We start from the raw sequence: 70243 nt of genomic DNA on the forward strand, positions 1-70243 counted from the left end.
TTCTGCAGGAGCTTTTCAAACTCCTCCTACGTCGTTGACTTCTTGCCTCGCGAGGGATGATCCACAGCCGCGACGAGATCGTCTGGCTTGCGCTTTCGGGATGGACCCGTGTAGTCCTGCTGGCTCTTGTCGTTGCGGTTGTCATTTGGACACCTCAGGCTGCTACCATTGCGCCTCGGGAACCGCTCCCGCATCTTTTCCTCCTGCTGGGACCAATCGTGCATCATATCACGAAGCCCTGCAACAGTTTTCAGTCTGTTCCTGCCAAAGTCTCTGTAGATGCCTAGGTCGGTGATACCGTTGTAGAAGCAGTCGATGATGTCTTCCTCCGAGATGTTTGCAATGGTAGCGCGGACGTCGAAGAAACGGCGTGTATAGGACCATAGGAGCTCGTTACGTTCCGTTTTGCATTGAGCAAGATCGTGATGAGTACCTGCGTGAGTGATCGCCCCCTGGAAGTTGTAGATGAAGACCTTCTTGAGCCGCTCCCAGGAGTCGATCGAGTTGTTGCTGAGGCTCTCCAACCACGTGAGCGGCGTAGGGTCCAAAGCCATCATGAAGTAGACGACCTTGGTGATGTTGGAGCCCCCTACGACTTCAATGGCGGTGGAGTAGCAACGTAGCCATTGCTGAGGAGCTTGCTTGCCATCATACTTGGTGATGCCGATCGGCTTGAAGCCCTCAGGGTACTTGTAACTGCTAAACCGCGCGGAGAAAGCGGGAAATCGGTCGATGCAGTCAGTACCTTCTGTCTCGGCTACTTCACGCTCTCTGCGCCTGGAATCGATTACGGACCGCGCATCGCGTCCTTCATTGATTCGCTGGCGCAGGTCTTCTGGAGGAGGCCGATGATTGGCCTGTCGCGGGTTACCCCCTGGAGGTGGCTGCTACCTCCCGCCAGGGGCCTGACTCTCGCGGGCGTTGTCGTTGTTGCTGCTACGCTGAGGTCGAGGACGGCCGCCTGCTGTTCGAATGTGAGCCTAGCTTCGGCTTTCGCCCACGCGCTCCTCCCTGATGGTAGACGCCGGGTTTTGCTAATCAAGCTGAATCCAAGCCCTCTGTGCGTAACGAAGTGCTTGACGCACGTTTGGGTCGTTACTGCGCTCGAGTATAGCAGTAACCCTGACGATGTTGGCCACCGAAGTCCTGAAGCCCCGCTCACTTACGGCAGCGAATTCGGCGTCTAGCTCGCGATGCATAGATCGCATGCGCTCATTGACCCTCCTTCGCCGGACTGTGCGAGCTCTGTTCCTAGCCCTCCGTGCCTCACGATTGGCGTCGTTTTCATCACCGGTGTTGGCTGTGGCCTCATCTTCAGATACCGCATCAAAATCGCCATCGTCCTCGCCTTCTTCCGCCATTAGCACCTGGCGAGAGACGAGCTCATCAGAGCTCGCGTCGACTAGCTCGGTCGACTCCTCTGCCACGGTGGCTAACGGCCTGCCTTCCTTAAAAGGCAAGGGCTCAAGGTGTGCCACAAGTCGGTCTTCGGCCTCAAGTAGATCAGAGAGTTTCATGCCCTTCCAATGCACGAAACGCCCCTCTGGAGTGGAGGTGACCGTCAGACCGTTGGCACCAAAACAACCCGTAGCCCCCCGACGTGCGATGGCTTCGGGCTTTCCGAGTTGGAGTAAAGAGTCCAAGTCCTTCTCCAATGTGGAGAGGGACTCGGAGGTGTTGGCCTCCTGAAGATCAGTGGCCAGATTGTGTAGACCGAGTCGCGATCGGCTACGCGAGACCTTAGATTGGAACGAGTCCAACCCAAGCAAGGTTGTTGCAGTGCTGGATGGAGTCGCGACGAAAGCAGACTCCTCCTCGATCCTCGTAGCGGATCCATGGACTGACAGGTCGTCGAGATTATCGACGATCTTGTCCAGGTCGCTATGAAAACTCACCGCGGGAGTTTTCGGCTTCATGTCGACGAGGAATCGACGGAAACTGCCCGCACCATCTGCGACGCAAACCCACGAGCCAAAAACAAAAGTTGTGCCCTGAGAAGGTACTGACCTGGTGAACTGGAAAGATGCCATCGAGTTTGCCGGTGGATCTTCGATGCGCTCCCCTACCTGGCGCGCCATCTGTCGGTGTTTTACCGGCTGCCCACCAAGGGGTATACCCGAGGTGGTAAGTTTAGGTGAGGAGACGCCGAGATCAGGAACTCGAAGGTGTAAGGAACATAAGATTTAGACAGGTTCGGGCCGCGAGGTGCGTAATACCCTACGTCCTGTATGGTGGTTGTTTGTATTGCTTTGGGTGTTGATGTTATGTTTTGAGGGGGTCTCTACCCCTCCTTATATATCCGGGAGGACAGGTTACATGAATCCTAGTCCAATACTAGATAAGGAATCGTACTCGAGTACAACTCGAGTAGTTTCCTTCTGTACCGACTAGTCCTACTCCCATACGAGTAGAGATCAATCACGAATAAGAGATAAAACAAGCTCTATCTCTTAATCCTGTTTAAACTACGTTATTTACACAGTCTCGTAGCCCTGGATCTGACACTTACACCTACTTTATGACATGCCATGCATACATCGTTAACAAAATCATACGGATAAAAAAATTTGTACATTATGGAACATAGCATGACCAACCCTGAAAATAGTAGAACAATCTAATTTGCTTTATAATGGGAACAATAAAATATAATTCATGGAACATCTTATGAATACAAAACAAAGTTGAAGATACAAACTTAAAATAAAAAAGAAATAGATTGTGTAGATATTCTAAAAATCATTAAAAATTGAATTGAAAACATGCTAACAGAAATAGAGAAATAATTAAATGAATATAATTAGTAGATATATATGCACAAAGTTTTAATGGGCCAAATAATGGGATACATCTTTCATGGGCCGCAGACCTAGTTGGATTGAGGAAATGGGTGGCTAGCTGGCTGGCGTGTTGGGCCTCTTATTAAATTGGTTCGCTTAGTTAGCTGGCTGCTACAGGGCAACCTCCATGATTATTGGGCTTTGCCATGGTACTTCGAAATGAACATAGATCGTCGATATAGGTAGATCTGGTTAGTTATTATCGAATATTACCTCCTAGGATGTAATAGAAAATTATATTTATTTAATTTTTTGAAAATTAAAAAAAGTCAAAATAACTTTAAATTAGATATAACTACCTTTCATGATGCCATTAAATGTAACATTATGCAACGTGATAGGTGCAGTTTTATGCAAGTTAAAATTGTATTATACATAACATATACTCATGACTATACGTGTAGGTCCAAAACTTTATAGTAAAATTGTATTATACATAACATATACTCATAACATATACTCATGACTATACGTACATCAGGTCTGCAACACGTTTAGATGCGCAAGTGCAACACCAGCAGCAGTGCTCCTAGAGGTAGCATGGCCGTTGGCACTTGGCAGTAGCGTAGCTTTCTGTTTCCGAAGGTGCTCGTCAAGTCCGTCAAGATCGGCATGGACGACCGGCGTACACAGTAAACAAGTGACAAACTAACAAACCACTACAGCATATATAATCTTTCGTGACGAATATCTCGTAACATTTGAGCTATTTGTCATTATAGTATTACGTTTTATGACGTTCTATACAAAGCACTACTACTTAGTGGCGAAAATGAGATGTTCATCACTAAGCCAAAATAGAAATCGTCATAAGCTGATCTATACTATCATATTGTGACGATTACATTTTTGTTATAAAGGCTAACCGGTAAACCTCACAAGTTTATGACAATTTGAATTGTCACGGATATCATTTTTCCCTAAAAATAAGAGCTTGGTGTTAGAGTAGGTCCCATCACCATATAGACACGTGGGTCCAACGCCACATAGACAAGTGGGTCCCACCAGCCATATTTTTTTTCTCTTTTCCCCTTTCCTCTTTTCAGCCCAATCTCCTTATGTTTCCAGCCCAGTTTCTAACTTGCGAAGTAGGCTAAGGGCCGTTAAAAGCTTGCAGCAAAAGGCCCATCGTCGAGCCGAGTTCAGCCGAGTCTCTAACTTGCGAAGTGGGCTACGGGCCGTTAACAACCCTGCAGCAAAAGGCCCAGCATCGAGCCCAGTCCAAGCCAGGTAGCTTAGCAGCAAAATGAAAAGCTTTTTTTTTTGGAACACCAGTTATATAAAAGCAACAAACAAAATATACAGTACAAGCATGCCCAAAACTAAATTTGGGCAGTTTCTCTTTTGAGGAAAAATAGGCAGGTTATATTAATTTAAGTATTACCAAGTTATCTATTCTGAAGAGGTGATGAACGCTGATATATTTAGCTCCAATTGACTGAGACACTAATTTTTTTCAAGTTCGTGCTGGCCCTTCAGTGTGAAAAGGCATTACCAAAATCTGCAGCATTTTGACTGGTATTCTACCCTTGCATGCAGGAAAAAGTCCGAAGTCCTTGTTCGCTCTTCCAGTCCTGCAAGAAGTTCGACTAATTAACAATCAACATGTTGGCTCACTGGAAGACATTCCTGCTCCTTTATCCTCACCATTATGTGAGATTGATTTAAGCAATAATAAATTAACAGGCCTGTCGGTACATCCAGATAGGGGTACCTCCTGCTAGGGTGTCCAGGCACTGGGGCTTCTCATAATCCACGCTCCCCCTCGGCTCTGGGACACGTGGTATACGGCCCCCGGGCCTGACTGCTGGGACCGCGGTCTCCGGACCCTCCCCGAGCTCCGTGAGGTCCGGGGCCTCTGCACACCCACGTGGGCAGGAGAGCCCTCGGACAACCCCTGCGGACCCGGCCTCCCCTGGGAGGTCCGGGGACGCCATGTGAGATGGCCAGGCCATCACAGGCCGGCCCGCTCCGGCCAGCCACGGGGACCCCGGACCCCCCTTCCCCCGGGAAGGGGTCCGGTGCCGCCACGTGCTGCCCTGCGGGAGGAGCGGGGCTGGCCCCGCCGCGTGCCTGCGGCCGGAGGCCCCATACGGGTCTCCTCCTCACCTACCCGCATTCAATGCGGTAACTGGGTCGGGCGCGCCAAAGTCAAAAGGTGCGGCCTGCCACTGACACACGGGGCAGGTAAGCTGACACCGCGGTAAGCCCGCCCGTTCTGAAGGCGGCGCATCATATCACCGCGCACAGTACGCGGACTGTGTGCAGTCCCGTCACGGCGCTGCGCGCGTGATGATGGCCTGTAATAGGCGACCCAAGGCGTGCGCTGTAACAGTGCGCGCGCCACAGGACGGCCCCGTGTCGCCCACTGACCGAAGGTCCCATCCCAACAGTGACAGCACGGCTTCACTGTTGGGTGACGCTGACGCCGAACACTGTACAAGACAAGGCTGTACACGGCCGTATCCTGACTGTGGATACGCACATCAACTTCTCGATTGAGAGGACTACGGAGAGGAGCTGGAGATGGAGGACTCTATATCTCTCGAAGAACAGCTCCTGCAGGCCGGACCCACATGTCGGGGTCCCGCGCGGTGTAAGCACTCCCCTTGAACTATAAAAGGGAGAGTGCACTCATTAGAACGCAGGCTCTGGACACACAAAACACAACCCAAGGTGCTTCCGAGCTCACACAATCAATACAACACCAAAGTGGACGTAGGGTATTACGCTCCGGCGGCCCGAACCACTCTAAATCTTTGTGTTTACCCTGCGTGCATCTGTCCACCGATCGAGCACTCCTAAGTCTCCTCCAAACCCATCCTAACTAGGATTAGGCGGGTGCATTCCGCCACCCGGCTGGAGATTTCCTCCGACAAGGCCCAATACCCAAATCATTTTTCCGCTTAAGAATCTTCGAAGTCTCGATCTTGACTCAAATAAATTGACAGGCACCGTAGAACTTGGCTCTATCTGGAGGTTGAGAAATCTCACCTACCTTAACCTGGGTAACAATATGATATCAGTCAAAGAAAAAGAAGGTGATAGAAAAAAAAGCTGATACGATATTCTCCCGTTCCCTTAAAATCCAGTACATATACCTTACATCTTGCAACCTTACAAGATTTCCGGCATCATTAAAATTTCTTGACACTATTTGAGGTCTCTATCTTTCAAATAACCAAATCGAAGGGGCCATACCAAGCTGGGTATGGGAGAAGCACCTTATGTATTTGGACCTCTGACACAACAAGTTTACTTCTTTAGAGAAGTAGCCTATTGTTCAGATGAAATATTTATTTCATCTTGATTTCAGTTTTAATAGACTTCAAGGAAGCATACCAGTACCACTAAGTTCATCCGACCTGGTTTTGTTGGATTGCTCAAATAATAACTTCTCTTCCATTGAAACTAACTTTGGCACGTATCGTAGAAATGCCATCTATATCAATTTGTCAAAAAATAAATTAAGTCGACATATACCACTTTCATTTTGTAGTTTAAACAACCTTCAGATCATGGACTTATCTTACAATTACTTTTCTGGACCAATTCCATCCTGTCTTATGAAAAAACCTGTCTTACAAGTTTACAAATAGTTGATTTGGCCTCCAACCATTTCTCTGGTGACTTGCATCCAGAATGGTTTGAGAATTTGAGAGCAATGTTGGATAACAGCAACGATGTGGGGGAAATATTAGAGCATCAAACAAATTCAACTTGGAGATCACTTGTGTATCAAGATACTGTTATTGTCACATTCAAAGATGCCGCTTTAAGTGTCACCAAAATCCCAACTACTTTCAAACTAATTGATTTGTCAAATAACTCATTTGACGGTTCCATTCGGGTACAATTGGAAGGCTTGTTTCACTTCACGGACTTGACATGTCGCACAATAACTTCACAGGACAAATTCCATCACAACTTTATTACTTAACGAGGCTGGAATCAATGGATCTCTCTTTCAACTCTCTCTCCGGAGAAATTCCACAGGAGTTTACCTCTCTAACTTCTCTTTCCTGGTTGAACCTTTCGTACAACAACTTGACAGGAAGAATACCACAGGGAAACCAATTCTTGTCATTTCCCAGCAGCTCGTTTGAAGGCAATGCTGGCCTATGTGGAATTCAGCTTTACAAGCAATGTGACAGTTCAGGTCCAGATTCAACCACCCGAAGCACATCGGTTCCAGAACCCAATACTTTGTGGCAGGATAGACTTGATGCCATCATTTTCTTCCTCTTTGTTGGCTTGGGCTTTGGCGTGGGTTTTGCATTATCAATCATATTCAGATCCTTTTACCACATAGAAGGATGGCTTTACAAGCATATGTATTAGTAATATAAGTTTTTAACAAGGATAGTCATGTATGTTTGTGTTGTACTCGTTTGATGAGATAGCTTAAATCCACTCAGCTGTAATAAGGTTGGTTTCACTCAATTTCATAATTTCATATATGATCCTCAAATAGAGTTGTTTATAAGTGAAAAAAATAATTCACCAACTTTCCAACTCCAATGTTCAATTTCCAAGGCATTTGCCGTCGCCCTGTTCACAAAAACCAAGTGCTGCATTTGAAACTAAGGGAATATTCAGTTCAAGTAATCAAGTTATGTCAATATATATGGCAGGTTGAAGGCAATTTTCATTCCAGCTTTACATGGCTGCCACATGCAAGTTTGGAACGCAAGAACTCACAAAGAATTTCCTGTGAAAATTGGAATTTTTTTCTGTTTGGATTTCCGAAAACGTGGACGAAACGAAATGAAGCTTGTAGCCTTGTAGGATCAGAGGCCCGCAATATTTTTGGAATAACATGTTGAATTTTCCTAGCTAGTTGATTGATGTACAAGGACAGTACAGAACCTCACTGGGTTACAGGTAGAAAATGGTTGGACACGACACGGGGTCCAACTCGCTCTACGCGCGACCGTGGGCATCTACACGTTGACGAAGGGCGCGTCGGTGATGTACTCGGTGACGGCGAGCGCGACGAGCCCGAGCATGGCGAAGCGGCCGTTCCAGAGCTCGGCGTCGGCGCTCATGACGCCGCCGCCGCGGCCCTCGGCGCTCTCCCCCCTGAGGACCGGCACCAGCGACGCCACGGAGAGCACGGCGGCCGTGGCCGCGAACCAGGCCAGCCCGGACCCGCTGCCCGCCTGCGAGAGGAGGCCCCCGCCGCGGGACGCCTCCACGGCGAGCGCGGACACGAAGCCCACCATGGCGAGGCGCCCGTTGATGCGCTCGGGGGCCGGCCCGCTGAACGCCAGCGCGTCCCACAGCCCGGGGCTCGCCGCCTTGGGCTTCGGCGTCGGCGTGGCGGGCGCCGCCAATGGGGTGCTCGGAGGAGCGGAGGAGGACGCCGCGCTCGTCTCCTCCCTTGGCTCAGTGTCCCCGGCCTGGGCCCTGACGACCAGGGCGCGTCGCCGCGGCGCGAGGGCGGCCGCCGGGACGCGGACGGGGAGTACGCCAGCATGCGCGCCGGCTATGGCGAAGTCGAGGGAGCCCATGGAGGCCATCACCGTGGCTGCCGTTGAAGTTGTTGTGGGCGGCGGTGAAGGGGACCAGGAAGTAGCTTGCTGCGGGACACGGGTGTCGATCGCTTTGTCGCTGCTTGCTCCTCTTCTCTTGCTGTGGATGGTTGCTTGCGACTTGCTCGCCCGTGGCGGCCAGCTTTATAGGGGGAGCTGGGAAAGCTAGCTCGCCCGTGACGGGGTGGGCGGTCGTGGCGACAGCGGGGACCACGTCGGCGGGAGATTCACGGCCGTAAACGCCGGCGAGAGAGTACGAGGGCTAGCTATCTAGTACATGCGCGCGACGTGGAGCGAGGCAGGATCACAGCGAGCTGGGCGAGGGCGTCGACGTCGACGTGGACGCCCAGGCCGCCGCGCAGGATGTAGAAAAGTGGCGCAAGATTCCAGAACCACGCAGGAGCGCGCGGGGGACGTGTGCGCTGCGAGCGTCAGTGGCGAGTGGCGACAAGGAAGAAGAAGCTGCCAAGCCAAGGAGGAGGAGGCGTCTATTATAGTGGCTGGGTGGCCGTGTGGCAAATGCGATTTTAATCGAGGTGTTAATTGGTAATTTGCTTTGTTTAGCGAATGTAATGAGTGAACCGGACTGGAAGTTAGATCAGATTTTCTAGAGACCTACGGCTGTGGCGTCGATCAACGATCAACAAGCTCCGCTCGCCGGCGGGCTTCTCGTTTGTTCTCCGGCGACCTTGTTCCACCGCGGACCACAAAAGTGCTAATGTTTCTCTCGATCAAAAACATACCCTTCTGGATTCTCGAAGATACTAGCTACTTCCTCTATTCCAAGATGTATTACTTTCTTCAGACTAAAATATAATTATTTATAATATTATTCTAAACCTAACCATTTTCAATTTTAATAAACTTATAGAAAAGCATAGCAACAGTTGCAGTCTCAAATTAGTAGAGACGGCGATTTTATATATAATATGAAATTAGATTAACTAATTAAGCTTTATCTAGACTTAGCCCATTCATTCTTAAGGCTTCTCTCACTTACGGTACGGTGATCAGCCTTGCAAACAATTGGATTACCGGCAAACTCTCCGACTACTTTTCTGAACTATCTTCCTGATCATTTTAGACATATTAAATAATAAGTTTGAAAGGCAGTTTCCAACAAAAGTCTTCCAGCTAAAAAATTTGAGTACGCTTGATTTGTCCGATAACCTCATGCTTTCTGTGAGATTAACACACTTTCAAATAGGAAATAATATGGAAACAGTAAATCTAGCGGGGACCAATTTCTCTTATAACATGCCGACCTCGTTTAGCAATCTTGAGTTTTTAAAGATACTGGGCCTTAACACGATAGCCGTTGATGACAAACTCCCCGCTTTGATATCTAAGCTTCCATTATTGGATGACCTGGTGCTACAACATATGGGATCAGATTCGGAGAACACGGGATTATCTTGGCTCAGCAGTCTTACCCAATTGAAACATCTAACGCTTGATTGTTATGACTCCTCAAGGACCAAATCATGAACATTCATGTAATAAAATTTTATAATAAGGAAAAATATTTGTACACAAGATACAGTTAATATGTGAACTCAAGGAAATAGAAAACATATCCATAGAACAAATCATGAACCCTTTTGCAAAATTTTATAGAACCGGAATAAAAAATTTGTACACTAGGAACCATTAATATACAAACTCATAGAGAAAATATACACATAAAACTAATTATGAGCACTCATAGAACAAAATGTTATTATACACACATAACAAAAGTTGTACATTACGGAACATAAAATGAGCATTCCAGAGAATGATAGAACAATCTAATTTGCTTTAATGGGAAAATCCAAAATAAATCATGGAACATCTCAGGAATACAAAACAAAGTAGAAGATACGAACTTGAAATAAAAAACAAAATAGAATATTAATAGGAAACAATGAAATTTAAAACATAATAAAGAAAATAGAGAAATGAGTATAAATAGTAGATAGATAAAAAAAAGAAAGGAAAAAGCTAGTTTGTGTAATCAATCTTGCTATGTGATCTAAGTTTTGTTGTTAACGGACCAAACAATTGTACCTGCTCTAAGCAAACATCTTTCATGGACTGCAAAACTAATTGGACTGAGGTAGTGGGCCTCTGCAGCGCTAGCTTTTGTTGGCCACGCTGGCTGATGTGTTAGGCCTTTTATCAGGCTGGCCGCGCTAGATAGCTACTGTCTTTTACTTGATCACAATTGGGAGGTGCCGGCATCTCCTACGACTATGCGGAGCAGAGTATCCGTGAAGATTTGTAGGCAAAAAAGAGGGTGCATCTACTTGCCAACATGGCAACATGCGTAATTTAAACAGGAATTCTCATGTAAAATTAACTTATATGGGGGAGTATACGATAAGACATTGAAAAAATCTACCTTTACACGCAGGAAAAAATTCCGAAGTCTTTGTTCGCTCTTCCAGTCCTGCAACGTCTTCTTCTGGTTGAGAATCAGCTAGTTGGCTCACTGGAAGACATTCCTGCTCCTTTATCCTCACCATTGAGGGCTATTCTTTTAAGAAATAATCAATTCACAGGCTCAATACCCAAATCATTTTTTCAGCTTACGAATCTTCGGGTTCTCGGTCTTGAATCAAATAAATTGACAGGCACAATAGAACTTGGCTCTATCTGGAGGTTGAGAAATCTCACCTATCTTAGCCTGAGTGACAATATGATATCGCTCATTGAAAAAGAAGGTGATATGATATTCTCTCTTTCCCTTTCCCTTAAAATCCAGCACCTATACCTCGCATCTTGCAACCTTACAAAATTTCCAGCATCATTAAAATATCTAGACACTATTCGAGGTCTCAACCCTTTGAATAACCAAATCGAAGGGGCCATACCAAGTTGGGTATGGGAGAACCACCTTTATGTTTTGGTCCTCTCCCACAACATGTTTACTACATTAGACAAGTCCGTCAGGCCCGGGACTATGGGACTGTGTACATAACATAACATAGTTCATACAGGATTAAGGATAGGATATGTCCTATACCTTATCTATATTGTACTCTACTCGCATGCGAAGTAGAACTAGCCGGTACATAAGGAAACTATTCGAGTTGTACTCGAGTACGATTCCTAGGCTAGTGTTGGACTAAGCCTGTCCTCCCGGATATATAAGGGCGGGCAGGGACCCCCTCAAAACACAGCATCAACACCCAAGGCAATACAAACTACCATACAGGACATAGGGTATTACGCACATCGCGGCTTGAACTATCTAAACCTTGTGTTCCTTGCACCTTCGAGTTCCTGATCTCGGCGTCACCCTACCTAAAACTTACCACCTCGGGTATACCCCTCGGTGGGCAGGCGGTAAAACACCGACAGCTGGCGCGCCATGTAGGGGTGTGCATCGAAGCTCCACCGGCGAACTCGATGGCATCGTTCAAGTTCACCAGTGTTGTGCCCCCTCAGGGCACGACGTTCGTTTTCGGCTCGTGGGTTTTCATTGCAGATGGTGCGGGCAATTTTCGTCATCGACAACATGAAGCTGAAAACTCTTGCAGCGAGTTTTCATAGCGACCTCGACGAGTTCGTCGATAATCTCGACGACTTGTCAACCCATGGCTCCACTACAAGGACCGAGGAGGAGTCTGTTTTCGATGCGACTCCGTCTAGCGCTACAACAACCTTGCTCGGCTTGGACGCGTTTCAATCTGAGGACTTGCATAGCCAATCACGATTCGGTCTACGCAATTTGGCCACTGAACCTCAGGAGGCCAACAATTCCGAGTCCCTCTCCGCATTGGAAAAGGACTTGGACTATCTACTCCGAATAGGAAAGCCCAAAGCCACCACTCGTCGGGGGGCTGCGGGTTGTCTTGGTGACAACCTGATGATCACCTCTTCTCCAGTGGGTTGTTTCGTGCATTGGAAGGGCATGAAACTCTCTGATCTACTCGAGGACGAAGACCGACTTGTGGCACACCTTGAGCCCTTGCCTTTTCAGGAGGGCAGGCCATTAGCCCCCGTGGCAGAGGAGTTGACCGAGCTAGTCGAAGCAAGCTCTGATGAGCTCATATCACGCCAGGTGCTGATGGTGGAGGAGGGCGAGGATGATGGCAACTTACCCATCGTCGAACTTGATGTGATATCCGAAGATGAGGCCACAGCCAACGCTGGCGACGAAAACGACGCCGATCGTGAGGCACGGAGGGCCAGGAACAGAGCTCACGCAGTCCGGCGAAGGAGGGTCAATGCACGATTAAAGCATGAAATAGCCGATACTACTCTATGAACGTTAAGATAACTAGTGTTACTCGCCGTCAACAACACTTCAGAACGAGAAACACAAAAAGTAAATAAGCAAGGACAACGCTACTCCGATCACGCAGGGCATGATCGGGGTCACGCTCTTACCCGAGAAACCCTAGAACAGGGGTGGCGATGCACCGAGAGTTGTTGGTGAATGATTGATTCTTTTTTATTGTTTACCCAAGATACATATTTATAGTCCGTAGACTTGCCTCTCCTAACCAATCGTAACCAAACACGACATAAATCTTAACTATCTCTATCTAAACTGTTTAAACATACATACCTATCTAGATACACGGCCAACCTTGGCCCAAAACATATGCATAGGGTCCGATTCGCAAGCCAATTATAACTATCCTTCAAACCCATCTCGCTCCACGGCCCACCTTTCTGGCCCGCCTAAATTATGGCGATAACAACTTTCTACTATTTTTTTCAGCTACAGGCCAGGCTTCCAGGAGGTATTCGCTGAACTGCTCTTCAGAGCAGTCTGCAGCCGCACCCTGTGCGAATACCTCTAGTCGAGCCTAAGGCCAAAAGGACTTTACAAAACTAAGCGCGTGGCTGACACATGTGATGGGGGCTTCGGCGATGAAACTGAGGACCTTCTGCGGTGCTCCAAGGAGTCGCTCTAGCAGCGATCTCTCATCTGCTTCGCCGCCTTCCTGCGGATCCACCATGTCAATGAGTTGTTGGGCGGCCCTCCTTAGGTCCTCCAGCTCCTTCTGGCGCTGCTCCTTTTCTTCGCCCAGCGTCTTGATCTGCTGAAGGCAGTCGACGAACTGTTGTTCAGTGTCGGCAATCACCTTCTGCAGCCTCTCGACATCATCTGTACGGTGATACAACATATTCTTCATGTCAGTAAGCAACTCTTCTTTATATGTTAAGATTTTCCTAAGCTCTGCGGTGAAGACAATTTTTAGAACTCAAGATAAATTGCTAAGAGAAAGTACTCGAGTGAAGAAAGAGCTTGCCTTGGTGCGCCTTTTTCTGCTCTTTGAGCTGTTCTTGGAGCTCGGAGTTGGACTTCTCAAGGTTGCGGAGATTATTCTTAAGGAGCCATGTTTCTCGCGTCCACTCCAGCTTCAGCTTGTTGAGCTCTCTCTGAAGATACATGTTCTTTCAATGCTCTTTTGATATACGTTGTTCCTTAGCTCGGAGTTCCTGGAAGCTACTCACGACTGCTTTCAACTTTTCGAATTTTTGTTGGGAGAGTTTGACCACATCCTGCATAAGGGGAAAGACTAAGACAAGCAACTCGACAGAGTATAATGGCAGAAGAGTAATCATGCCTTTCCAGGGTAAATTTGTACATCTCCTTGGAGATCTTCTGGAAGTATCGCATATTGTTGACCGTCAGGAGCGGATCATCCACTAGATCTATGGTGATGATGTTCTGGTATCCACTCCCTGACACCAGCAGATCTTCAGGGTTTCTTGAGGTACCCGCAGCTTCTTCAGTTGGTGGTTGTGGGGCACCTGCAAGTCAAGACGCATTCAGTACATGAAGTTTATGGTCTAAGCAGTTAGCCGTGGGAGGTCAGATATTTACTTGTGCCATCTGCAGGAGTGGCATTAGTGGCCTCGACTTGTTCTTCACCACCGGCACTGGCTTCGGGTTGCTGCGGCTCGGGGGGTGGTGAGTCGGGCGGTGTCGTGTCCTCCTCGGGGGGCTGGCGGCTCGGAGGCTGGAGTAGCCGAGACAGGCTCTGCCTTGAACCCCAAGGTAGGCGCAGTTCTAATAAAGCAGAATCAGTTATATCATGAAACAAGTCGACAAGAATAGAATATGCATTATGAAAAAGGATCTGCACTTACAGCGAAGATTTCTTCATGGCGAATTTCTTTAGTCTCAGGGCCCGTGGTTTTATAACCACGGTACTTGTTGCTGGTGGCGGGGTCACACCAGCCGATTGCGAGGTACCTGCCACGGCAATGGTTACCATCCCTGCTGAGGTAGTCGATGGGTCCGTCCCAGCAGTTTCTGCGACGCCACCTGCTGGAACATCATCCCTAGCGAATTCGGTCCCGATCACCTTTTGGCGCTTGGGGTCGGGTGGAGAAGTAGAAGGATTGCAAAACAGACAATGTAAGCATGCGACAACTCCGATATTTGACAATTCTACAGGACAACAACTTCATACCTGGGGGGTTCGACTACATGCGCTTTACGTTTGTGCACTACCCGACGACCCCGAGGGACCAATGGCAAGGCTTCGGCCAAATCCAAGGATGATCCGGGGGAGTTGTTCTTCTTCAACTTCCCTTCGGTTATCCTTTCCGCCAGGGGGCTCCCGCTTTCGGTCGTCTTGCCGCTGGGCAGAGCATCGGCTGCTTGAGCTTTTTTCGCTTCAGCCGCGGCGCTGGGAAGAAGGTGGTCCAGTCGGGGGATATCGAGTTGTGGCGGATAGCTCCGGTACAACTCTGTGTGTCCCTGCAGAGGATTCTCAGTTAGCGGTTGTAGAACAACAGAACTTATTCCAAAAGTAGTCGAACACTTACCGGTTTTGGAGAATTTTGCGCAGAAAATAACTCCGGGACGTAGGGAACTATGTTCACGTCCAACAGCACTCGCTTGACCCGGATGAGCATGGTGTGACATCCAGGTGCTTAGGACTAAAACACACTAGATTCTAGTATGAAGTGTGTATGTTTGATCTTGTGTATGTGTGCTAAAACTTTAATGCAAAGGCAAAAGGATCTTTTAGTAATTTTGGAAAAATTTAGGTCCTTGGTGCAAAATGGGTGAGAATGGTAGGTAAAATCAAATTATGCAAAGGGTTGTTTTGCAAGAAGTAAGTACTTACTTTTAAACCTCTGTGAGAAGTGAAACTACCCAAAGGATTCAAGTGGAGTGTAGATTTTAAATAGGATTTCTCTAAAGTTTAAAATTTTGCCAAATTTTAAATTAGAATCAAATCCTTAACTCTTTTGAAAATGAACCTTAAAGTGTTGTAGATCTTGCTAAGCTCTACACTTTTGCTTTTGGGCACATTTTCATTTGAGCTATGGTTTGAAAGTTAACTTGGCTTTACAGTGAAGTCCCTGCATTTTTGGAGAATTGTAGACAGGTCCCTGTCTTCAATCTCCAGCTCCTCCCTCTCTCTGTTTTCTCTTTGCCGAGCCCGCCGCCTTCACCGGCCATGTGCCCGAGCTCCAGCTGGCCCGCGCCGCTCTTTTGCGCGCCACGTGCCTCTCCTGCACCACGCCCGCCGCTTCCCGGCCTCTGCTGGCCCTCTCCTCACCCCTGCACGTCATGCCGCCGTCGCCCGAGCCGCCACGCGCGCCGCTGAGCTTGCCAGCAGCTACTCCACATGCGCCGTGCTTCTCCTAGCCTTAAAGCTTGCCCAGGAGTCCCTCTCGACTTCTTTTACCCATTCCACCGCGCTGCATTACCTCTCTTTCCTTCCTCCGCTCAAGTACTCTTGTTGGAGCTCCGCCGCAGCTCCTGCTCGCCGTCGTTAGCTGCCTCTGCCGCCTCCCACCCTCAATCCAGTGCTTCAGTAGCACCGCCATCACCCACTGATGCTCACAGACCTGCCCATTTTCACTCTCTCGCACTAGATCAGCCGGACCACCGCACTAGTGAGCTCAAGCTCCGCCGCCGCTCGGTCTCGCCGTTGTCCCGACGCTCCGTCGCCTCTCAGCCCCTGCCAAGCACACCATCAGCACCACATCATCACGTGGAAGCTTTCTAGCTACTTCCCCGCCACTTTCCTGCCCTCCGGCCACTGGAACGCCATCGCCGCCCCTCGGAGCCCCGCCACCCGCCTCTGTTCGCTGTCGACTCGCCGCCTCAGCCCCTCTCTTCTTCAACACCGGCCACCCCCGTGACCGCCGTGAGCTCCTGAACCTTTTCCCCCACTTTCCCCTCGCCGCCGGTGAGCCCCCTCGCCGGAATTCGATCGCTGGCGATTGGCTTCTCTGTGAAACCCGGCCAGGGACCCAATTGCAAAGCTTTAAATCTTTCCAGGGGCCTTTCTGTGGAAAAATCAGAACCCCCCCATTTCAAATCAGCCAACTTTAAAAATCCATAGGAATTTTTAGAAAAATCCAAAAATTACCAAACTATTTTTGTTATACTCCAGAAGTTTAGCTCTACAACTTTGATTATTAAAGTCTGGTTTGAAACCAAATGCTTTTTGAGCTATTTTAAAGTTTAGCAAAAGGGTATCTTATGTGTAACTTTTGCATGCTAGCTCTATTGCTTGTGATTTTTGGTGTATAGTCTGTTTAGGGTATGAGTGAGCTTGTGTGCAAATTTCACTTACAGTACTCAACCCTAGCTTGAAATAATTTAAACTTATGCAAATCAAGCTTGAAATGGTTTAAATTTATTCAAGCATGTTACTAAGGTTTTCGTGCTTAGATCCTTTTACTAGTAGGGTTAAATTCAAACTTCTTGTATTATGAAGTTGTGTTTATCCATTGTTAGATTGCAACTTTATCATGATGTAAAATTCTTAACTCAAGAACCACCTAATTCAAATCATTGCATATCATGTAGAGTCAACGACACTCGACGATGGAGACTACGAATTAGTCCCGGAACACGAGCAAGGGTTTTTCTGAAGACCCGGTGAACGTCGCTAAGGAATTAACTGAAGCCCCGAACCAAGGTTCGGAAGTTTTTGACAACCCTGCCCCCAGCCCCGCTCAAGAAGGCAAGCCCCGATGCATAACGTAGTATTTTAAAATTACTACACTTATACAGTTTTATACTTATATATCTATATTATGCATAAAGTCTAGGAGTTGATATGGGACCCTAGATGCATGGATACTAGGAACCTATGTGTTGTGTCTGAGTCCTTATCGAATAGATGCTCTGCTAATAGGACCGGCAGAAGTCGAGTGATTTCCTGTCACTCGCGCGATATAGAAGTTGTATGTTTACTATTCTGCAATCACTATAAGGATGATGGATGGGGTCATGTGCAGTATCATGACTTGAAAGGTTACCCCATCTGTGTTGATAAAAGTTGATAAGGTCGCAATGTGTGGTAGTTGTGGTTAAGCGTTTGAAAGTACTAGCCACATGCCGCGAAATATGGAAAGCGGTAAGCCTAGTAACCAATCGGTCCGAGGAGTGGACATACCTCCCACCACTCGTAATTTGGCTTTTCACACACGCACCGACGTGCGGGAATATGTTCCGCACAACGGACAGGAGTACGATCATGTAGTAGAGCTACAGACGTACGTCCTGCACATTGGATGTGCGTATGGTCCTATAGTCGCTTGTGGTGGCCCTGATCCACGAGTCAGAATGAAAGGCAAACGGTTGCTTCGGAACGATAATTGGATGTTCCAAGCATGTGAGTTAGGTTTACCCTTGCAAGGTTGTGAAACTCGATTCAGAATCATCAGTTTCTCGTGGAGATTGAGACTGCTTATTCCTTCTGCCACATAGAGTAAGAACAGTAATTATTTATGGAAAAATCTTGATGGATGCTAATCTCTACCTTGCTTGTCTAGTATAGGTGCTTACTTAGAATGGTTAATGAAACTAGAATCTGAAAGCTAAAACATGAAAGATAGATCATACTCTTTGTTGCTTTTCAGCAAAAAGAAAACCAGAACCTCTCAATCCTCCATGGTCTAGTTTCGGGCTAAGTATACCCGATCTCGGTTAAGTCTTGCTGAGTATTAGCATACTCAGTCTTGCTAGTCTATTTTTCAGGTATGGCCCGTGAGAACCAAACGAATAGTGCAGCCGGGCCATTCTCTGTTCCGTTTGGCTGGTCCGTGGAGTGAGATCCGTCCCCGGCTGGCAATGACCCTCCGGAATGACGCCATGTTTAGGGCGGAGCATGGTGCCAACTTTTGCGACGTGTAGTCGCGATGTTAATAACTTTCTTCCGCTATGACTCTGAACAAGCTGTTTAGCTTGTTGTTTTAAACAATGTCTGTATAAGTTACTTTAAGCTTCGAAACTGTATTGTAATAATGTTTAATTATCCTGTAGACTAAAAGCTTGTGAGCTATTGTGTAATTGTAAACTCGCCTTCGTGCGAGGTAAACCTACTTCGATCCTGTTGAACCGTGGTTGTATCGGGCGGAGACCCGACAGACCAATGGGTTGTTCCGTTTGGAGTGCATTGAGTTAGTATCGTCTGTATAGCGATGACTAGCGCACTTGAGCTGGAATAATTCAAGCAGATTGGTTCTGCCACACGCGGCATTATCAGTCAGCTCCTCTGCGGCCCTGTATGCTTTTCCCACCAGCGTTCTTGAAGCCGCATGGTTGCCGCAGACGCCTTCGTGGATCTCTCGCAGTATGTCGTAACCATCTTCCTTTGTGACGCACTTCATGAGAACTCCTGAACGAGCGCCACGCTGATATAGCTTGCCGTTGACCAGGACGAAGCCCTTGCTTATTCGCAAGATGCGTGCCGCTTCTGCGCTCTTGGCGTCAATTCCCGCTGGTAGCCGTTGGTCTCGAATGAAGTCGATAAAAGCCTCTCGCCAGTCCTCTCCCAGCACCATAACCTCTCGATCGGGTTGTTGGGAACCCGAGTCGATGGTTATCGGCGGAGAAGGCTTGATGGATGGCTGCTCGAGCTCCTGGACGAAAACTCCCGGCGGAACCTGAGCGCGTGTTGACCCCAATTTGGACAGGATATCCGCACCAACATTGTGCTCCCGTAGCACATGGTGAACCTCCAAGCCAGAAAACTTGCTTTCCAGCTGGCGCACTTCCTGTACATAGGCATCCATTGTCTCCTTGTTGCAGTCCCATTCCTTGTTGACCTGCTGAACAATAAGAAGAGAGTCACCATACACAAGTAATCGCTTGATCCCTAGTGATATCGCCAAACGAAGCCCGTGAAGCAAGGCTTCATACTCGGCTTCATTATTGGATACCTTCCATAGGATCTGAAGGACGTACTTCAGTTGTTCGCCACATGGGGAGATAAGCAGAACGCCAGCGCCGCCGCCGTCGAGCTTGAGGGACCCATCAAAATACATGGTCCAGTGCTCTGGCTTGTCCACTGGAGTTGGAACTTGATTCTCCCTCCATTCAGCCATGAAGTCGACTAGAGCCTATGACTTGATTGCAGTGCGTGGCTTGAAGTCGATTGACAAAGCCCCCAGTTCCACTGCCCATTTAGATATGCGTCCCGTGGCATCCTGATTATGGAGAATATCCGCCAGCGGGAAGTCCGTAATCACAGTGATCTTGTACTCGTCGAAGTAATGGCGTAGTTTCCTTGATGTGATTAAAATTGCATATAAAAGCTTTTGAACAGCTAGATACCGTACCTTTGACTCGGAGAGGACTTCGCTGACGAAGTAGACAGGACTCTGCACTCCAAACGCATGGCCTTCTTCGCCTCGCTCGACTACAATAGCACTACTGACAACATGGGTTGTTGCCGCAATGTAGAGTAGTAGATCCTCTGCCGGTAGCGGAGCTGTAAGGATCGGAGGTGACTGAAGGTGAGTTTTCAAGTCTTGTAGAGCCCGCTCGGCCTCCTCCGTCCATTGGAACTTGTCTTGGCATTTCAGGAGCTTGAAGAAAGGTAGTCCTCTCTCCCCGAGTCGGGAGATGAACCTATTCAGGGCCGCCATACAACCTGTCAACTTCTGCACATCCTTGATTGTGGCCAGAACCTCCATATCAGTGATGGCCGTGATCTTTACGGGGTTGGCTTCGATGCCCCGGTTGCTGACAATGAACCCGAGCAATTTCCCTGAAGGTACTCCAAAAACGCACTTGGTGGGATTGAGTTTCCACCGATATCTGCACAGACTGCTAAATGTTTCTTCCAAATCTGTGATCAAGTTATCGGAATCCCTGGTCTTGATGACCACGTCATCCACGTAGGCCTCAACGTTCCGGTGTAGCTGATCCACGAAACACATCTGGATCGCCCGCTGGTACGTTGCTCCTGCGTTTTTCAACCCGAAGGACATGGTTTTGTAAGCATATGTCCCATACGGGGTGATAAACGCTGTCTTGATTTGATCCTCCTCCTTGAGCGCGATCTGATGATAACCTGAGTAACAATCAAGAAAACAAAGAAGGACGCAACCGGCCGTCGAGTCGACAACTTGGTCAATGCGCGGCAGCCCAAAATGATCCTTTGGGCAGTGCTTGTTGAGATCAGTGTAGTCGACACACATTCTCCATTCATTATTCTTTTTCCTTACAAGAACGGGATTCGCTACCCACTCTGGATGGATTATCTCTTTAATGAATCCAGCCGCGAGAAGTTTAGCGATCTCCCGTTTAATGGCCTCACGCTTATCGTGGGCAAACCTTCGCAGGCGCTGCTTTTTAGGCATGGCGTTCGAGTCTACATTCAAAGCATGCTCAATCAACTCCCTGGGCACCCCTGGCATATCCGCAAGTTTCCACGCGAATATGTCTCGGTTAGCCCGAAGGAAGCTGATGAGCGCGAGTTCCTATTTGTCACCTAAGCCCGCGCTGATGACAACGGTCTTAGATGAATCTCCCTCCTGGAGCTGGATCGTCTTGAGGGCCACGCCATCAGTCGACTGGATGCTCGACTTGCTGGCCTTCTTGGAGGGGATCTCCAGCCCGGACTGGGAAAGCTGCTGCGCGGCCGCAAGTACTTCTCCCGAAGCATCTGGCACGCGAGTAGTCGAAGCATATTGAATCGCCTCCTGATTGCAGTCGTATGACTTCTTCAGGTCGCCACGGAGGGTGAGTACTCCACCAAGTCCTGGCATCTTAAGAAGCAGATAGACATAATGCGGCACTGCCATGAACTTGGCAAGTGCCGGATGACCCAGTATAGCATGATAAGAAGATTCAAAAGTAGCCACTTCGAATTTGATGAACTCGGTACCATAATTCTCCCGCGTGCCGAAGGTGACTGGGAGGACCACCGTACCAAGCGGGTGTGCCGCGTTACCTGGGATGATGCCGTAAATGGGGGACTTGCTGGGAACTAGCATGTCCTTGAAATCCAGGCCCATTTTCTTCAGAGTGCTGACGAAGATGAGATTGAGTCTGCTCCCACCGTCGATGAGGACCTTGGTGAGCTTGACCTCTGCTACCACAGGGTCCAAGACCAAGGAAAACTTACCGGGCTCCGAGAAGCTCGTCCACTGATCGTCACGGGAGAAGGAGATGGGGACCTCTGACCAGCGGAGTGGTCGTGGTACCGCCGGTTCGACGGACATAATCTCCCGAAGAAGAAGCTTCTGGTCTCGCCTGGAACCGAAATCCTCATCTCCTCCGAAGATAACGTTGACGACCTTCGAGGCGTCCTGAAACTTCAGGTTGCGCCCCTGGTCGTCGTGGTCGTCATCATCGGGTTCTTTATCAGCAGGCTTCTTATTCTTCTTTCCACCACCGGTGTTGCTGAACGTCCTCCGAAGGTGGTAGCAGTCAATGGCGGCGTGGCTGGCGCCCGGATGCCATGGGCACTTCTTCTGCAGGAGCTTCTCAAACTCCTCTTGTGTCGTCAACTTCTTGCCCCGCGAAGGACGGTCAATAGCCGCGATGACATCATCTGGCTTTCGTTTTCGGAGTGGACCCGAAAAGTCCCGCTGGCTTTTGTCGTTGCGGATGTCGTTTGGGCGTCGCAGGTTGCTATCTTGACGCCGCGGGAACCGCTCCCGCATCTTCTCCTCCTGTTCGGACCAATCGTGCATCATATCACGAAGGCCCGCAACAGTCTTTGGCCTGTTCCGCCCGAAGTCCCTGTAGATGCCCTGGTCGGTGATGCCGTTGTAGAAGCAGTCGATGATGTCGTCCTCCGAGATGTTCGCGATGGTGGCGCGGACGTCGAAGAAGCGACGCGTGTAGGACCGCAGGAGCTCATTGCGTTCTTGCTTGCACTGGGCAAGATCATGTCGAGTACCTGCACGAGCAATCGCTCCCTGGAAATTGTCGATGAAGACCTTCTTAAGTCGTTCCCAGGAGTCGATTGAGTTGCTGCCGAGGCTCTCCAGCCAAGTGAGCGGCACAGGATCCAAAGCCATCGGGAAGTAGACAACTTTGGTAAGTTTTGAGCCCCCTGCTACCTCGATAGCCGTGGAGTAACAACGGAGCCATTGTTGAGGAGCCTGCTTGCCGTCGTACTTGGTGATGCCGATGGGTTTGAAACCCTCTGGGTACTTGTAGCTGCTGAAACGTGCAGAGAAAGCAGGAAACCGATTGCTACAGTCAGTACCTTCGTTTTCGACTTCTTCGCGGGTCTTGCGCCTGGAAGAAATCACAGTCCGCGCATTGCGGCCTTCATTGATGTGCTGGCGCAGATCCTCTGGAGGAAGTCGATGATTGGCTTGTCGTGGTTGACCCCCTTGCGGTGGCTGCTGCCTCCCACCAGGGGTCTGGCTCCCACGAGCATTGTCGTTACTGAGCTGGTGTCGAGGACGGCCACCAGCCGTTCGGCTGTGAGCCTGGCTCCGGCTCTCACCCATGCGCTCATCCCTGATGGTGGACGCCGGGTTGTGCTGATCCAACTGGATCCAGGCCCTCTGTGCATAAAGGAGCGCCTGACGCACTTCCGGATCATGGCTGCGCTCGAGGATGGCCGTTACCCTGGCGATGTTGGCCACTGGAGTCCTGAAACCCCGCTCGCTTACGGCGGTGAACTCAGGATCGAGCTCGCGATGCATAGATCGCCTTCGCTCGTTGGCCCTCCGCCGCCGGATTGTACGGGCCCTGTTCCTGGCCCTCCGCGCCTCACGATCAGCGTCGTTCTCGTCACCGGCGTTGGCCGTGATCTCATCTTCGGAGATCGCTTCAAAGTTGTCGATGGGAAGGTCCCCATCGCCCTCGCCTTCTTCGGCCATTAGCACCTGGCGGGAGGAAAGCTCATGAGAACTTACGTCGACTAGTTCAGTCGACCCCTCCTGAAGCGTCCCCCCATCAGGGAAGACTTAAAAGTGTTGATTTATCAGTCCCAGGAGGCTGATAACACTTTTATTACATCAGATGGTACATCACCGTACAACTCTACGCGGTAATGGGCAGTGAAGCGCCACTATCGCGAGGATTACAACCAGAACCCACACAACTACACTAGCGACGAACAAAGGGTCATCAGAGTCTTGCGCCATGCGGAATCCAACGGTGGCCTCAACCACAGGCAAGACTGGGTGCAGGACGAAACCCTACTCGTTGTCTTCGGGGACGTAGTCTGGGTCTTCCACTGTAAAAGTAGAAAGGGGTGAGTACAAACGTACTCAGCAAGTCCAATCACACCCACGGAGGGGTATAACAGAATTTAATGCACAGGACAATCCAAGGATAAGGTTATGGTTCATTTGCGGAAAACTCTATTGTATGCAGGGGTTTGTTTTAAAAGCATTTTCAAAACGAGTTTTCTTATACCAAAGAACACACGGTGTTGATCCACACAGGATCCAAGTTTTAAACTGCTACCGGACTCCCCGTCCGCCGTAGCACACGGCACAACTGCCGGATACTTTCCAAACAACTCACACCAGCCCATTCATTCCCAGATATAAACACTAGTTATGTGACCACACCGTAACTTGCCCAATACCGTGGGCACGGCTATTCGAATAGATTTTTAACTCTGCAGAGGTGTGCAACTTTACCCACAGGTGGGGTACCACAGCACGAACACCTTAGTGCCGGTGCAGATCCCAACAAAGCCATTACCCACCTTAGCTAGACCTGACTAGCCATCACGGGATCCATCAAGGGGTCACTCAACCTATCACCGAGGTTTAACCAGGGCATAAGTCACACAGATCTTATCCCTTTTTCCTCGATCACCCGTTGCTCTCAGCTCTCCTGATGGCTATCAGGCTAACTAGTGGGGTTTATGCTAAGCCGTTGCCCATACAACGGTCAAGTGGTTCGCACGACAAGAAGCTAGGTGAGATGTCACATCAACTCGGTCCTTAGGGGTGACAAGATGGATATCTCCCTTCCTCGCTCAACCACACAGGTACGAGCACACCAACGGCAGTTCACACAGAAATGCCATCCATCTCGTCTAACTCACTTTTCAAAACCACATTTTATCCCTTCCCACACGCACGCATTTTCTTTACAAAATCAGGTGGTCAAAGTATGGTTGTCTCAAGCAAGGGTGGCTATCCTACCATGTTTTCAGCACACAAAACCATGCAATATTTTAAAACAGGCCACTGGGTTGAGTTTATAAAAACTAGGACAGAAGCATGCATCAAAGGGCGGAATTGAACTTGCCATCGTCAAACCCTTGCAGGAAGTCCTGATCGTAGCACTGTCCTTCGGGTTCGGGGTCGCAGTACTGGTCCTCAGTTGCTTGGTCGCGGTCGGGAACCTCGTCGTTCACTCCGTGTCCTACGACGCAAACAAACAGACACACAATCAAGCGAAAGAACTAAAAGCTTTTACCGATAGGCTTGAATCGGAAACAATTTAGTTACGGAGTTAGGGGTGGTATCTCTAGGTGGTTTCTTAATGGCACGGCTAAAACTATACTAGAAAGGGTGTGGTAAAGTTTCGGGTCAATCGGAGGTTGTTTCGCACATAAAATGACGAGCCAAAGATGGTTTCGGGGGTTCGAGGGCTTGTTTGTAAGTATCCGGAAAGAGTGTGGGCCTATTTGTAAATCCTAGAAATACCCTAAGCATGCTAAAAGGTGTCGAATACGTTTAAGTTTATGTTCCGAAGGGTTTGATTTGAATTAACGGAAAGGGTGGGGTCATTTTTGCAAAAAGGCTAATAGAGTGGGGGCTATTTCAATCAGTTAGAGGAGAGGGAGGGGGCTAAGAGCAAAATAGCCCTTTCTTCTTCCTCTAGCCGTGGAAACAGGGGAGGGAGGAGAACAGGGCGCCGGCGGCGGCCCAATCCAGCCGGCCAGGGCACGGCGGCGGCCCGGGAGTGGGGGAAAAGAGGGAGGGGGGCGCGGGGAACCCATCCCCGGCCTTACCTCGGGCCGAGGTGGAGCGAGGGGACGCCCCCACGGTGGGCGGCGGGCGGCAGGGGAAGCTGTGGGTGGCGGCGGCTCTGTGGGCTCGGGGAGGAGCTGCAGGTGGCGGTGGAGGCCGTGGGGAGGCGGCTGCGCGGTGGGGGGGGGGTCTTATAGGGAGAGGGCGGCGGGAAGGAGGCCCTCGGGGGGGTGGCGACCGGCGGCTGCACGGGGCGCCATTAATGGTGCCCCGGCGGCTTGTGGGCGTCGTCGAGCGGCGTGGGCGCCGAGGGCGGGGCGCTGTGCGGCCACAGTGGCCAGGAGGGGACGGCGTGCGCGCGGTCGGGCAGGGCGCCAGCGACGGGCGGCGCGGCACGCGCCCTTGCGCGCACGGGCGGCGCGGCGAGGCGCGGGCCAGGGCGGGCGTGCGGCGACGGGTGGCGCGGTGAGGCGGTCAGCGCGGTACGCGGGCACGCGGAGCACGCGGGGTGGGCGCGCGGCAGCACGGCCGGGCACAGGCGCGGCGCTCGGCCTGGGCTGTGTGCGGGCGAGCGGCAGAGGAGACCGGGAAGGGAAGAGGGAGAGGGAAAAGTGAGAAGGGAAGAAAGAGAGAAAAAGAAAGAGAAAAGAAAAAGGGAGAAAGAGAAAGAGAAAAGGGAGAGAAGAAATGGAAGGGGAAAAGAGAAAGGAGAGAGAGGGGGGAAAACGCGTCGGCGCCGGTCGCGGCGGCGACCGCGGCCGGTCGGCCACGCGCGCGGGATTGGCGCGCGGCACGAGGAGTGCCGGCGTTGATCGCGGCGGGCGGTCGCGCGCGAGCGACAAGCCCTCGAACGATGCGGAATGACGATCCGGTTAGGGTTAGGGTTTTGATCTCGAACCGTTTTTACGATTTATTCTAGCGCGTGAATGGTGCAGAATGAGACGGCGATAGGGTTTTACGGGTTAGAGCTAGGATTTCGACAACGAGTGATTTTTAATTGAACACTCTAGCGCGCGGTTTCTCTTGAGTAAATTTTCAGGGCGTTACAAACCTACCCCACTTAAATGAATCTCGTCCTCGAGATTCGGCTGGCTCCTGAACAGATGGGGAAATTCTTTCTTTAGGGCCTCCTCGCGTTCCCAGGTGGCTTCCTCTTCTCCGTGCCTGCTCCACTGGACTCTGCATATCCGGACCTCGGAGTTTCTTGTCCTTCTGATGACTGTGTCTAGAATTTTGACCGGCACTTCCTGGTACCGCAGATCCGGCTGTAGATCTATTGTTTCCACCGGCACATGTTCTCCTTCGGGTACTCTCAAACATCTCTTTAATTGCGAGACGTGAAACACTGGATGTATATCTGACATTTCTTCCGGTAACTCCAGTCGGTATGCCACTGCTCCTACCTTCTTTAGAACCCGATACGGCCCAATGTATCGAGGGGCTAATTTTCCTTGTACCTGAAATCTTCGTGTCCCTCGAATGGGTGAGACTTTGAGATAGACAAAATCTCCCGGATTGAAGCTTATCTCCCGCCTCTTCTTGTTCGCATAGCTCTTTTGTCGGGACTGAGCCGCTTTTAATTTCTCGCGGATTTCCGCTACTTTTTCTTCTGCTTCTTTTATGAGCGCGGGTCCTACTAGTGCACGCTCTCCAACTTCCGACCACATCAAGGGAGTCTTGCACTTTCTTCCGTAGAGGGCTTCGAATGGCGGCATACCCAGGCTGGCTTGGTAACTATTATTGTACGAGAATTCTGCATAGGGCAGACTCTGTTCCCAATCGTTTCCATAGGTCAGGACACATGCTCTCAGCATATCTTCCATGACCTGGTTCACCCTCTCGGTTTGACCATCCGTCTGTGGGTGGTATGCGGAGCTAAAATCTAACTTAGTGCCCATGGCTTTATGTAGGCTTTTCCAAAACCTAGATGTAAATTGGGTCCCTCTATCCGAGACGATTCTGCTGGGCACTCCATGTAACTTCACTATATTTTCCACGTAAAGTTTTGCCAGCTTTTCTCCGCCATAAGTGGTCCTTACGGGTATGAAATGTGCCGATTTAGTGAGTCGATCCACAATTACCCATATGGAATCGTGTCCTTTCTGTGTTCTGGGCAGTCCCACTACAAAGTCCATGCCTATCTCATCCCATTTCCAAACTGGAATGGGTAGGGGTTGCAATAATCCTGCCGGCTTTTGATGTTCGGCCTTGATCCTTTGGCAAGTATCACACTGCGCCACAAATCGCGCGATATCCGCTTTCATTCCATTCCACCAATATTTTTGTCTTATGTCCATATACATCTTAGTGGATCCTGGGTGGATGGAGTAGGCCGAGTTATGGGCTTCGTCCATGATTATCTGCCGGAAGTCTCCATTCTGGGGCACACAAATCCTATCCTCGTACCATAATGTCCCTTTATCGTCTACTCTGAAGCCCGGTGCTTTGTTTTCTCCGGTTTGTTTGCAGATCTTTACTAGCTCCTGATCCGAGCTTTGAGCCTCTCTAATTCTATCTTCTAGTGTCGATTGAACGCTTAGCACTTGGCTGGAACCTCGAGGAACAATGTGCACATTTAATCGTGCCATTTCCTCGCGCAGGTTGTCATCCTTGGGTCCGTAGGTTTTCCGGCTTAAGGCGTCGGCTACTACATTTGCCTTTCCGGGGTGGTAATGGATTTCCAAGTTATAGTCCTTGACTAGCTCTAACCATCTCCTTTGTCTCAAGTTCAAATCTGGCTGGGTGAAGATATACTTCAGACTCTTATGGTCCGTGTAAATCTCGCACTTATTCCCAATCAAGTAATGTCTCCAAATCTTAAGGGCATGCACTACGGCTGCAAGTTCCAAATCGTGGGTCGGATAGTTCTGCTCATGGGTCCGGAGTTGGCGGGAAGCATATGCAACGACTTTCCCGTCTTGCATCAGCACACACCCTAATCCTTGTCGGGATGCGTCACAGTAAATGACAAAATCCCGATGAATGTCCGGTAGGGTTAGCACTGGGGCGGTTGTCAGCCTTTGCTTCAACTCTTGAAAACTTGTTTCACAACTTTCTGTCCAGGCGAACTTCTTCTCCTTCTTAAGAAGTTCCGTCATGGGTCGGGCTATCTTGGAAAATCCCTCAATAAATCTCCGATAGTACCCGGCTAAACCAAGGAAGCTCCTGATTTCACTAACGTTAGTTGGCCGCTGCCAATTTGAAACGGCTTCGACCTTCTCTGGGTCCACTGCTACGCCCTCCGCGGTCAGGATGTGACCAAGGAAAGCTACTCTCTCCAGCCAGAATTCGCATTTACTGAACTTGGCATATAACTTATGTGCCCTCAGCTTTTCCAATACTACCCGCAGATGTTGCTCATGTTCCTGAATACTCTTAGAGTAGATAAGTATGTCGTCGATAAAGACTACGACAAACTTATCCAGCTCGTCCATAAATACCTTGTTCATGAGGTTCATAAAATAGGCAGGGGCATTGGTTAGTCCGAAGGACATTACAGTGAACTCAAACTGCCCGTAGCGGGTGACAAAAGCTGTCTTAGGGATGTCACTTTCCCTAATCTTGAGCTGAAAATATCCTGACCTTAAATCGATCTTGGAAAAGTACTTGGCTCCTTTTAGCTGATCGAACAGGTCATCAATCCTGGGGAGGGGGTACTTATTCTTAATGGTAACTTCATTCAGTGCCCGGTAATCTACACACATCCTCATAGACCCATCTTTCTTTCTGACAAACAGAACCGGGGCTCCCCATGGCGACGAGCTTGGTCTGATAAAGCCAATCCGTTGTAGTTCTTCTAGTTGCTTCTTTAATTCCATCAATTCCGAGGCCGCCATCCTATAGGGTCTCTTGGCTATGGGGGAGGTTCCGGGGTTAAGGTCGATGACGAATTCTATATCCCTGTCTGGTGGCATACCGGGAAGCTCTTCGGGGAATATGTCTGGGTATTCGTTTACTACCGGGACTTCCTCTAAGGGCTTGGCTTCCATACTAAACACCATTGGGTCAAACTTACTATTCCGTGTATGGCAAATCACTTGTATTCCTTCGGGGTTTGTTAGGTGTACCACTTTGTCGGTGCAGCCTATGAGTCCATTGTGGCGGCTTAACCAGTCCATTCCAAGGATCACGTCTATTCCCCCAGACTTAAGTACTACCAGGTCTGCTAGAAATTCTACCCCACTTAAATTGATTCTTACCCGTGGACAACCTAATTGACAATTTATGTCGCCTCCAGGCGTCCGGGTTAATAGGGGTGTAGCTAGTAGTACTGTAGGTATTTTATGTTTTTCCACAAAACTTGAGGATATAAACGAGTGCGATGCCCCAGAATCGAATAGTACTGTTGCCAGAGCTGAGTTGACTAGGTACTCACCGAGCACTACGCCCTGAGCTTCTTGAGCCTCCTGCGCGTCGATGTGATTGACGCGGGCTCGTCCAAAGGATTGCTGGGGCTGCTTTGTCTGCTGGCTGTTGTCGTTGTTGCGGACAGGCACTCGGTTGGCACCGGTCAGGGCTGGTCTGGGTCCATTCACCGAGTTGGAGAAGGCTGACGTGGCCGGCTTGTTCTTGGCATAAGGGCAATTGGCGATGTAATGCCCTATCTCACGGCAGTTGAAGCAGGCCCTAACATTGTTGTTGTCGGGGGTGACCTGGCTTGTATTGCTCTGCGGGGCCCTCGTGGTATTCTGGCTTCTGGGCGGGGCCTGTGATCCTGTCACCTGAGACTGAGTTCTATACTGCATCGGGGCCTGAGATCCTGGTGCAGTGTAGTTGGAGTTCCTCGGTTTCTGGTAGCGGTCTTGTTGGCGGGCCTTGCTTTCCAGGAATTTCCGCTTGTTGTCCTTCCTTTCTTCAGCCTTGGCCCTTTCCGTAAGGATGGCCTTGTTCATCAGAGTGTTGAAGTCAGGGTAGATCTGAGGGGTGAGCAGGGTCCGGAGTTCTGGGCTCAGTCCTTTCTTAAACATATCCTGTTTCTTGTCGTCGTCATTCACTTCCTCCGGTGCATATCGGGCCAACTCAATGAACCGGTGGGTGTACTCTTCCACCGTCATGCTTCCTTGCTGCAGTGCGCGGAATTCATCCGCCTTGCGCTTCATGGTGGCCGAAGGAATGTGATAGCGGCGGAATTCCCTCACGAATTCCTCCCAAGTGATAGTAGAGGCATCTTCGGCCGCGGCACAATAATTTTCCCACCAGGATAATGCTGTTCCGGTGAGTTGGTGGGCTGCCAGAAGAACTTTGTCTCTGTCCTGGCATTCGAACGGCTCGAGCTTCCTCTGAATCACTCGCAACCAGTCGTCTGCATCCAACGGGTTGCAGGATCCGGCAAAGGTGGGTGGCTTGGTCCTGAGGAAGGCCGTCAGTTTGTCATTCATGTTCTGCCCGCGTGGTTGCCGGTTAACAAGGGCATTGGCCAGTGTCTCCAGTATGAGGGTCTGATTATGGATTATCTGTGCCAGGTCTCCGAGGGGTGGGGGTGGTGGCAGTTGCTCTCCTTCTTGATTTTCTCCTCGGTTCTGGCTTACTTCTTGTTCTGCCTGAGGAGGATTCTGCCCAGCAGGCTGTGCTCTGGCACCAGCGGCTGCGGGGTTTCGGCTACGGGAGGCCCTCGTGACGCTCCGGGGAACCATCTGTTGATTGGGCAGAGTGGTGTTATTACTATGTGATGTTTAAGTTGTTTAATTCGTATATAAGGCAGAATCTACCTTCCGCCAGTAATTGTATATAACAAGCAGCACACAACAAATCAGCACACATCATCACAAACAAGCACAAGCAACTTTATTACTGCAAGGGGGTACAGCTTGGGGTGAGACTAGGTCTCGTACTACTCGTCCAGGGTCATGTCCAAGGGCACGACTTAAACAAAAGAGGGCTGGGGTGTACATCACTAGGGTAGCGTCGATCGTTCTACTCGCGGGGCAGGCCTTCTTCTGGGGCGGAGAGCGTGAGTGATCCTTGCTCGCCGTCCTCTGGATTTCCATTGCTCGAGGGTTGCGCTGCAGCATCCCTTTCGGCGGCTGCATCAGAGCTTTCAGGGTTCTCGGGTGGGGCTTGAGTGTTCCCAAAGAGCGTTCCCCATCCTATAACAGGCGTCCCGAGTAAAACATGGTCTTCTCCAATTGCCGGGACTGGGGTTCCACTTCGGGTCCAGTCTTGCATACGCCGGTCCCGAGCTTGCCTGAGGCTCTCCTGGGCTACTGCTTCGCTGCTAACCGCGGCTGCGGCTCTTGCCTCAGCATGGGCGGCTCGGATCTGCTGCAGTCTCACTGCGAACTCTGCCTGCTCGGCTCGATGGGTCTGCTCCCTCAGAAGGTTGGCTTGCTCATCAAAGAGTTGGTCCAGGGCGGCTAGGTAAGTAGCCACTTGGTACAGGGGGCTTTCTTCGTGGCGGCGTCGTTCCAGGTTTCTCATGCGTGCTTCCCAAACCGGGGTTCTGATGGCCGGCGGAAAGAACTTTGCTGGTGTGGGGGCGAGGTGTTCTTCAAAAATCCGGCACAAATAACGGAGCGTTTTCCTGATGGCCAAGGGGTAGGTGTCTTGGTGCCTAAATCCTGTGGCGGTCACCCGCCAGGGCTGGATGTCGGTGTAGCGGTTGCTCCTGGCGATGACCAGGATCACCCTGCAGCGGAGGGTACCATGGTGCTCGTACTCTCGGCTGTAGTACCTTGGGCGCTCCGTAACGCCAAGGCCCTCCAGGGTGTCGATCAAAAGGCTGGGGAATCCAGGTGCAGCTTGGCAATCGCCCTGGGTCCATCCTTCCTCAGCCATCTGAAACAATAACAGGGTAAACAATCTGGTACAAGTGCAAAAGGGAGTAGATGATATTTATTATTACAACAGGGATGATACAGTTTTCGTGGTCATTAGGGTAGGGTTCTAGTCCGGGGTGCTAATCCTATCATGGGGATTCCTCCTCGGTCCTGATCTGGCGTTTCTTTATTGGGAGGAACCGATCCATCTCATTTTCGGTCTGAGTACCCCTATCCCAATGGGTCTCCATGGGCTCTTCTTCTTCTTCTTCCTCTATCCATCCACCTATTCCATTGCGGCTCTCGTACTCTTGCATCTGGGCTTGGAGGGCGGCTAAGAAATACTCAGCGCTTGCGGCTCTAGTTCGTTGCTCCTCCAGCTCCTGGGTTAACTTTTCAATCCCCTGGATTAGCTTCTTCAGTTGTGCCGACTGTTCGCGGCAGAGTGCATCCAAGCCAGTAAGGTAGATGGATAGGTGGGAGACCGCATCTTCTAAGTCTTCTTCTTCTCGTCCAAGTCTCCTCATCCGGGCAATCCAAGTGCGTCCATTTCTTTCAGCGGGTGGGAAAAATCCCATAGGAGTCCGCTGAAGGTGGTGCCTGTAGAGCACACGCAGTCGGCGCAGGGCTTTACGGGCGGCCTTTCGGTAGGTGTCGGGGAAGCGAAAACCAGTGGTGGAGATGAACCAAGGGTCCACATCAGGGTAGCGGGTGCTTCTCTCCACAAAGATCATCGTGTCGCACCGAAGGGTGCTACCGGAGATGTATTCTCGGTAGGCGTACTCCGGCGTTTCCATGACCCCAATGCGTTCCAGGCTGAGCAACAATAGCTTAGGAAGGCCAGGCTCTGCGTAGCAGACTCCGTTGACCCATCCGTTGTCAGCCATCTGGAACAGGGTAAAAACCAGGGGTGAGTGCTTGTGCAGAAAACGAACTAAGTTAGCACAAGTCCTAGGGCTTGAAAAAGGGTTTCGCTCCTAGGGTCACGTCCTACGGCCAGTCTACGGCTCTGATACCACCTGAAGCGTCCCCCCATCAGGGAAGACTTAAAAGTGTTGATTTATCAGTCCCAGGAGGCTGATAACACTTTTATTACATCAGATGGTACATCACCGTACAACTCTACGCGGTAATGGGCAGTGAAGCGCCACTATCGCGAGGATTACAACCAGAACCCACACAACTACACTAGCGATGAACAAAGGGTCATCAGAGTCTTGCGCCATGCGGAATCCAACGGTGGCCTCAACCACAGGCAAGACTGGGTGCAGGACGAAACCCTACTCGTTGTCTTCGGGGACGTAGTCTGGGTCTTCCACTGTAAAAGTAGAAAGGGGTGAGTACAAACGTACTCAGCAAGTCCAATCACACCCACGGAGGGGTATAACAGAATTTAATGCACAGGACAATCCAAGGATAAGGTTATGGTTCATTTGCGGAAAACTCTATTGTATGCAGGGGTTTGTTTTAAAAGCATTTTCAAAACGAGTTTTCTTATACCAAAGAACACACGGTGTTGATCCACACAGGATCCAAGTTTTAAACTGCTACCGGACTCCCCGTCCGCCGTAGCACACGGCACAACTGCCGGATACTTTCCAAACAACTCAAACCAGCCCATTCATTCCCAGATATAAACACTAGTTATGTGACCACACCGTAACTTGCCCAATACCGTGGGCACGGCTATTCGAATAGATTTTTAACTCTGCAGAGGTGTGCAACTTTACCCACAGGTGGGGTACCACAGCACGAACACCTTAGTGCCGGTGCAGATCCCAACAAAGCCATTACCCACCTTAGCTAGACCTGACTAGCCATCACGGGATCCATCAAGGGGTCACTCAACCTATCACCGAGGTTTAACCAGGGCATAAGTCACACAGATCTTATCCCTTTTTCCTCGATCACCCGTTGCTCTCAGCTCTCCTGATGGCTATCAGGCTAACTAGTGGGGTTTATGCTAAGCCGTTGCCCATACAACGGTCAAGTGGTTCGCACGACAAGAAGCTAGGTGAGATGTCACATCAACTCGGTCCTTAGGGGTGACAAGATGGATATCTCCCTTCCTCGCTCAACCACACAGGTACGAGCACACCAACGGCAGTTCACACAGAAATGCCATCCATCTCGTCTAACTCACTTTTCAAAACCACATTTTATCCCTTCCCACACGCACGCATTTTCTTTATAAAATCAGGTGGTCAAAGTATGGTTGTCTCAAGCAAGGGTGGCTATCCTACCATGTTTTCAGCACACAAAACCATGCAATATTTTAAAACAGGCCACTGGGTTGAGTTTATAAAAACTAGGACAGAAGCATGCATCAAAGGGCGGAATTGAACTTGCCATCGTCAAACCCTTGCAGGAAGTCCTGATCGTAGCACTGTCCTTCGGGTTCGGGGTCGCAGTACTGGTCCTCAGTTGCTTGGTCGCGGTCGGGAACCTCGTCGTTCACTCCGTGTCCTACGACGCAAACAAACAGACACACAATCAAGCGAAAGAACTAAAAGCTTTTACCGATAGGCTTGAATCGGAAACAATTTAGTTACGGAGTTAGGGGTGGTATCTCTAGGTGGTTTCTTAATGGCACGGCTAAAACTATACTAGAAAGGGTGTGGTAAAGTTTCGGGTCAATCGGAGGTTGTTTCGCACATAAAATGACGAGCCAAAGATGGTTTCGGGGGTTCGAGGGCTTGTTTGTAAGTATCCGGAAAGAGTGTGGGCCTATTTGTAAATCCTAGAAATACCCTAAGCATGCTAAAAGGTGTCGAATACGTTTAAGTTTATGTTCCGAAGGGTTTGATTTGAATTAACGGAAAGGGTGGGGTCATTTTTGCAAAAAGGCTAATAGAGTGGGGGCTATTTCAATCAGTTAGAGGAGAGGGAGGGGGCTAAGAGCAAAATAGCCCTTTCTTCTTCCTCTAGCCGTGGAAACAGGGGAGGGAGGAGAACAGGGCGCCGGCGGCGGCCCAATCCAGCCGGCCAGGGCACGGCGGCGGCCCGGGAGTGGGGGAAAAGAGGGAGGGGGGCGCGGGGAACCCATCCCCGGCCTTACCTCGGGCCGAGGTGGAGCGAGGGGACGCCCCCACGGTGGGCGGCGGGCGGCAGGGGAAGCTGTGGGTGGCGGCGGCTCTGTGGGCTCGGGGAGGAGCTGCAGGTGGCGGTGGAGGCCGTGGGGAGGCGGCTGCGCGGTGGGGGGGGGTCTTATAGGGAGAGGGCGGCGGGAAGGAGGCCCTCGGGGGGTGGCGACCGGCGGCTGCACGGGGCGCCATTAATGGTGCCCCGGCGGCTTGTGGGCGTCGTCGAGCGGCGTGGGCGCCGAGGGCGGGGCGCTGTGCGGCCACAGTGGCCAGGAGGGGACGGCGTGCGCGCGGTCGGGCAGGGCGCCAGCGACGGGCGGCGCGGCACGCGCCCTTGCGCGCACGGGCGGCGCGGCGAGGCGCGGGCCAGGGCGGGCGTGCGGCGACGGGTGGCGCGGTGAGGCGGTCAGCGCGGTACGCGGGCACGCGGAGCACGCGGGGTGGGCGCGCGGCAGCACGGCCGGGCACAGGCGCGGCGCTCGGCCTGGGCTGTGTGCGGGCGAGCGGCAGAGGAGACCGGGAAGGGAAGAGGGAGAGGGAAAAGTGAGAAGGGAAGAAAGAGAGAAAAAGAAAGAGAAAAGAAAAAGGGAGAAAGAGAAAGAGAAAAGGGAGAGAAGAAATGGAAGGGGAAAAGAGAAAGGAGAGAGAGGGGGGAAAACGCGTCGGCGCCGGTCGCGGCGGCGACCGCGGCCGGTCGGCCACGCGCGCGGGATTGGCGCGCGGCACGAGGAGTGCCGGCGTTGATCGCGGCGGGCGGTCGCGCGCGAGCGACAAGCCCTCGAACGATGCGGAATGACGATCCGGTTAGGGTTAGGGTTTTGATCTCGAACCGTTTTTACGATTTATTCTAGCGCGTGAATGGTGCAGAATGAGACGGCGATAGGGTTTTACGGGTTAGAGCTAGGATTTCGACAACGAGTGATTTTTAATTGAACACTCTAGCGCGCGGTTTCTCTTGAGTAAATTTTCAGGGCGTTACACCTCCGCCGCGGTGGCCAATGGCCTGCCTTCTTGAAAGGGCAAGGGCTCGAGGTGAGCCACAAGCCGACCCTTTGCCTCGAGTAGATTAGAGAGCATCATGCCGCTCCAGTGCACAACGCGCCCTTCCGGCAAAGAGGTGACCACCAGATCACCGATACCAGAACAACCCGAAGCCCCCCCGACACGCGGTGGCTTCAGGCCTTCCGTCCTGGAGCAGCAAGTCCAGGTCCTTCTCTAACATGGAGAGGGACCCAGAGGCGTTGGCCTCCTGAAGATCAGTGGCCGATTCGCACAAGCCGAGTTGAGATCGGTTATGCAGATCCCTAGATTGGAACAAGTCCAAACCAGGGAAAGTTGTCGCAACACCAGAAGAAGTCGAGACTGGAGCGGACTCCATCTCGATCTGTGCTGCAAAGGCATGAAGCGGCAAGTTGCCGAGCCCGTCGACGAACTTGTCGAGGTCGCTGCAGAGATCCGCAACAGAAGTCTTTGGCTTCATGTCGACGAGGAATCGCCGAAAATTGCCCGCACCATCTGCGATGCAGACCCATGAACCGAAGACGAATGTCGTACCCTGGGGGGGAACTGACCTGATGAATTTGAACGATGCCATCAAGCTCGCCTGTGGATCTTCGACGCGCTCCCCTACCTGGCGCGCCAGCTGTCGGTGTTTAACCGGCTGCCCACCGAGGGATATACCCAAGGTGGTAAGTTTTGGGTGAGGAGACGCCGAGATCAGGAACTCGAAGGTGCGAGGAACACAAGACTTAGACAGGTTCGGGCCGCACGGAGCGTAACACCCTACGTCCTGTATGGTTTGTATTGCCTTTGGTGTAAAATGACCTAATGATCTTCTATTTTGAGAGGGGTCCCTGACCTCCCTTATATATCCGAGAGGCCAGAGTTACAAAGATGCTAACCAACCTCCGCTGAGGGATCATACCAGAACATATCTCGAGTAGATCCCCTCCGTGTTGGTTAGCTCTATCTCCTATTTAAACGGGATAAACAAGAGATAAACAAAATGAATAAGAGATAAGACGAACTTAATCTCTTAAACCTCTTTAAACTACATTATGTGCCCAGCCCGGTGGCCCCGGGTCTGACACTTTGTGACAGGACAGACTTGATGCCATCACTTTCTTCCTCTTTGCTGGCTTGGGCTTTGGCGTGGGTTTTGCATTGGCAATCATATTCAGATCCTTCTACCACATAGAAGTATGGCTTTGCAATCATATGTATTAGTAATGTATAAGTATTTAACAAGCGTAGTCATGTATGTTTGCGTTGTACTTTTTGATGAGACAGCTTAAATCCACTCAGCTGTAATAAGGTTGGTTCCCTAGTTCACTCAACTTCATATATGATCCTCAAAGAGAGTTGTTATAAGTGAAAAATTATTTTGCCAACTCCAAAACCCCAATGCTCAATTTCCAAGGCATTAGCTGAGGATTTCAAAGAAGTTCATGTTGCTGGAGGATTTCTTTTCTTTTCTTTTTTCTTTTTATGATTAAACAGCTGGAGGATTTCAAGGACGTGTCTAAGGGCTATGCCATCAAAACCTAGTGTTGCATTTGAAACTGATGGAGTATTCAGTTCAAGTAATAATCAAGTTATTTCAATATGGCAGGCTGAAGACAATTTTCACTCCAGCTTTATGCGGCTGCCAGTTTGGAACGCAAGAACTCGCATAGATTTTCTAGTAAAAACTGAACCTTTTTCTGTTTGGATTTCCGAAAACGGAGACGAAATGAGGCTTGTAGGATCGGAGGACTGCAATATTTTTGGAATAATATGTTAAATTTTCCTAGCTAGTTGATGCATAAGGACAGTACATGAGAACCTCACTGGGTTACATGTACAAATTCAATTCACATCACACGTGGACCAACTCTACGCATGACCGTGGCGGGAATCTATGTGTTGATGAACGGCGCGCCGGTGAGGTACCCAGTGAAGGCGAACGCGACGAGGCCCACATGGTGAAGCGGTCGTTCCAGAATGGTCTATTTTCAGTGCGCAGCGCTTATCGACGTGCTCTACATCTGTCATTGGAAGATAGCGGCATTAGTTCAACAAGCTCGTGGGCTAATGGCAGCCGTAAGCTGTGGGGAACATATGGACAAGCCCCATACCGGGAAAAGTTCAGATTTTTGCATGGAGATTAGCATGTTATGGACTTGCTACATTGGAGAACTACAATGAGGCTTTTCAGAAAGCAACTGGAACTGCAAGTATTGGAGGAATTGTCAGGGGCCATGGAGGATGTGTCATTTTATTCTTCTGGCGTATCTTACCAAGCTGCCAATCTGCATAACATGTTGAAGCATTAGCCTGTTTGGATGGTCTGAAGTGCGCTGTGGAATGTGTAAGAGAACTTATGATCCATTGATCCTTGAATTAGATTGTGCTTCAATCGTAGCTTCCTTAGCAGTGCAGCAAGAGGAAAGATAAATGAACACGTACATTTTAAAAGAGATTCAGGCCTGCAGTTTTTACTCCCAGAGGTGTTGCTCAAGAGAATACAATAGAGTTGCTTATGAGTTAGCTGAATTAGCAAAGAGAACGGTGCATTGTGCTGTGTGGAGAGAAAACGCTCCATCTTGTGTAACCGACTACTCAAATCTGATTGTAGTTCCTTGTGTGATTAATATAATCACTCTTTTCTCGCAAAAAAAAGAAAGTTGCATCACGCGCGGCAGGACAGTCGGCCGAGCTGGACCGCGGCGTCGCGCGGACGTGCAGGGCCGGGCCGGAGCAGGAGGTGCGTGTGGTGGATCTGCTTCCATCTTGTTCCTGCGTTGCAGTTGCTGGTGGAGAGGTTATGATGGATTGGTATAAGCTTATCTACTTCAAAGTATAAGTTCTCAGTGACCAAGACTTAACGTGCTCTAATCTCCAGGTACGGCGCCTTGTCTTGAAACGGAGGGAGTACTCGGTTCGATGTGGAACGCAAGCTTTACATGTCTGCCAGTTTGGAACTCTAAGAGCTCGCATAGACTTTCCACTGGGGGATCAAACCTTTTTTTCCCCCTTTTTTGTTGCGAAAACGGGGAAAATGGAATGAAACTTGCACGAAAGGAGGCCTGGATGCACTGTTTCTCAGAGTATGGAATTTACAGTGTGCGTCCAACACTATCTTTGTTTGATTATCTGCAAACTGAATCCTTCAAGTAACAAAACCAATGAAACATTCTCGTCACGCACATCGCTGTAATTACAAGGGAAGAAAGGAATAAGAGAGACAACGTACGCCAAGCGACTCCGATCCCCATAAACAAGGATCGTCTTTTGTAAAGTGGTTCTGAATGAAACTGAACAGATCATCGATGGCGACGAGCGGTTGGAGCTAGCCATCGATCGTCCACGACAAACAGCCAGACACTTGGGACAGCGATGCTTGAATAAATCTACTTTAAGTTACAGGTTTTAGGGTGGTTAGTGGGTTTTCCACAAATACAAAACAATGTACTATTTGGGACTATGACGGGCCAGGTAGGGAACAATTAGCAAAGAGTTGCAAATGCAAGTTGAATGCAACCATTTGCTAAATAACAAAGGTAACAATGAAACAAACGGCGTTACATGACACAAAGCTTATAGTTACATTGCAATTGAAACTGTAATAACTACTTAAATTACTCTCAAACTCAATTTGATCACTTCTTTTACCTATCTGCATTTAAGTATATTTCATTTATAAGATAATAAATATTTTTTCTTCGTTCCAGCTCCATCCAAATTATGTATATGCTATATGTTAGTGGTTTAGCTTGATTTCTAATTGTGCATGGTTCTGCTCTCCCTCCCTCCCTCCCTCACTCACTCATTGCTAGATTGAACTGTTTTGTGCTTCATATGAAATCTGTTAAACACACTTCGTTTTAAGTAGCACAAGCTTTTTTAATATACAACACCTGTTATTGTCTTGAGATTTTTTGAGATACAACTGTCTGGTTGACAAAAATGTTGTTTGCATTGGCTGATTCACTACACGGTCTGCAGGAGCCAAACACAAACTGGGGACACTACTTGTCAGTGCTTTTCTCAACGCTTCTTAGCACCTTCCTTGCAGATTGTGTTAGGGGTTACAACAACATCTTCAAATGATTTTGTTATGTGGAATAGTACTTCTCTTGAGATGGAGAAGGTTATGTGGAGTATTACCACCAGTAACAGGCCATATGTTTACGCGTGGCCGTATTATTATCGCTGTCCCAAGTGTCTGGCTGTTTGTCGTGGACGATCGATGGCTAGCTCCAAACCCTCGTCGCCATCGATGATTTGTTCAGTTTCATTCAGAACCACTTAACAAAAGATGATCCTTGTTTATGGGGATCAATCGGAGTCGCATGGCGTACATTGCTTCTCTTATGCCTTTCTTCCCTTGTAATAATTTGATAGCAGCTAGCATACGGACACGGGGGAAAACTCGATCGTACAGTGAGGCTTGACCTTGGGACAGTCACTCATCTCCTTCCTTATCCTGTTGTTCTGCTAACCAGTGCCAATCAGTGCGTGCTAGCCCTCCCATTGCACTTCCATCTAATGTCACACAGCAGGCAGGCACCGTCCGAAGCATGAGCCCTTTGCTCCGACCGTCCAACTCGTCCCACTGCCCATGCTGATGACACCATCTAGGTCTAGTCATCGTACTCGGTACGATTTTTAGATGCAGTTAAAATGGATTTCAATTATTTCCACTTGCTGATGCCCGAGCTCGCTCCCTCGCTGCAAACATGGCTGCTAATGGATGTGATGATCACCTGCAAACACTATATATCTTTGTATGATTATCGATCTGCAAATTAAACTGAATTCTTCAAGTAACTAGCAGGCCAATAAAACATTCCCCACATTATTGCTTGCTCTAAATAAAGCACCAGGGTTCACTCTTCTGCTAAACGATTGTCTAGAACTCTAGATTGAACCCTCTCGATTGGCCAACTTAACCGCATGATAACGGCCAGCAAGCCTGGATATGGATGTCTAGAACTCTAGATGGGGTATATTTTATCGCCCCATCACACACGGCACCTTCGTCCCCCCACAATGTTCCCTCAAAAGGAAAAACACAGATCGTATTATGTTTTCAATTTTGAAGTGCTTATGGAATGGATTTCAACTAGTTAGTGGCTAAATTTTCTTGAAGGCGTCGTTGGAAGGATCTTGCTGTTTTCTTCTCCGAGTGAAAACCTTGAACTACCAGGTTGGTTCTGGAGGCGGCGGTGATATTAGCGTCATTTCTCCCTTGGGAGTGTCGCCATGGAGTTGTTGAGCCCTGCAGTACCGTGGTCGTGATCCGTCATCAACTGTTTCTAAGTGGACGGACAAGAGGGGTGAAGGATTGTCACTGAGAGTAGACAAGCTGGAAGCAAGATATGGAAGAAGATCGAAGCTTAGTCTTTGTTTTCTTGTTTCGTCTTTAGCTTTATTTGTTAGTCTCTTTCTTTCTTATTATTTTTATGTTCCTCAGTTTGAGGCTTGGAGTCTAAGTACTCGTGTATCGTCTGACTTTGTGGTCAGATTTTGCTTATAGTCGTAGACAATCACTTGTGATTGTTCAAGACCGGATTTCTTCATTAATCTAAAAAACTATTTACAGATTATCCTGTTTAAATGGATTTAATGTGAATTTGGATTGTTTATTGTTCTTAAATTCCCATCAAAATTAGTTTGATAATTTTGCCCACCTATAATTATGAATTTTGCATATCCTATATCTTATTTGATGTGGAATCTTTTGTGTCTTTAAGATGAATTCTAATTTTTACTATGCATATTTATTTGTACTCTTTATTAGATATTTTGCTTTCCAATTGTATGCAAATCAAACTCTTCCTTTATTTTATCATTTCGAGTTTCAGTTACGTATTAATCTCCCCGTTTACAAAAGATGGTGTTTTGAATAAGATTCCAATCAACCTATTGAAAATCAAACTATAACTAACTTTAGGAACATTTAGTTTGAAAATTGTATCGATCAGTTATAAAGATTTATCTTAAAAGCACTTTCAAATACAGTATGTTCTTTGTTTATATAGTATAATTTACTAAGATTAGTGGCTCTAGCTATGGTATCCGAAACACCTTCTTTTTTTAAGACCGGGGGAGTAGTTGTATTTGACATGACCTAACTGGTTTAATTTACACTGTTGCGGTATCATAATAGTCAACTTATGTATTTTTAGAGTAAACACAGGGACTTCTTTCCTTTAACGTCTTTTTTCTACTAAACATAATCAAAATCTAATAATAGAAGATTTCTGAACTATTGTTGCGGTCAAGTATTTACTTCCATGCGAATTTATATATGGCTCCGGTTCATTGGTGGTCTTCCTCTCGAGTCAGCAGTCAGCATCGGAATGAATGATTCAGAACAACCAGAGAACAGAAGAATATCTACACTGTCCAGATTTATCCTATATAATGGGTCACACACAATTGTAACTTGGAAACTGCAAACCAGTAGCAAAATGGCTCCCGCTAAGGAACCCCTCCACAACCTTCTGCTCCTGTTCATAGCTTGCCTCTTCAAGCTTAGCACCACAGCACCTTGCCTCCCGGATCAGGCTTCTTCCCTCCTCAAGCTAAAAGCTTCCATCATCGGTGACAGCCTACCATCATGGCAAGCTGGAACAGACTGCTGCCACCACTCGGAGGGCATCACCTGTGACATGGCCTTGGGAAAAGTCATTTCCCTTGACCTCGGTGAGTTCGACCTGACGAGCAGTCGTCTTGATCCTGCGTTGTTCAACCTCACCTCTCTCAAGAACCTCAGCCTTGCATTCAATGACTTTAGTGGAGCCTTGCTCCCAGCTTCTGGTTTTGAGCGGCTCACGGATATCATCCACCTCAACCTCTCGTGCACCAATTTTAGGTTTCAGATCCCAATTGGAATTGCCTGCCTCAAGAACCTTGTCACCATTGACTTGTCTGGTAATTATGGTTTGGATTTTGAGCGGCCAAGTTTCAAAACCTTCATGGCAAATATGAGCAACCTGAGGGAGCTTTATCTTGATCGAGTGGATTTATCTAGCAGTGGATCGACTTGGTCCACTGTTTTAGCGGACTCCATTTCCTAGCTACAGGTTCTTAGCTTGTTCGGGTGTTCTATGTCAGGTTCTATCCACTCTTCATTCTCAAAGCTTCGCTCACTTACGACGATCAACTTGGGATACAATTTTAAACTCACCGGCAAAGTCCCTAAGTACTTTTCCAAACTATCTTCCTTGACCATTTTAGACATATCAAGCAATAAGTTTGAAGGGCATTTTCCAACAAAAATCTTCCAGCTAAAAAGTTTGAGGACGCTTGATTTGTCCGATAACCACATGCTTTATGTAAGGTTAACACACTTCCCAACTGGAAATAATCTAGAAACACTAAATCTAATAGGCAGCAATTTCTCTTATGACATGCCATCCTCGTTTGCCAAGCTTGAGCATTTAAAGAAATTGGGGCTTAACACGATGAACATTGATGACAAACTCCCCGCTTTGATATCTAAGCTTCCATCATTGGATGACCTGCAACTGATGGGACTAGATACGAAGAATCCGATATTATCTTGGGTCAGCAATATTACCCAATTGACACACCTAATGTTTGATGGTTATGTCTTCTTTAAATCGGTTCCCACTTGGATCGGCAAACTGATAAGGTTGCAAAGTTTGTTTATAGGAAGTTAATTTCCCCATGCCAATATAATACCAGATTGGAAAGATTGGCAGATCTGGAGTTCTGGAACTGGGACTTCTCTGAGCAGAGAATGCCATCATGGATAGGCAATCTTACAAAGTTGACCTCTTTCAGCATTTACCATTGCAATTTCTCCGGGCCAATACCCTGTACAACTGGGAACCTGATCCAACTTGAGAAGCTGATGTCTCGTCTTCTAACATAGGAGGTTAGACTATATCTCGATTGCCTTCTTCTTAGACATAACTCTTTTCTTTTTTCAACTGTAGATAGATCTTACACCTACGTTATGACATGCCATGCATACACCGTCAACAAAATCATACGGATAGAAAAAATTTGTACATTATGGAACATAGCCTGACCAACCCTGAAAATGGTAGAACAATCTAATTTGCTTTATAATGGGAACAATAAAATATAATTCATGGAACATCTTATGAATAAAAACAAAGTAGAAGATACAAACTTAAATGAAAAATAAATAGATTGTGTAGATATCCTAAAAATCATTAAAAATTAAATTGAAAACATGCTAACAGAATTAGAGAAATATTTAAATGAATATAATTAGTAGATGTATATGCACCAAGTTTTAATGGGCCAAAAAATGGGATACATCTTTCATGGGCCGCAGACCTAGTTGGATTGAGGAAATGGGTGGCTAGCTGGCTGGCGTGCTGGGCCTCTTATCAAATTGGTTCGGTTAGTTAGCTGCTACCGGGGCAACCTCTATGATTATTGGGCTTTGCCATGGTACTTCGAAATGAACATGGATCGTCGATTTAGGTAGATCTGACTAGTTATTATCGAATATTACCTCCTAGGATGTAATATAAAATTATATTTATTTAATTTTTTGAAAATTAAAAAATAGTCAAAATATCTTTAAATTAGATATAACTACCTTTCATGATGCCATTAAATGTAACATTATGCAACGTGATAGGTGCAGTTTTATGCAAGTTAAAATTGTATTATACATAACATATACTCATGACTATACGTGTAGGTCCAAAATTTTATAGTATAAAGTGATGGTTGCATTGTAACATGATATGGTGACTTAATAACACGTGAATATGAATTTGGGATGCTGGCCTCTGTGCTGTTCGCGTTAGACAATATTATTGATATTCTGTACACGTACATCAGGTCTGCAACACGTTTAGATGCGCAAGTGCAACATCAGCAGCAGTGCTCCTAGATCAAGTCCGTCAAGATCAGCATGGCCGTTGGCACTTGGCAGTAGCGTTGCTTTCTGTTTCCGAAGGCGCTCGTCAAGTCCGTCAAGATCGGCATGGACGACCGGCGTACACAGTAAACAAGTGACAAACAAACAAACCACTACAGCATATATAATCTTTCGTGACGAATATCTCGTAACATTTGAGCTATTTGTCATTATAGTATTACGTTTTATGACGTTCTATACAAAGCACTACTACTTAGTGGCGAAAATGAGATGTTCATCACTAAGCCAAAATAGAAATCGTCATAAGCTGATCTATACTACCATACTGTGACGATTACATTTTTGTTATAAAGGCTAACTGGTAAACCTCACAAGTTTATGACAATTTGAATTGTCACGGATATCATTTTTCCCTAAAAATAAGAGCTTGGTGTTAGAGTAGGTCCCATCACCATATAGACACGTGGGTCCAACGCCACATAGACAAGTGGGTCCCACCAGCCATATTTTTTTTCTCTTTTCCCCTTTCCTCTTTTCAGCCCAATCTCCTTATGTTTCCAGCCCAGTTTCTAACTTGCGAAGTAGGCTAAGGGCCGTTAAAAGCTTGCAGCAAAAGGCCCATCGTCGAGCCGAGTTCAGCCGAGTATCTAACTTGCGAAGTGGGCTACGGGCCGTTAACAACCTGTTATCGCCATATTCTGGACGGGCCAAGAGTGGGCCGAGGAGCAAGATGGGCCTAGGAGATGGTTACGGTAAGCTTGCGGATCGGATCCTGTACGGGTGTTTGGGGCCAGTAAAGCCGTGTAAACTCAGATTTAGGCAGTTAAGATTCGTGTCGTGTTTGGTTAGGGTTAGATAAAGAGAACAAGTCTACGGACTATAAATATGTGCCACGAATAAACAAGAAGGAGAGATCATTCATCAACAACTCACGGCGCATCGCCTCCCTTATTCCAGGGTTTTCATCGGGTAAGTGCCATGCGGCCCCGATCACGCTCTGCGTGATCGGGGACGCATTGCTCTTGCTTGTTCGTTTCATATGTTGCTCGTTCTGAAGCCTTGTAGACGGCGAGTAGCATTAGTTATCATAGCGCGCATAGAGTAATGTTATTTTGTTTGTATCGTGATCATGCTCTGTTTGTTGCTCTTGCGCGCTTCGCAGTCATCGTGCTCGATCGTGGATGTGATGGCTGCGTCTTGCTTTGTTTATGTTAATAGATCCAATCTGTTATGGCTAGTTTCTATTCATTAGAGATTTGGTTCGATATGTGCATGATTAGGCCTTGCAAATGAGTTGAAAGTTCCGGCAGTATGTTGTATCGGATCTTACCTGAGTAGAGGTTTCCCTACGAATCGGCTCTTCAGCTGTTTTTAGGATCTTTGTTTAGGTTGTTTGTTTCGATGCTTTGCGTATTCGTTAGGCTCAATCACGTGTAGGATGTTCCGATCGTGTAGTGAGGGCTTAGTTATCGTAGATTGGATTAGATTGGTATCTATAAAGCAAGTTTTATCTCATTATTATATATATATTGCGTGTCCCAAAGATCCGATCCGGTACTGATGCAATCGGCTCTTTATAGCCGATACCGGGGAGGAGTGATGAGCCGATCACGGCTCGGACTAACCTTTACAAGTGTCTGTGCTTACAGGAATCTCACGAATCACACCTTCCTGATCAGGTGCAGGATCAGGTGGCACGCCTAGCGACTCCAAGCCAGGGTGTGCGCCAGATCGCTGGGCCGTTGACCGAGGGACCGGGGCCCACCAGCCGTCCCGGAAGCCTCCCGGCTCCTCGTGTTGCCTGTCGTTGCTCGCTAGTGGGTTTTGATCGACAACACATTCTGGCACGCCCGGTGGGACCCTCTTCATCGACTTCGTCGTCATCATCAACATCATTTTCATCGACTCCGTCGTCTTCGTCGACTCCGTCAGTGGTGGTCAACAGGATGACAAGGGACGATCCGATTACTTACGAGGAGCTCTCTGCTGAACACAAGCAGAGGTATGATGAAATCAAGACTCAATTTGAAGCCGACCTCATCGGCTCTTTCGAAAGGACTCGCAGCCATGGTGTCAGGTGGAAGGGATTTTCACCTGAAGGTGCTCTTGATGGAGTAGATCTATCTGTTCCATCTGAAGATCGTACTAGAGCGCTACGTCAGGAAGTGAATTATGCGGTGGCTCATTCATTGCACCGACATTCTGAAAGTTTGGTTAATGCTTTCGAGCGTGTGGCTCTGCGTGTGGTCCAGGAGATTATGAAGCATCAACATTCTCCAACTGGGCCTACCTTGGGGAGCCATAGAGGAGAATTGCCGTTCCAAACCAGACCACCATTACCTTATACACTTGCAGCTGCAGAATCCCATGGTGCTCCAGCTTACGTAGTTTACAAAGAGGGTGGTGATCCCATGGATCACCAGTTTTTCAGCGAGCCACCCAAGGAGATCCCACATGGTTATATGTGTGCGTACATACCGGACAGCAACAACCCAGTACATTCTATACAGAAAGCAATTGGAGGGGTTTCTGGAGCTGATGCGGACAAACAAGCGTGGCTAGCGACTTATGCTACCGGGCCGAGTCATTACAGTATGCACTCGGCCCCTGGGTCACAAACAGCGGAGCAAATCAGCACTATCCTAAGGGATCAGTTCGGCATGTTACCAAAGAGGAGAGCGATCGGCTATACTAAGCCGTATCCAGGTGATTATGATCTAATCCCATTGCCACCCAAGTATCGGCTCCCCGAGTTTACCAAATTCAGTGGGGCAGAAGGTTCTAGCTCTATCGAGCATGTGAGCTGATATTTAGCACAGTTGGGCATGGTTTCTGTATCGGATCCGTTGCGAGTAAGGTTCTTCTCGCAATCGCTTACAGGACCGGCCTTTGGATGGTATACGTCATTAGGTCCTGACTCCATCCGTACCTGGAAGCAGCTGGAAGAGCAATTCCATATTCAGTATCATTCAGAAGCCGCGGAAGCAGGAATTGCCGATCTGGCGCAGCTCCGACAGAAGCGTGGAGAAACCGTAGCAGAGTTCATTCGACGCTTCAGGGAGATGAAGAACAGGTGCTATTCAACACGGGTCTCAGAAAAGGAAGCTGTCGAATTGGCATCAGTAGGATTATTAAAGCCGATCAGAGATCTGGCTTTTCAATTGGAATTCACCTCTTTGGCGCATCTGGTCCAGAAACTGTCGATGTATGAGCAGCGTCATCCCGAGTTATACCAAGAGAAATTTAAGCGTCAAGTAGCGGTAGCTGACATGGAAGAAGCCGATGACTCTGAAGAGGAACTGGAGGTAACGGTTGCTGAGTGGGCTCGTGGTGCAAATCCTGTACCTTGTAAGTGGTTGAAGCAAACTGGTCCCGCAAAAGGGTTTGATTTTGATGTGAGTAAAGTCGAACAAATCTTCGACTTATTACTAAAAGAAAAGCAGTTGAAGTTTCCAGAAGGACATAAACTTCCCACGGCACAAGAGTTAAAAGGAAGATCGTATTGTAAATGGCATGACTCCTTTACCCACGGCACGAGTGATTGCAAGGAGCTCCGTCGGCAAATCCAACAGGGCCGATTGATCCTGGAACAGACCGCCATGAAGGTAGACACTCAGCCTTTTCCTGGTGTAAACATGGTGGAACATCATGACCGGTCTGCAAGGCGACAGCTGGACTTCGCGCTCGGCATCAACATGGCAGGGGTGGCATCGGCGACACCAGGCAAAAAATAAGGAGGCTGATCCCAGCAATCGGCCCCAGAAGGAGAAAAAGAATATGTTACAGAAGAACAAGTAAGGTATGTAAGGAATCAACGACCAACTTCTTCTGATCTTCTCAGGAAATATGAGTACCAGTACCAGCAGCGCCTCCGGCGGGAATCTGAAGATGTGGAATATGAGCGTCGCACCGGGAAGCGTTTGAGGAAGCATGAAGATGCTCGTGATCATTGGTACTGCCCATTCTTCAGGTACTGTTGGGATTCCGGTATGAACCAACTGCCTACTATCAGGGATTGCCCAGAATGTGGATCTATGAAGCCTGAGGCAAGGGAGTCGGTTTTCGGGCGGTTAGGGCCCGCGCCAACTCAGCAAGAGTGGGCTCGATCACCACGAAGGGAAGACGAAGAGGAGGATAGGTATCATTGCCCACGTTGGTGCCCGGATGGATTAAATCGTTCACAAAAGCGTAGGGTTCAGAGGCTATGTAGCTTGGAGGAAGCTGAGGCCAGATACATCGAGACATTGAAGAAAGCGCGGCTGGATTTGGTAGAGCAAGTTCATTATGTGCAGGAGAAGAAGTCGCACACTTCAAGGAAAGAATGGCGGCCCAAGTCGACAAAAGCCGATAAAAAGGTATCGGCTGATACACACATGGTTTTTGTACTTCCTGCAGAATTCCATGCTCGGACCTACGAAGAGCCATCAGTAGCCCAGCTTGATTTGGGACCACGGCCGGTGATATTCGAGAAACCGCAAGCCAAGAATTACAAGCACTTGAAGGCATTATATCTTAAAGGGTATGTTAATGGTCAGCCCGTTAATAAAATGCTGGTGGACACGGGGGCAGCAGTCAACATTATGCCATACTCAGTTTTGCGCCGTTTGGGGCGGTCCACCGGAGACCTGATCAAGACTAATGTCACGCTAAGTGACTTTAACGGGCAGACTTCGGAAGCTCAGGGTGTCCTCAGTGTAGATCTCACCATCGGGAACAAGATCATCCCGACTTCGTTCTTCGTCGTCAACAGCAAAAGTACCTACAATATCTTACTCGGAAGGGACTGGATTCATACCAACTGTTGCATCCCCTCTACAATGAATCAATGTTTGATCCAGTGGGATGGAGATGAAGTGGAAGTAGTTCAGGCAGATGACTCAATCGAGATTTCGCATGCTGCCATGAGCATCTGGGATGCGGAGGATCAAGAGCCGATTTCAGGGATGAGCTTAGAAGGATATGATCGCATCGAGGCTACAAAAAACGGAGTAAGGCTGGTCTTATCCACTGGCCTTACAGAATAGAAAAGTTGCATGAAGAAAGTCATAATGATGTACCTATTGAGGCCGATTCGCGCAATCGGCCCCAAAAAATTGAATTTTTGATGACAGGTGTTTTACGTAGTTGTTATGGGATGGCCAGCGCCGACAGCCGGCCTTATTCTTTTCATAAAAACTTGGAAAGTAATGAGATATGTGGATCGGCCGATACTAACGATCGGCTGGAAATCGTTTTGCTATCTTTTTTTCCTATCTACAGCATTGATCTAACAGAGGACGGGAAGTTAGGGTACGGTTTCACATCGGCTGACGACCTTGAGGAAATAGATATTGGTCCTGGGGATAAGCCGCGGCCAACGTTCATTAGTAAGAAATTGGATCTGTCTTTGCGAGAGCCGATGATAACTCTATTAAAGGAATATGCTGATTGCTTTGCCTGGGATTATACAGAGATGCCTGGGCTAGATAGGAGCATAGTGGAGCATCGGCTCCCTCTCAAAAGTGGATTTCGACCGTTCCAACAGCGGATACGTCAGATGAAAGCCGATGTCTTGGTCGAAGTAAAAAAGGAAATAGAGAAAATGATAGAAGCCGGATTTATCAGGGCTTGCAGATATGCCGAATGGATTTCAAGTGTCGTACCCGTACAGAAGAAAGATGGCCGGTGGCGGGTTTGCGTGGATTTCAGAGATCTCAATAGGGCCACTCCGAAGGATGAGTATCCAATGCCTGTTGCAGAAATATTAATCAATGCGGCTGCCGGCCACAAGATTTTGAGTTTCATGGATGGTAATGCTGGGTACAATCAGATTTTCATGGCCCCTGAAGACATACATAAAACTGCATTCAGAGTACCCGGGGCGGTGGGCCTGTTCGAGTACGTGGTTATGACCTTTGGTTTGAAAAATGCCGGTGCTACATATTAGCGTGCCATGAACCACATCTTCCATGATCTAATCGGCAATCTGGTGGAAATTTACATTGATGACGTTGTAGTAAAGTCAGCATCGGTCGAGGGGCACCTGGATGATCTACGGCAGGTCCTGGAACGAACTAGAAAGTTCGGGCTCAGGATGAACCCGAAGAAATGCACCTTTGGTGTAACAGCTGGGCAGTTTTTGGGTTTCCTGGTTCATGAAAGAGGAATAGAGATTGGCCTCAAAAGCCAGGAAGCCGTGCGTACTATGGTGCCACCCACTACCAAGAAGGAGCTCCAGCAACTTATTGGCAGGATTAACTTCGTCAGGAGGTTTATTTCTAACCTATCTGGGCGGATTGAACCCTTTATGGAATTGGTGAAAATCAAAACCAATGAAGAGTTCCGCTGGGGGGCAGAACAACAACGGGCATTCGAAGAAATCAAAGAATATTTGTCGAGACCACCTGTGTTGGTGCCACCACAGCAAGACAGGCCATTTTACATATATTTATCGATCGGTGATACCTCCATTGCTTCGGTGGTAGTACAATTATACGATGGCAAGGAAAGGGTGGTGTTTTATCTCAGCAGAAGGATCTTGGACGCCGAAACAAGGTACTCTGACATGGAGAAACTTTGCCTTTGTTTATTTTTTACATGCACCAAGCTTCGCCACATCCTGCTATCGGCTGAGGTAATCATCATTTGCAAATCGGATGTTATAAAGCATATGCTATCGGCTCCTGTGTTGAAAGGCCGATTGGGAAAATGGATGTTTGCATTATCAGAATTCAACATCCGATATGAACCCGTGAAGGCAGTTAAAGGGCAAGCATTGGCAGATCTTATTGCTGAGAGGGTTAATACCAATATAGCAGCGCTTTCCGTACGAGCCTGGGCTATGTACTTCGACGGATCCGTCTGTGGAGATGGATGTGGAATCGGCATCTTGCTGGTATCGTCTCGGGGGCAACGTACTCTTTCTCGATTAGGTTACCTGCCACTTGCACTAATAACCTTGCAGAGTATGAGGCGGTGCGTAAAGGCATGGAATTGCTTCTGGAGGCCGGAGCTGAAGCTGTAGAGGTCTTCGGAGACTCAAAATTGGTAATCTCCCAACTCACAAAGGACTACAGGTGTGAAAGTGAGCTATTATTTCCGTTGTGGGTGCAATGCCAGGAACTGATAGCCCAGTTCAGGTATATAAATTTTTATTGGATACCTAGAGCTCGGAACGCAGAGGCCAATGATCTCGCGCAGCTGGCTTCAGGATACAAAACCGATGGGTCAAGTCATCAGGTGTACTTCCTGGACCAGGGAGATTGGAGAGCCGATATCTTCAACTACTTGAAGGATTCGGCTCGGGGGGCACCCAGGAAGATACGATATAAAGCCATGAGGTACGTCCTGATAGGAGATGATATGTTTTACAGGACCTTGGAGGGACTGTTGCTCAAATGTTTAGGGCCGACCGAGTCCAATCGGCTCCTGCATGAAGTTCACGAAGGAACGTGCGGGACTCATCAGTCAGCTCACAAGATGAAGTGGCTAATCAGGCGATCAGGATACTACTGGCCCGCTATGCTTGAAGATTGTTTTAAGTATTATAAAGGGTGTCAGGCATGCCAGAGGTTCGAAAAAATCCAGATGGTACCAGCGTCCGTAATGAATCCCATTATTAAACCATGGCCGTTCAGAGGCTGGGGCATGGATATGATCGGCAAAATTAATCCTCCGTCTAGCAAGGGTCATCAGTTCATTTTAGCTATCACAGATTATTTCACCAAATGGGTAGAAGCGGTCCTGATGAAGTCAGTAGCATCCAAAGATGTGATTCAGTTCGTCAAGAAACATGTTATTCACAGATTTGGGATCCCACAGACTATAACGACAGACGGTGGCTCAGTTTTTATTTCAAAAGAATTCAAGAAGTTTGCCGCTGATATGGGTATCAAGCTGATTAGGTCGTCTCCTTATTACGCCCAGGCGAATGGGCAAGCTGAAGCATCCAATCAGAGCCTTATCAAGTTGATTAAGAGGAAGATCGATGAATACCCCAGACGCTGGCACGAAGTCTTGTCAGAAGCATTATGGGCATACCGTATATCTTGTCATGGGGCGACAAAAACTTCCTCTTATCATTTGGTCTACGGGCAAGAAGCCGTGCTACCGTGGGAAGTTACAGCCGGGTCCAGGCACGTAGAATTCCAGAATGACTTATCCGCTGAAGAATATGCTACTCTGATGAGTGATAATGTGGAAGATCTCACGGAACTCAGGCTATGGTCACTAGAGAAGATTAAGGAGAATAAGGCTAAAGTAGCCCGTGCATATAATAAAAAGGTTAAGCCAAAGGAGTTTCAAGTAGGAGACTTGGTTTGGGAAGCAGTATTACCATTGGGAACTAAGGACGCCGCATACGGCAAGTGGTCCCCAAACTGGCACGGGCCGTACAGGGTTGACCAGGTCCTACCTGGGAACGCGTACGTGCTGGAAGAATTGGACGGCGTCAAGTTTCCAGTAGCAGTCAACGGCCAACACCTTAAGAAATACTTCCCAAGTATGTGGGCTAACAAACAATGAAGCCGATGGCACCCATCAGGCAACAAGCCGATGCAACCAGTAAGCTAAGAAAGGGGGCAAAGGCTAAGTCGACGACGTTTGACCACAGCAAGACAGGAAACGGAAAAAGGGCCGATGAGCGTGATCGGCTCGTACGTTAATAAAAGGGATTAGAACAGCCGATGCAGTGTCATCGACTTTAGAAGTTTGCTTATGGTAGTCAAACAGTACAAGTTATCAAACAGCCGATGTGTCACCATCGACTTTAGGTTCACTACATAAAAACATAAAGTTTATCTTGGACAGGTTTGCTGAAGGAAAGCGTCGATAGCAGCAATAGCATCAAGGCGGATGCGGTCAACTTCAGCAAGTACCGCTTCATCCTCTTCGTCCGCCCCTGGCACCACCTGTTTGCTCAAGCTGCTCAGCTCGGCCAAGTCCGTCTTCAGCTCGGCAGTCAAAATTTCTGCCTCCTGCTTGGAACCAGTGATGAGATCCTTCTCCTCCTGGATGCGCTGCTTGGTGGCCCGGACTTTAGCTTCAAGGTCTTCCAGTTCTTTCTCCAAGAGGCGAAGCCGATGGGCAGAAGCAGATGTGTCAACCTTAGCGTCGAGTGCGGCCTTCTTCTTGTTGATCGACTGACACATCTCAGAGATGATGGTCCTTAGGAGCGATTGGGAACGCCGAGTCTCGATCCTGCGGCGAGCTTCTGCCACTTTCGCTTGGAAGGAAGAAAGATACCCGGCCGGCAAGAGCTTGGCCTGGAGGCTCACAGGGAGCTGGGAGTTGACCTCATCAAGGATCTGCTTGACTGCACTGGAATCCTGAATCAGGGCGGAGATCGGACCCGATAGAAGACCCTTCATGCGGAGGAGTTGATCGGCAGTACTGGTCAGGCCCGAGGGAGAGTCATTGGCTTCCAATATGGTCGACCCGATCGTGGCAGGATCGAACGCAAGGAGCTCTGAAAGATCCAGGTTCTGGAGGAAAAGAGGGTGAGCAAGGCATCGCGGGAGAAGACCAAAGTAATTACGAAGAAAAAAGCCATACCTATCCTGAAAGGGAAGTAGTGATGGCCAACGAAGGAACGATCGGCTCCCGGGGGTGCATCCTTTCCGAGGGACGAACGGTGGCGGAAGAGGCCATATGAACCGCACCTCCAGAAGAAGAGGCGACAGCCGACGGGGTAACAGTCGGCTCTGCGAGAGCAACAGCCGATGAGATGGCGGTCGGCTCCGCTGGACGTACCTCTCGTGCAGGGGAATCGGCAGTAGCTGAGGCGGTAGAGGGTCCTTCCAGACAGGGGCCAACAAGGGATGTAGTCACGATCGGCGCCTGCGGGCCTGGCGAAGCGGCTGGGACAACAGCCGATGCAGAAGGGTCCTCCAAGATTGTTGCACCAGGATCACGGAGAGTGATCAAGGCCCTGATGGGCGCATCCACGTCCTCTGGCACCTCCGAAGATGAGCCCTTCTGGCATGGGGGCTCCTCCCCGCTGGAGACTTCTACAACGGCAGGCTACAAGAGAAAAGAGCATCGCTAAAGGAGACATGAACAAAAGTCCGATTGCAAAACAGGAGGAGGGGCAAACCTGGTTGGTGACTGGAGATGATGGATTAGGGGAAGACGGCGTAGCTTCCTTCCGGACCTTTCTGACAAGAATCTTCCTCGTCTTAGCGCGAGCCCGGGGGGCAACAGCTTCTGAGAGTCGTTTTCGCTTGGGGGTCAACTTAACAGTGCTCGGCTGAATCTGCATCACGCTTTTTGAAGGAGGAGGCGCATTCTTGCCAAAGAGGACCACAGGAGCAACCGCCAGGAAACAAAAGGGCGATCCATCATCGTTCATCGGCTCTGGGCCACCTTCTTGCTGCAAAAAAAATGGATTCAGGAAGGGTCTAGCAAAAGTTAAAAGAAGAAACGTTAATCAAAAGGCGGTACCTCTCCGGCGGGAATGTCATACTCGGAATGGATCTGCTGTAGCATCGGACCCAGAGCCCTTCGGAAAATGTGAGTTTTCCACATCGACCACCATCCCTCAAAGTCGACAGCCGAAGAAGTAAAGGTAAGATTGGCAGGGACAGATAAGGGAAGGTCTGTAAACAGGCTGTAGCACCTTTGGGTGGTCAAAGCATCAGGGAGGTCCACCCTGTTTGATGTTAACAAGTGGAGAAGGAAGTGGGGAGGCACCTGCGCAAGACCAAACTGCCGGGCTGCTACGACCGGCTGGTAAAACTCATAACCAGGCTTGAGGATCCGATTAGAGGTACTCATGCCAACTGGGAGAAGGCAGGGCCGAATCATAATGGAGTAAAGACGCCTAGTGTCGGCATCATAGGCAATATCGGCCAACCGAAAGGTAGCCGGGTTCTCGAAGAGTTCAGAATCAGCATAAGGAAGAAAGTTTGGGTTATCAAGGCCTTTATAGAAAATCTTGAACCAACGGGAAGCATTTGGAGGATTCAATTTCCCGCCAGGGAGACTGTACAAAGCCTGCCCGAAACTAGTACACCTAATCTGTCTCCCACTCAGATCAGGGAAGGAATTGCCAACTAAGGAAGGGAAATTAGGGTCAGAACTTTGGAAATAAAGACGAGCCCACAACTGGATGAACCACCATGGGCCACCAGTTCTAATTTTCTTCTGAGAAAGAAGGCTAGAAGTCATCAGATGGAGATATCTGTAAAGTTCCCCAAGAAATAGTCTACCAAGGCCAACAGATTGACCCCTGGCCAGCTCATAAGCCAAGGAGAGGTAGTTCTTGGTCGGGGCAAGGGAAGAGCCACAGAAGAGGAAATGTTCGAGCCATAGGTTTAGAAAGGCTGTGTGCTCCTTCTCCGATACAGGGCCCTTGCTTTTCTGGTGTTGGCCCAGGTATGTGCTCCAGTTAGTGCATTCAGTTTTGGAGGACAGTTTGTAAGGGACTACAGGGAGGCTGTAAGCAGAAGGGCAGGCTGATGATATGTCTAAGCCGGTGATCATCACAACATCCAGCAGTGTTGGTGCCAACGGGCTGTGCCCGAAGAGAAAACAATTCAAGGCGTCAGACCAGAAATAGCCGATGGTCTTCAGAAGGTTCTCATCTTTTTCAAGGGGGGAGAGGGACAGAGACAGAGCATCGGCTATCTCGATGGATTCCCATAAGGGCTGGTAGGCGTTCGCTACTCTGTTGTACCAAGCTGCCCAGCCTTCAGGGGGATTTGGCCAAGCGCGGAGGCTATCCGACCAAGATTCTAGGTCTATATCCTAACTCACAAAGGGGATTCGATTGGCTTCACATGAGATCAGATCTATGGGTTTCTCATAGGAACGGGGCCCGAGGCAGAAAGAATTGGGGGAAGAAGGGTGCGGCAAGAAGATATCGGAAGCCTGAAAAAACCCCAAGAAAAACAAGATTGCCGAGGGAAGAGTTACTTAACCGCGCAGTAAAATTTGCGGATGCTGTGTTAAATTAATGGGGGTCGGAGTTTACCTTCAGACCGAAGACGGCGGCGGCGGTGCGCGAAGACTCCGCCATCGGGAGTCTTGAATCGAGACCCTGGAGAGCGGATCTAGGCTTCGTGGCGCAAGATCGGATATGTGTCTCAAGGACCAGGGAGGATCTTGCGGCTAGGGTTCGTGAGCAAAAGGAGATCGGAGTTAACCTGGATCCCAGAATCTCCAGAGATTTGCGTTGGATTGAAAGGCCAACGGAGGGTAAAGTAAATTGAAGGGTTATTTCGGATCCGGATCGGTATATTCTAAGGCCGATGCGTTGCCATCGGCTCTTAAACAGATTATTGTGCACAAGAAGAGTTGCTGATACAAAAGTAGATTCTATTCACGGCGAGGCAGTAAATACAAAAGAGGAGCCAACTACTCCTAAAGGTGGCCTAGTGGGGATACTACGGTCTACCACCAGTACACGCCAGAGGTCTTGCGGCGCTTGGACGGCGGAGCAATGCTAGTGCCGCTGCTACCGCTATCGCTGCTGCCGTCGTCGTCGTCCCCGCTGTCGTCGCTGGTAAAGCTGTCATCGTCTTCGGCTCCTTCGCTGCCGTCGGAAGTGTCGTCCGATGACCTGCCAAAAAGGAAGGTACCTGCCATCGGATCATCCTCGGAGGAGAAGGAATCGGCTCTTTCCTCCAAGGAAGAAAGGTCTTCTCCCCAAGATGCGTCGTCTTCATCTTCCTCCAGCTCGGCCCCAAGGAGGAGTGCGAGATCCTCGCCATCAGTCAGGGATTCATCATCCTCTGACTGGTAACGGAAGTCCCATTCCTCTGCATCCCAATGCAGGGGGGCACGGACCTCGTAAGCGGCGATTGGGTCGTATTCTGGGGTTGGCTCTCGAGAGGATTCGGATTCATAAGAAATGGTGGAGGAAGCAGAAGAAGAAGAAGCCATGGCGAAAGAAGAAGAGGAGTGTAATTGATAATGGCCGTGAGAGAAAGATGTCTGGGGAAGTTGCCGAGGGAAAGTTTATAAAGGTAAATCAAAGGGTGAGGTGAATCGGCATCGTGACAGTTCCCGAGGAGATTGGTACAGGGCAGTCATATCGGTTGGAAGTCGAAAAGGCATATACGGATCGGAAGCCGAAGGGTCGAGGTGATTTTAAAATAAATGATTTCGGAATTACCATCGCCGAAACCAGGGGGCATGTGTTATCGCCATATTCTGGACGGGCCAAGAGTGGGCCGAGGAGCAAGATAGGCCTAGGAGATGGTTACGGTAAGCTTGCGGATCGGATCCTGTACGGGTGTTTGGGGCTAGTAAGGCCGTGTAAACTCAGATTTAGGCAGTTAAGATTCGTGTCGTGTTTGGTTAGGGTTAGATAAAGAGAACAAGTCTACGGACTATAAATATGTGCCACGAATAAACAAGAAGGAGAGATCATTCATCAACAACTCACGGCGCATCGCCTGCCTTATTCCAGGGTTTTCATCGGGTAAGTGCCATGCGGCCCCGATCACGCTCTGCGTGATCGGGGACGCATTGCTCTTGCTTGTTCGTTTCATATGTTGCTCGTTCTGAAGCCTTGTAGACGGCGAGTAGCATTAGTTATCATAGCGCGCATAGAGTAATGTTATTTTGTTTGTATCGTGATCATGCTCTGTTTGTTGCTCTTGCGCGCTTCGCAGTCATCGTGCTCGATCGTGGATGCGATGGCTGCGTCTTGCTTTGTTTATGTTAATAGATCCAATCTGTTATGGCTAGTTTCTATTCATTAGAGATTTGGTTCGATATGTGCATGATTAGGCCTTGCAAACGAGTTGAAAGTTCCGGCAGTATGTTAGTATCGGATCTTACCTGAGTAGAGGTTTCCCTACGAATCGACTCTTCAGCTGTTTTTAGGATCTTTGTTTAGGTTGTTTGTTTCGATGCTTTGCGTATTCGTTAGGCTCAATCACGTGTAGGATGTTCCGATCGTGTAGTGAGGGCTTAGTTATCGTAGATTGGATTAGATTGGTATCTATAAAGCAAGTTTTATCTCATTATTATATATATATATATTGCCTATCCTAAAGATCCGATCCGGTACTGATGCAATCGGCTCTTTATAGCCGATACCGGGGAGGAGTGATGAGCCGATCACGGCTCGGACTAACCTTTACAAGTGTCTGTGCTTACAGGAATCTCACGAATCACACCTTCCTGATCAGGTGCAGGATCAGGTGGCACGCCTAGCGACTCCAAGCCAGGGTGTGCGCCAGATCGCTGGGCCGTTGACCGAGGGACCGGGGCCCACCAGCCGTCCCGGAAGCCTCCCGGCTCCTCGTGTTGCCTGTCGTTGCTCGCCGGTAGGTTTCGATCGACAACACAACCCTGCAGCAAAAGGCCCAGCATCGAGCCCAGTCCAAGCCAGGTAGCTTAGCAGCAAAATGAAAAGCTTTTTTTTTTGGAACACCAGTTATATAAAAGCAACAAACAAACTATATAGTTTAAACATGCCCAAAACTAAATTTGGGAAGTTTCTCTTTTGAGGAATAATAGGCAGGTTATATTAATTTAAGTATTACCAAGTTATCTATTCTGAAGAGGTGATGAACGCTGATATATTTAGCTCCAATTGACTGAGACACTAATTTTTTTCAAGTTCGTGCTGGCCCTTCAGTGTGAAAAGGCATTACCAAAATCTGCAGCATTTTGACTGGTATTCTACCCTTGCATGCAGGAAAAATTCCGAAGTCCTTGTTCGCTCTTCCAGTCCTGCAAGAAGTTCGACTAATTAACAATCAACATGTTGGCTCACTGGAAGACATTCCTGCTCCTTTATCCTCACCATTATGTGAGATTGATTTAAGCAATAATAAATTAACAGGCCCAATACCCAAATCATTTTTTCCGCTTAAGAATCTTCGAAGTCTCGATCTTGACTCAAATAAATTGACAGGCACCATAGAACTTGGCTCTATCTGGAGGTTGAGAAATCTCACCTACCTTAACCTGGGTAACAATATGATATCAGTCAAAGAAAAAGAAGGTGATAGAAAAAGAAGCTGATACGATATTCTCCCGTTCCCTTAAAATCCAGTACATATACCTTACATCTTGCAACCTTACAAGATTTCCTGCATCATTAAAATTTCTTGACACTATTCGAGGTCTCTACCTTTCAAATAACCAAATCGAAGGGGCCATACCAAGCTGGGTATGGGAGAAGCACCTTATGTATTTGGACCTCTCACACAACAAGTTTACTTCTTTAGAGAAGTAGCCTATTGTTCAGATGAAATATTTATTTCATCTTGATCTCAGTTTTAATAGACTTCAAGGAAGCATACCAGTACCACTAAGTTCATCCGACCTGGTTTTGTTGGATTGCTCAAATAATAACTTCTCTTCCATTGAAACTAACTTTGGCACGTATCATAGAAATGCCATCTATATCAATTTGTCAAAAAATAAATTAAGTCGACATATACCACTTTCATTTTGTAGTTTAAACAACCTTCAGATCATGGACTTATCTTACAATTACTTTTCTGGACCAATTCCATCCTGTCTTATGAAAAAAGCTGACCTGATGAGCATATTGAAGTTAAGAGCAAACAAGTTACATGGCGTGCTACCTGAAAATATTAGAGAAGGATGTAAGCTTCAGACAATTGATTTGAATGGAAATCAAATTGAAGGTGCGCTACCTAGATCTCTAGAGAATTGCCAGGATTTAGAGGTTCTTGATGTTGGTAATAATCAGATTGTGGATTCATTTCCATCATGGATGGGTACTCTTCCAAAGCTTCAAATTCTTGTGTTGAGATCTAACCAACTCCACGGCAGTATAAGGGACCTTCAGGATGGCTACCAACACTTCACAAGTTTACAGATAGTTGATTTGGCCTCCAACCATTTCTCTGGTGAGTTGCATTCAGAATGGTTTGAGAATTTGGGAGCAATAGATGATGAATAACAGCAACGATGTGGGGCAAATATTAGAGCATCATACAAATTCAACATGGAAAGGAGTCTATCAAGATACTGTTATTGTCACATTCAAAGATGCCGCTTTAAGTATCACCAAAATCCAAACTGCTTTCAAAGTAATTGATTTCTCAAACAACTCATTTGAGGGTTCCATTCCGGGTTCGATTGGAAGGCTTGTTTCACCTCATGGACTTGACATGTCGCACAATAACTTCACAGGAAAGCTTCCATCACAACTCGGTAACTTAACGAGGCTAGAATCAATGGATCTCTCTTGCAACTCTCTCCCCGGAGAAATTCAACAGGAGTTTACCTCTCTAACTTCTCTTTCATGGTTGAACCTTTCATACAACAACTTGACAGGAAGAATACCACAGGAAAACCAATTCTTATCATTTCCCAGCAGCTCGTTTGAAGGCAATGCTGGCCTATGTGGAATTCAGCTTTCTAAACAATGTGACAATCTAGGTCCAGATTCAACCACCCAAAGCATATCGGCTCCAGAACCCAATACTTTGTGGCAGGACAGACTTGATGCCATCATTTTCTTCCTCTTTGATGGCTTGGGATTTGGCGTGGGTTTTGCATTGGCAATCATATTCAGGTCCTTTTACCATATAGAAGGATGGCTTGGCAAGCATATGTATTAGTACTTTAAGCTTTTAACATGAATAGTCATCGTGTGTGTTTGTGTTGCACTTGTTTGATGACACAGCTTAAATCCACTCAGCTGTAATAAGGTTGGTTCCTTAGTTCAGTCAACTTTATATATGATCCTGAAAAAGAGTTGTTATAAGTGAAAAATTATTTTTCCAACTCCACAACTCCAACGCTCTATTTCCAAGGCAGGATTTCAAAGAAGTTCATGTCGCTGGAGGATTTCTTTTTTTTTTTTACGAAACAGCTGGAGGATTTGAAGGTCGTGTCTAAGGGCTATGTCATCAAAATCAAGTGTTGCATTTGAATCTAAGGGAGTATTCAGTTCAAGTAATCAAGTGTCTAAAGGCCTGCAATGTTTTAAATAGTGGGCTACAGAGGTGCTATGGCGACGCTATAGTGGTTTCGCGGAACTGCCGCTATGATCACTGCTGTACAAAATAGCACTAGTGGCGCTAATAGCGTTTCGAGGATCCTGTGGCTAAATCCTATAGCCCGCTAAGACTTGTTGTAAATAATAAATTTCCTGACCAAACTGTAACAGGCCAAGTTTGTTCTGGCCCATTATGTTAACCGGTTTCAACTGGCACGTCCTTTTGAATTGCGAGTGTGTGAAAACGGGTTCAATTGGTGGCCTGTTTCCTGTGACAATCAATTAGTGCAAACTGCGGGCTCGCCAATAAAAAAATAAAATATTTGTGTCTAAAGAAAATTGTCAATCAAAGCTTTAAAAAAAGTTGTCAACAAAATATTATAGTCAACAAAAACTACCCTAATTGTGTTTCTACAAAGTAAAAACTACCCGCCAATTGCATTGTATTACCCAATATCTTGTTCCAACATGATACTGGGTATTTCTTTGTTTGTTCTGAATTTAGCAGACGACGAGTTCCTCCAATTGATTGTATGCCGCATGGGCTAATCTGGAAAGAGAACTTGCCGAAACCAAGTGTTGCATTGAAGCTGAGGTCGCGGTAGTTGGCTCGTCCAAGAAGGGTGTTTCAGTAATTCGTGTTAACTAATTAGAAGTATTGTTATTCTACCTAGAACCAACCAACTTTACGAGTACTTACTTCTCTGTCACCAACTCACCATGAGGCATACTGACACTATGCTTGTGCAGGAGTCTGAAGATCTGAGCAAATTAACCTTTTAGAGATTCTTCCCGAGACAACAAATATACTGGTTTATTTTCTCGTTTGGGTGAGATCTTAATCTCGAAGTTTTTCATGTGCAACCGAATAATTTTCGGTACTCTTTTCTTCCGAGCAACACAGTCAGTAGTCACTTCTCACTGACAACTAGCGTTGACCGACCCGATTGAGTGGTTGGCTGATACTGTTGCGTACGCACCAGGGAACCCTCTCGATTGGCCAACTTAACTGCATGATAACGATGGAGGTAGGATCGCCCGGTCGCACACGGCGGACGTCCCGAGTCTTGACTCGTGCGAGTCCATGCACCACACATCTTTCGCAATCAATCACCAAACCTTCGTGACCTTCCGCTCGAGTGCAACACTGCAACCCAACCGGAGCTGCAATCCAACTTGATCTTTATATATATTTAGTGTATAATTAAATAAAATTAGAGTTTGATCCTTCTAGAGCTCGGCCCTTAGATTATCTAGACTAAAATTTAGATTCTTTTACCACCCTCTGCCCAACTCTGGAGATGGCGCCTACCTGTATCACATACGGTGCAGTGAGATCGACTACTGAGTACCCTTTTGTCGGTGTTTTACCGGCTACCCACCAAGGGATATGCCCAAGGTGGTAAGTTTAGGTGAGGAGACGCCGAGATCAGGAACTCAAAGGTGCAAGGAACACAAAACTTAGACAAGTTCGGGCCGCGAGGTGCGTAATACCCTACATCCTGTGTGGTGGTTTGTATTGCCTTCGGCGTAGTATGATCTAGAGATCTTATTTTGAGAGGGATCCCTGCCCTCCCTTATATATCCGGGAGATCAGGGTTACAAGAATACTAACCAACACCAGCTAAGGAATCGTACCTGAACATATCTCGAGTAGATTCCTTTTGTATCGGTTAGCTCTATCTCCTATTTAAACGGGATAAATAAGAGATAAGACGGACTTAATCTCTTAAACCTCTTTAAACTACGTTATGTACACAGTCCCGTGGCCCCGGGTCTGACAAGCCCCCGAGCTCTTCGTAGCTGAGTACTGCAAGCTTATCGAGTACTTTCGAAGTAGTCTTCGGCTTCTTTTGAAGCTCCGTCTTGAAGTTCTTCTTCGAGTACTTACTTGGCTGCGTCGAAGCTATGAGGTGCTCATGCCCCGAATTATATTTTTGATATGGCGTGCGATTTGAAAAATCGCACTCCATATGGAGTAGCCCCCGAGCCTTAGGTTGAATCAAAGAATCAGGCTGAGGGTCGTATTAGTCTTGAATCTTTCTTCCTTACTCACTTTTTCAAACAAATTTGAAAAAAATAAGTAGTCGATGCCAGGTACCCCGCAGCCCCCGAGCCTTGAATCCAAATCCCTCAGAATTGGAAATAAGGATCCAAAAACCGTGGCATGCAGTATAAAAATGTCCACATGGTAAATTACCAATATGATGGTACAAATGATGGAAGTTAGATCATGAATTCGAAAAACCCCTTTTTTGGGATAATTAACCATGAAAAATGATTAATCGAATATTTTGTCTAAACAATCCACCAAATGACCCCTCATATTCCAAATATTCCCTGAAACGACTCTTCAACTTCGAAACAGTAGAACTTTTACCCCAACCGCTGGTTATTTAACCCCGCGGTAACTGCCAAGTAAAAACTGTGCTTCCAATCTGCAATTTGCCAAGAGCCGCAAAAATCCCCAAATAGATCCACACTCCGCCATCCTCCTCCCGAAGAAATCCCAATCCCCCCAGATCTCCCCGCCCCTCTCCCCGCAGCCCCCGAGCAACTCGTGGCGAGCGCATCCAGCGATGGCGCCTAAGAAATCAGAGAAGGAAGGGAAGAAGAAAGAAGCGCAGCCGCCGACCGGGGAGTGGACACACAGTAAGTGTTCCCTCAACGATCTTAATAAGCTAGTTTCCGAGGGTTTGCTCCAAGATAAAAATCTTGTCAATTGGCGTTCCTCATTCCGCGAACCTTTTCCCATGAAAAATGTTGACGAAATCGTTACATTTTACCATTTTTCTGAACGGGGTTTGGCCCTCCCCTCTTGTTCCTTTTTCCGTGGCCTCCTTTACTATTACGGGCTTGAGCTCCATCACCTCAACCCAAACTCCATTTGCCACATCTCTATTTTTATCCATTTCTGTGAAGCCTTCCTTGGGATCGAGCCCCACTGGGATCTTTTCCATTTCCTCTTCCGCGTCAAACCACAACCCACCTCAAAGAATCATTCCGTTGTAGGGGGCGCCGGCATCCAACTGCGACAGCAGGCCGGCGACAAGTACCTATCATACAAATTCCCCTCCAACATTCCCGGGTGGAAGAATCACTGGTTCTATATCGAAAACCATGCCCCCCAACTCCCAGAAAAATCAAACAATCCACCTGTAGTGAGGACGGAGTGGAATATTGAGCTTTCCAGGGGGGACATGGATCAAGTCGAGGAACTGTTAGACACCATAGAAGCTTATAAGCTAATGGGAGTTACCGGCGCGTCCGTTATGTTCTCTTTCTTCAAATGCCGAGTCCAGCCGATCCAACAGCGCCACAAACTTGGATTCGAGTACACAGGCACTGAAGATCCGTCTCGCATGTGTGCAGAGGAACTGACAGATGAAGCCGCACTCCGTCGGGTCGGACGAGTACTACTGGATGTGGATGCAGTCCCATACGTCCCGTAGCTGTTCACTGCCCAGAAGCCTCCAAAGCCGGTAAGTGTTCGACTACTTTATATTGGAATCAAGTTTGTGTTTTGCCCATGCTAACTGAAAACCTTCTACAGGGACACACAGAATTGTACCGCAGCTACCCGCCGCAGCCCGACATCCCCCGGCCGGACCATTTTCTCCCCAGCGCCGCTGCCGAAGCAAAGAGGGCTCGAATAGCTGCGGCTTTGCACAGCAGCGAGTCCACGGAGGACGGAAGCCCCCTGGTGGAGAAGGAAGCCGAAGGGGAGGCGAGAAGGGACAACTCCTCCGGACCGGCCGTGGAGTTGACCGAAGCTCTGCCTTCGGTCCCGTAGGGTCATCGAGTGGTGCGCAAGCGGAAGGCGCAAGCAGTCGAATCTTCCGGGTATTTGTTTGCTGCCTTGTTTAATTGCTAAACATCGGTGTTGTTGCATGCTGACAGTATCCATTTGTAGTCCTTCCGCCTCTCCACCCAGGACCGAACCCGAAGAGGTGGGATCAGCTCCATCTGCCACCACGGCCGTTACCATTGCCGTGGCGGGGACCGCGCCACCAGCTGGTGAAACCCCGCCGCCAGCAACGGAAACTCCGTGATGGGCCTTGCGGGTGAAGAAGGCCGTCATGAAGAAGTCTGCACTGTAAGTTTGCATCTGGTTGCATAATAAACATTCTGCTCCTCTCGACTTGTATGATAACGGACTCAGCTTCATTAGGGCTGCAAGCACCGTGAAGCTCAAGCTGAAACCGGCCACGACTACTTCAGCCCCCGGATCATCAACCCAAGGAGAGTCTATGCACGCGGAGCCAGCCACGGCTGCTCCAGCCCCCGAGCCATCAGCCCCCGAAGGGTCGGCGCCCGCGGAGCCAGCCCCCGAGGCGGACGCGACGCTGCCCAACTTGCCGCCTCTCGAGCTCCAACAAGGCGAAGCCTGAGCTGGTGGCGAGGAACAAGTCGAGGCCCCTGATGCCGCTCCTATGGATGGCACAGGTAAGCATCTGACCGCCCACGTCTAGCTGCCGAGACCCAGGCGCTATGAAAGCATCTGTACTTGCAGGTGCCCAGCAGCCACCGCCTGAAGAAGCCGCAGGGACCTCGGGGAGTCCTCGTGAACTGCTGAAGGCCGGACCCGGGTACCGGAATGTCATCACCACCGATCTGGTGGATGATCCAATGCTGACGGACAGCAATATAAAGACCTTCAAGAAGGCATACAAGGAATTGTATGACTTTGCCATGGTAAGACCTGGGTACTTTTCTGCTTGTATACATTGTCGAGTTGCTTGTCTTAATTTCTCCCCCTGTGCAGAATGTGATCACCCACTCCCAGAAAAAATCAGAAAAGCTGAAACAGTTGTGAGTGGTCACCAAGAGCTTGCTGCCCTGGATAAGCGCGTATCCGAAGAGATTACAAAAAACTGCTATCTGTAGAGGGAGCTCGACATGCTGAAGCATGAAAGGACTCGAGAAACATGGCTCCTCAAGAACGACATGCAGAACCTCGAGAAAGCCAACGCCAAGCTCCAAAAACAACTTGAGGAACAGAAGAAGGCGCTCGAGGAACAAAAGAAAGCGCACCAGGAGCAACTCAAGGAGCAGAAGAGAGCGCACCAAGGTAAGCCTTTACTTCCCTCGAGTACTTTCACTTGGCAATTTACCGTGGATTCTGAAAAAATCTTCACCACAGAACTTAGAAAAATCTTAATGTGTAAAGAAGAGCTGCTTACTGACGTGAAGAACATGCTGTATCACCGCACAGATGATGTCGAGAAGCTGCAGAAGGTGATCGACGACACTGAACAACAGTTCGCTGACTGCCTTCAGCAGGTCAAGACGTTGGGCGAGGAGAAAGGACGGCGGGAGAAGGAACTGGAGATCCTCAAAGAAGCCGCCCAGACACTCGTGGACATGGTTGATCCAGTAGAAGAAAGTGAAGTAGACAAGCAGCCCCTGCTGGAGCGACTTCGTGGGGCGCCGGAAAGGGTCCTCAAGTTCCTCATGGAAGCCCCAGTCGCCTGCGTTAGCCATGCCCTCTCGTTTGTAAAGTCCTTTTTGCTAGAGGCTCGACTAGAAATATTTGCTCAGGGAGTGGCTGCGGATTGCACCGAGGACCAATTCAACAAGTACCTCCAAGAAGCCCAACCTGTAGCAGAACAAATAGTACAAAGTGTACTGCAAGATTAGGGTGTAAAAAATAAGTACTCATTTCCTTGTGTATATATTTTATTTGATGTCTCCACTTGTGTGTGCCTTGGCTGAATTGTCATCCAGGCTTAGAGGCTAAGTAGTAGACACTACCCCGGGTGCAGCGACCCTGGAAGTAGCCATAGCTCCAAGTAGGAACTCAGCTAACAAGTTAGCCATAACCCGATCGGGCAGGTCTAACCTGTTAGGAAAGAACGCGAGCATCGTCACGGGATTGCCGTGCTTATGGCAGAGAAAAACAAAACTACCCCGAGAGCATCGACTCGGGATGTAGTCGAAGTAGCTCTTCATGCGAGCCCATCCAACAAACTGGGTAGAAACCAATCGAACGGATCGATCTTGTTGGAATAAATGCGATTATTGTCGCGAGCGTCCATCCAAGGTCGTGGCAGAAATCGACTCGTAGAAGGTATGAACGGAGCCGAGGCTTCCGTCAAAACATGAAGGCGATAAGATATGAACGTGGCCGTAGCCTCCGTAAAATTCATGACAAGAAGTCGATTTATATGAAAGATGCACATGGCCATAGCCTCCGTATGTTCACAGAGAAATTTACAACCCGAATCTTGTGACACATAGCCTCCAAATTGATTCGGAAGAAAGAGACCACCTGAGCACCCAGAGATCAGCTATCTCCGAACATTCTCTCAAGGGTAGAACTTGCGTAGGTTCTGAATGTTCCAAGAGTTCGGAACATCTTGGCCCTCGGGGTATCGTAGTCGATATGATCCTGATCTTGTAACCTGCTTGACGACTTCCCACCTTGAGTTAAGCTTGTGTAGGCCAGACTCGTCTTGGATGCGACGTAGGACCAAGTCGCCTATGCTGAATGACTGTTCCTTCACGTTGCGATCGTGATATCGCCGAATCCCCTGCAGGTATCGAGCTGACTGAACAAGAGCGGTGCAGCAAGCCTCCTCAACAGAATCGAGCTCTAATTGCCTCGCTTCGTCTGCCTCACCTTCATTGTACATTTCAACCCTTGGGGATTTCCACATGATGTTGGCCGGCAAGATAGCTTCAGACCCGTACACGAGAAAGAACGGAGTTTGTCCTGTGGCTTTGGACGACTGAGTCCGGAGCCCCCAGACGACATGTGGCAACTCATGTATCCATTTGCCTTCCTTCTTGCTATTTTCATCATAGAGTCTCTTCTTGAGGCCATCAATTATCATTCCATTCGCCCTTTCGACTTGACCATTGGCCCTTGGGTGTGCAACAGAGATATATTTAACCTCGATGCATGCATTTTCATAGAACTTCCAAAACTGGTTGGCCGTGAAATTTGATTCCAAGTTCGTGATAATGGTATTCAGGAAGCCGAAGCGATGCAAGATATCGAAGATGAAATCAACAACCCGCTCCGGTGTGAGCTTGGCTATCGGCTTGTACTCGATCCACTTGGTAAACTTGTCAAGAGCCACCAACACATGGGTGAAACTGCCTAGCGCCGTTGTGAAGAGCCCAATCATATCAAGGCTCCAGCAAGCAAAGGGCCAGGATGGCGGTATGGTGATGAGGCTGTGGGCTGGAACATGAGACTACTTGCCAAAGAATTGACAGTTTTGGCACCTGCGCACAAGATCCTTCGCGTCGGATACTGCAGTGGGCCACAAAAAACCGGCCCTGTATGCTTTCCCCACCAGCGTTCTTGAAGCTGCTTGGTTGCCGCAGACACCTTCGGGTATCTCCCGCAATATGTCGTAGCCATCTTCCTTCGTGACGCACTTCATGAGAACGCCTGACCGGGCACCGCGCCGGTAGAGCTTGCTGTCGACTAGGACGAAGCCCTTACTTCTACGTATGACATGAGCCGCCTCTGCGCTCCTTGCGTCAATTCCTGCCGGTAGCCTTTGGTCTCGGATGAAGTCGATAAAAGCCTCTCTCCAGTCCTCACCTAGCGTCATAACCTCCCGATCGGGTTGTTGAGGACCCGCGTCAGTGGTTACCTACGGTGAAGACTTGATGGATGGCTGCTTGAGCTCCTGGACAAAGACTCCCGATGGGACCTGAGCACGAGTTGACCCCAGCTTGGACAAAATATCTACGCCAACATTATGCTCCCGTAGCACATGATGGACCTCCAGGCCGGAAAATTTGTTTTCCAGCTTGCGTACTTCCTGCACATAGGCGTCCATCATCTCCTTGTTGCAATCCCACTCTTTGTTGACTTGCTGAACGACAAGAAGAGAATTGCCATACACAAGTAGTCGCTTGATCCCTAGTGATATCGCCAAACGAAGCCCGTGAAGCAAGGCTTCATACTCGGCTTCATTGTTGGATACTGCCCAAAGGATCTGAAGGACATACTTCAATTGTTCGCCCCGTGGAATAATAAGCAGAACTCCAGCGCCCCCGCCATCGAGCTTGAGGGACCCATCGAAGTACATGGTCCAGTGCTCTGGCTTGTCGACTGGAGTTGGAACTTGATTCTCACTCCATTCGGCCATAAAATCGACTAGAGCTTGAGAT

General features: G+C 48.5%; 1 protein-coding gene and 2 pseudogenes across 1 annotated transcript; 2 read left to right on the forward strand and 1 right to left on the reverse strand.

Moving 5' to 3' along the window:
* Positions 1–6432: 6432 nt before the first annotated feature.
* Positions 6433–37580, forward strand: LOC112879354 (annotated as a pseudogene).
* Positions 7557–8500, reverse strand: LOC112879355 (low molecular mass early light-inducible protein HV60, chloroplastic-like). Its single transcript, XM_025943592.1, has one exon. The coding sequence runs from the start codon at positions 8360–8362 to the stop codon at positions 7784–7786; it is 579 nt and encodes a 192-aa protein (XP_025799377.1). The 5' UTR covers positions 8363–8500; the 3' UTR covers positions 7557–7783.
* A 22360-nt stretch (positions 37581–59940) lies between the features above and the next one.
* LOC112880142 lies at positions 59941–61730 on the forward strand (annotated as a pseudogene).
* Positions 61731–70243: the final 8513 nt, after the last annotated feature.

This window comes from Panicum hallii, chromosome 2 (assembly GCF_002211085.1).
Source record: "Panicum hallii strain FIL2 chromosome 2, PHallii_v3.1, whole genome shotgun sequence".
Taxonomy (NCBI): Eukaryota; Viridiplantae; Streptophyta; class Magnoliopsida; order Poales; family Poaceae; genus Panicum; species Panicum hallii.

What these genes read in the sequence shown, in the direction of transcription:
- LOC112879355 (XM_025943592.1), bottom strand. Translation starts at nt 8,362, where the DNA reads ATGGCCTCCATGGGCTCCCTCGACTTCGCCATAGCCGGCGCGCATGCT.